The following is a 72,089-nucleotide window of genomic DNA, read 5'->3' on the forward strand; positions in this document are numbered from 1 at the left end:
CGTTGCTAAACGTACGTAAAGGGGCACGTCGGACATCGCGTCAAACATGATACAGTGCCTTATACCCAAAGTGTTAGCGCGTGGCAGCGGTCGGCGCACTCAAGCGAATTGGAGCCGCATTGAAATTCACGTGACCCACCGCCCAATCTCCGAAGTTGTTTTTTTCCTTCTCACTACTGGACAAAACTGCCAGAAACAAGTTACGTACACGCGTACACTCCGTGTGTACAGCGTTACTGATGCGGCTGTAGGAACATCATTCGCGACGTACAAACCAGCGCCACTAGTCTCCAAACTCCTGCACACTTACGTCACAGATTTTCCTCGTGCTCGTGAGCCTCGGCTGCGTAAAATGTACCCCGACACGTCTACTCCACGAGACACGCGACACAAAACTTCGTGGAGGTGGGCTTTAGAAGAGAAGAGTAAAAAAATAAACGTTGGTTTTAAAAGAAGGAACATGGGACGACGTTGTGTCCTGCGATGTTGAAAAGGACTCTTCGGGGCTGCTGACTCGGCGTGCGCATGGCTGTCGAGGCGGACTTCCAAGGTGAAAGTGGTGGCCGACAGGTGGAAGCGCATCACACTGTGGGATGAAAGTTGGACGAGCAGAAGTAAGGTGCCTCAAACGGGCTGACCGACGTTCCGATCGGTCCAGTGGATGTCTCGTAAAACAGCTGCATTTTATACGCACTTGAACACTGAAATTTGAGCTGGATCTGAGCTAAAGCATCCTCTTAAGAAAGCAACCAACTTGGTGCTCGCGTTTGCTGCCGAACTTGTCCACAAGGCTAAGCACAAGCGAGCCAGTGAACTTCGGCAGGCTCCCCGCATAACAGCAACGCGGAAAACAACGGAGTTAAGTTGCATGAGGCTTCGGCGGTAAGTCGCCGTCCGCGGTTCGCGCATTTCGTCGTGAGCTGTGCCTGACGGCTGATAATTGTTAGCGTGACGTTTTTTTTTTTTTAATTGCTATTATTTTCCTATCTTTCCTGGTACGTTGTCATACCGGACTTAAGGGGTATGAACAAGTACCTTTAATACAAATTCTACTGATATATTTAATATGTTAGTGACCATTATCAAAGAACATTACAATCGTGTGAGTACACATCACACAAGTGCTCACGTATTATTATGTATATACATGGCCATCTGTAGATGTAGTATTCTTAGGAGATATGCGGCAAGTTATCTTTTCATCCACTTTAATTACCATTTACCTTAATATTTCTACAATTCAATTAAACGCAACAATTAACTTCCCGCACGCTTTCTCGGGCTTCATTGTCTTTTTCTTCCTGTGATTATACCTAATAAATCGAGCCGCTCGGATTCGCTTATTCATCTCGCTTCAGATAACGCGCCGTGGTTGCTTAGTGGCCACGGCGTCGCGCTCCTGAGCACGAATTCGCGGGATAGAATGCCGGCTGCCGCTATTCGATGGGGGCGAAAAGCACAAACACCCGTGTACCGTGCATCGGGGCACGTTAAAGATGTCCAGGCGGTCAGAATTGATCGGGACCCCCCACCCCACTACGGCGTGCCCCATAATGAGATCTGGTTTTGGCGCGTAAAACTCCAGAAGTTAGCTTTTAATCTCGCTTGAATGGACGTCTGAAGTACATCCATTTGCCTTCGAAAGTCATATTTCAGATGTCCATTGAAGTACGATATGTAAGACACGTGTACAGGACGCGCCTATGACAAACAGAAGCGGACATTCAGAAATTTGCTAAAGACGGAGCCATGGCCCGCTATGCGAAATGCAATACTATTTCCGCAGGTGTAATGAAGCGCTGTTCTCATACATGTTGAGCTATAATGCAGCTGAAACGTGCTGCGTGCTCAATTCGACAACTTCAGTAAATTTCGTATCCCCATGTGCAAAATGGGCATGCAAATATCTGTTAGCATACTTTTGCTATACCCTATAGTACTACTAACTTTCAGGAATCCTACTTCATAACAGCTGTTGCTAAATGCCTGGTGTTGAAAATTCACCTAAGCATCTATATGCTCAATTACATATTGACTTTCGATTGATACTTTTTAAAATGTTCTTTAATGAATCAAGTGGCTTACCCAGTTGGGCTACATATATATAGTAAAAGCGTTGGATACAGTATGCATTTCAATACACAACCAGAAACAAGCGCAACAAGATCGCTTGTGTGGTGGTAGAGAACAATAGAATGAGCATGCACATCGACACAGTGAGTTAATGGGCGTTTATTATGTCGCTTTGGTACAGGCTAGAAGGCAGCCTATAACAGAGGAAAATGTACCAGTCTTAAAGCAGCATGCTTGTACTGCTGGAAGGTCAGATGCTACGGCACGGAAAGCCATGTTGTCTTGTCTTGTAGATGCTTCGCCTCTGGAGCACTTGTTCCAGCTGCTATATAATCCGACCACGTAATCGTCCGAACGCATTACATTCCTCGTGGTGAGAAGCGCCGTTTTCCTGCATCAATAAAAAGAAATGTAGACAGACGTGTGACAAACAGAAGCTGGCTGGCGGAAACATCTAACTTTCCTCTTACGTTTTTTTTTTTCGCTTTCTTTATGCAGGGATACTGATCTGTTAGGAAGCAAGGAATAGATATCAGCATGAAGTTGACGTAGAGCATGTCCAATGTAGAGATAACGCGGCTGTCCCTTGCAGATAATTTACGGTGCTTTAAACAATACGAAGTTGGTATTGAAGTGCCACCTGAGGAGCCCCTAACTGACTGGCAAAACGCAGAGAGTGGTCACTGAACACCGCAGTTGCTCGACTGAAACTGCCGGCGAACGAAGGATTGTGGACGTCATCGCTTCGCCGCCGTCCTTGCGCCTTTTCGTTTTGCAGCCAGCGTAGCTCTGTTTTTTGTTTTTCTCCTATTCTCCGCACCATCGCGGCCTGTCTCAGTGTCGTGTTCGCGAGTGTGCATAGATGTTTCGATTATATAAGGCAACCTGATTATGCTGGCGCCTGCAGGACGCGAGCTGGCACTCTTTGTTTCTTTCGTTCCGTCTTTCTTTCTTACTTATTTACTTTTTTCTTTATGTGTGAGGTTGTGCCGTCCGTGCACCCACGGATCGGTAGTTACTGTTTCTGGAGGACCGCATGATTTAATTCGCCAGCTTTAGAAGGCCGCAGCAAAATCTCCGCTTTAGTTGGTTTAAATGGTTTGGTTTCGAGTCTTAACAGGTACCGCATTGTCAAATTGTTCATTTTCGGCGATAATTTAGCGTTTTTTCATGACGTAACGTCCCACGCGGTATACCCTCACTGAATCGAGATACATCCTGTCTGCGCAATTGTCCAAATGAATGCTCAGTGAAAGCGATACTCACGAAGGTGGTCTACCGAGAATATTGCCGCTGCAAGGGCGTTGCGAAAGCACCAATCGAGCTTTTTGATCCACAATGAAATACTTATTTGATACTAACACTTTCCCATCACCTAATAGAAATAATTCGGAAAGCAAGAGGGCTTGACGTTATACAAGATGACGTAACCAAGAGCGGGAAGACTGATAATGGCTCAGGTGACAATGTGAACGACAACTTGACAAGCGCTATCGCAAAGCAAACATGAGTAAAATTACCATAACGGGCCTACAAAAGCACACTGAAAGTCGCAAAATTCAAGGACAGGTAGCTGGAATAGTGGAATATTTTCTTCGCGGAAACAAACCACTTTTAGTAGTGTGCAACCATATGGCACACATCAAATACTGCGTGAGAAGGCAAATGTTTCTACCACGAACAGCCATTGCTGACGTATTGGTTGTTATTGTGGTGCAAATGTTCCGTGAATTCTGTGCCCCCGCGCAAAAGCATTGCAGACGCTGCCGCGCATGCCTTTGCACTTCAGCACCACAGGCCAGAAAGGAGCTTCTCGCTGCTCCCCCCCCCCCCCGTCAGAACGTTAAACATCGTGCATAACTTTTACAGTTGTCCAGCTTTCACTTCGAATCATTCTTTTTTAACGGAAGCCGCAAGTTTAAAACACACACAAAAAAAGGCTAGCAAACTATTTTTAGAGCGTAAAATGCGAACTAATGTAATATATTAGTTTATAGCTTACGTGAAATAGTTACACTGTTTTAGAGATTTCTGCCAAGTACCTATTCACAAATTAGTTGAACATTGCAGAGCGATATACGTATAATATATCGCTTGTTTGTCCACTCTGAATATCCTAGTGGGTGCACTTTGTTCTGCAACTATATTGGCTTATTCCTTTCTTTTTCTTTTCAAATTTAGCAGTTTTTGAGAAAGAAGAAAGGAGGGGTAAGTAAGGCCCTTCTGTAAATGGGTAGAGTTTAATATCTCAGAGGGACCCAAATCGATTAGGCTAAACAAGGATCTGTGATTGCAACTCGAATGCCCGATCAAAAATTGTTCAAATGACCTTATCTTGCAGCTTGACATACCACCAAGACAACAAATGTTTTTCTTTTTCTCTCCTGTTCTTTTACCGTTCACTGCAAAAAAACGGAATTTATTGATACCCCGGCATTCAGTATAAATTCCTCCATTTTAACCACGTGTGCACTCAGTTTGACGTAGAATTCTGGGAAACAGCGAATAACGGCCATATAACACTTTCGAGTACTTGATGAAGGAAAATTTTACAAACTTATGCACACACACTGAGTCCCGCGGACACATCGACTACGTGCCCGAACCCCTTGGTCAAATAAAGTTGTTTCTCTTCTCTCTCTCGACGACAGTGTTCTCCCCACTGCAGTCTGTGGGTTAATTAGCTGCGTCATTCCACGCCAAATGTCCCTACCGTGACGCTCGAGAAAAATGATTTCTCTCAAAAAATTACGGAAAGAATTACAAGTATATAAGCGTTACTTGCACAGTATATTCCCAAAATATTTTGAACGGAAAAAAAATTTGGCCAGGTGAGCGCCATTTGAATTCCAGAAATCATGGAAAACCAGGTGCAAAAAACAAATTCGCCAAAAATCGACCGCTTTTCGCGTTATTTCAAAGTTTGGGGTTTTGCATTGTCTGAACGTTGTTCTTTCATTAGAAAACAGTTTCATAAAATAACTTCATATTTTTTACTCCATGGCACCGAGGTGAAAACGCGCAAATCCTAGCGTTTTTGCGAGATTTTCCCCAGAAGACGGTCATGATAGAAAACCTCGAATTACTTTTATAGAACTTGCTATAAAAACGTGCTATCTTGTAAAATATTATTTTCGCCTGTGTACTGCTGACAGGCTGCAAAATAAAAGCCTGAATTCCGCAAAAACGCTGTTTCGGCCTATGTTTAGACGTTTGGCCTATGTTTAGATTGTTTCCAGTGCAGTGGAGTAGCCGCCAGTAATTATTTCGTTATTTGAGATTTAATTCAGTAATTGCAATTAAGTGTCTAACTCGAGAAATACTGTCCTAATTTTCGAAGTGTCAATGAGGCATTTGTAGGCATCTCGCAATGACTTCTATATGCGGTGTTTTCAGCGACGTACTAATTGCGCACAATTTTTTTTCTAACTGCCAAAAAACCTCAGGAAGCATGAAAAATACCACGTCAGTGCACTCCCACCATCATCATAAAGCAGCGCGCTCAAATAAACTGATTGAAACCAACTACATTGCCTGTCGCAAAGCCGAAGTGAGAGAGCATCACATTGATAATATTACGGAAGGAGCACCAACGGCAGGTTTCGCGGCTTCGCAGCTATTCCTCCCTCTCATGTCCACGTCACACTTATTATCCGTCTCTCGAGGTCGACTGATCACAATGATAACAAAAGCCCCTTGATAACGCGGCCGGAGCGCCACTCTGACCACGCACGAAATGCGAAAAGAATGGAATAGGCATAGAATGTTTCAAAATCCGGGCATTGCTCGCACCGTATCGAAAGAGTGTGGGCTAAGCTACATTTCGTGCCAGAAACTTGCTTCGGACCAAATTAAAGTGGCCGTTTTATTTTTCATGAAAGTGCATACGTGCTGCAAAAACAGGTTCGTGTCAAAAAAATAAAAGCGAAATAAACAGACCGGCAAGCGATCAACATGTAGACAAAACCGATGCGTTCAAGAAAGTATATATAGGTACCATTCCTAAATGAGCCGAATTGGCAATCAGGGTGTCCGCACACAAAAAAAAGAGAAGAAAAAAAAAACCGTCCGATTTCAGTGTGCCCTTAAAATCAATTAATTTGTCAGCTCCGTTGAACACCAACCTAATGGACGCGTTCGAATATGTCTCCTTTTGCAGCTACGCAGTACTGTGTCCGTTTTATCACATCTTCAGTGGCTTTCTTGATGACCGACGTCGGAATTCTACGGAAGACATCCGTTATCCTTGCCTTGAACTAATCTGACGTCCGTCTCGACCATGTAAGCACGATCTTTCACATAACCCCAAAGAAAGAAATCGAGTGGAGAGAAGCCAGGTGACCTAGCCGGCCAATTTACAGGCCTGTGCCTTCCGATCTTTTGCTCATGAAAAGTCGCATCCAGCCAGTTTCGTGCTCGGCTGCTGCTGCTGGCGGGAGCCCCATCTTGCTGATACCACGAAAGTGGGAGAGGTGACAGCAAGACTTCGCTGAGAAACTCATCCACCACTCCTTCAAGGATTTCGTTCACGTAACGCTGTCCAGTAGGTGTGCGATCGAAGAAAATTGGACCGATTATAGCATCGGCGTAAATTCCGAACCACACATAGAGCGACCACTGGTACTGGTGCCGATTGCGCTTCACCCGGGGTAGATTGAAGTCCCTCCAATAGCGTGCATTATGCAAATTTACCTAAGCGTTTCTGTGAAAATTGGCTTCATCTGTGCGCCTGATGTTGCTCAAAAAGTCCAGTCACTCATCGGCTTTTGCGAGGACCCAATTAGACAAATCTAGACGATTCTACAGGTCCCTATCTTCTAAACATCGGTGCAGGTTAAGGTGGTACGGTTGAAAGGCCATCGTTTAGAATCCTCCAAACTGATGACTTGGAAATTGATATACCTGGGTGGCCATGTGCCCGCACGCTAGCATGAAGGTTTGAAGCCATAAATGCTAGAACATCCGTGCGTAGGCTATAGGACTGAAAGATGGATTCATATAATTTCTGATGATGGTCGATGCGTTTGGTCTACCGCCACACTTCCATGACTGATATATATATATATATATATCTGCGGCCTTCCTGTTGTCATTTGCAGATCCCAAGGCAAGGATCATGTTTACCTTCTGCTCATTAGAGAATGACATGGCGACTGCGATGAAACAAGACACACCTTTAAACCTTTGCACTGAAGTTGTCGGTTCGTTTTTGTAGGGATATATCTTGTGAAAAAAAAAATCATCCGTGCACTTTATGTACGCTAAGACAACAGCAATTACAGCTTGTTTCCGACTGACACCAAACGCGACGTGTTACTTCGGCCGGGGCGCGGCAAATAAGGTACCAGCTCGATCACGATGTTTTCCTTTATTTCGTTCTAGATAACTCGGAGGGAGCCTGTTCGAGGGCGCTGCTTTATGATCCGGGTGGCATCGCAGTCACGTGGTATTCTCTATATTTCGATCGCGGAGTTTATTTATCAGTCGGGAAAAAAAATTAAGTGCGCAATTAGTACGTCGCTGAACATACCGCATTTAGAACATACCGTCAAATGCCTCATTGACACTTTGATAATTAGTATAGTACGTATCGAAGTACACAATTAATTGCAATTACCTAATTAAATCTCAGTAACGAAACAATTACTGGCAGCTACTGCACTGTACTGTAAACAATATACAATAGGTTTTATTCGAGTAACGCATTGCTCTTTGTTTTCATTCTTGGTGCATGATAGCTAATTCGGACACCCTGCATATATTTATGACCTCTGCATGCTACTGACGATGTTTCTATCCATAATAAATGTTGTAAATTATTAGAAATCTTTTTTTTCTTCAGTCGTTAGCATTGCATACTGGAAAGGGAAGCAATACTGAGACACACAACATTCACGTGCATTTCACACACCAGTGATAAAAGACTGCTGAAGAGTTCACTGAAGTCTTTGGGTCTTTTTCGTGGTAAAAGAAGCACGCAAAGTAATTTAAAACGGGGTGAAAATACAGCAAGATATTCTTTCTTAGGCATAGGCTATCCATACCTTTAGAAATAATTTTTAATTGGCTGCCTCCATCTCTTCCAAAAATATAATAAACTTTGGCCTGTGTGTATATTTAAATATATTGTAGGTGTGCATGCTGTTTACAGTGGAATTTTAAAACGATGTTGAAGTGAAAAAAATGCAGATGTGGCAGCCGCCGCTAGTGCTTCTAGTGCGCGTATCCTCCTATTGTCAGGATTTGCAGAAATAAAGCAAAACAATGAATTAATAGCCGTGCACGCCCACGCCAACAATAAGTAACCTATTAGCCCCAGTAAACTTTCAAGTGAAAACGTGGAGGAAAGTCAAAAGAAACCTCAAATGAAGTGGGTGACAAAGCTCTGGTAATGGCACTTTAGGTGTGCGGGGGTGGGGGAGGGCTTCGGCATCGCCCGAGGGAGGGGGTGCACCCACCCCTGGAAAACTCCTGAGGGGGTTCGAGCCCCGGAACACCCCCTCCCCCCCTCCCCTGTAGTCGGCGCCTATAGGAGCAAGCAACACCGGGCTAATAGAAGCGGGGGCGGCGGACGCGGTCGTTCATGCGAGGTACCCTAGGCTGTGCTGCAGTGGGCGCTGTAGAAGCCGGGGGTCGTGGCCTAGGAGCCAGGCGTCACACAGAGGGTCGCTCTCTAATCTACGCCGCCGGTGCGTCTCGTAACGGGTAGTGTTAAGAACGGCCCGCTGAGGTGCAAGTTTTGCCAGCCAGTTGCGACAGTGGCGTCAACTTTTCTTCGAAAGTCACCGTTACGCTCTGGCCAAACGGCGTCACTAAATCTACTGTGTACGGAGGACAATGCCGCGCCCTCGCCACTCCGTCGCGGGAGCCGATATGAGTTCGACGAACCAGGCTTTATGACTGAACACGCCACCGCCGACCCGGTCTGCGGTGAACAAGGGAGTCCCCGAGGGAACGTGGTACGAGGCCCCTTCCCACGCGCCTTTCAAGACGCAAGACAATGGAGCACCGGCGGCCGCGCTGCGGGGGTCAGCTCGGGGAATAAAATGCGCCTTTCCTGACGTAAGCCCCGAGCTCTGCGAAGACCGTCTGACGTCGTTGGGGGCCGTGAAACTGTGCGGAAGTGTGTGTGTCCCTCCAGCAGACAGTCGGCTCGTTTACGATGAGTGGTCGGACGTTTCTCTCACCTGGAGATCGGGGAAAGACCGAGTGTTTATAAACCGCTGTTGTGCTCCTGCTCAGTGTACTTTCGCTCGCAGTCATGCTAGACTGATGAACTGCAACGTCCTTATGTAGATACTGTAAATAAACCCATATTCCTCGTTCTCGATGAGAAGCAGTCCTTCCCTTCAACAACGTCCTCAGCGTGGATAAGATGGACGACGGCATGGGCCAGCTACCATCTAATTCATGCCCGACTCCAATCTTGACAACTGATTACGAGCGATGGGATTGACCCCCCCCCCCCCCAATCTTCACAGTAGTTGGCCTACGCTTCTGAGGCGTCACACGGAGGCTAAGCAGGCCCACGCCATCGTCGAGTTTACTTGTCGGTGGTTGCTTCTTTCGTGAAGATTACGCGGTCGAGAGGATGAGGAACGGAACAGAGGGTTTAGTTAAATTGGAACTTCAATCTCATTTACATAGAACAAGGGGTATCGTACTGGCCGGAGCACGGGCCGCAGTACCTTGTTCTCGAAGCCCGAGCTACAGGTCAGCAGAGATATTTCTGAGAAGCACACATCAGAACACGCTGGCACACTCCTGCAGTCCGCTTAAACCCCTTTGGTCCTCACTATGTCCCTAGGTCAGGGAAATCTGCAGTCACACCTTCCCTCAACCGGAGCGTCCAAGGTCGCCACTTCTCTCGGCCTTGAGACCGAGGGTACGCATAAGCACTCCGGCACCTTGGTTCCCTGAACACTAAGAAAGGAGGAGAGTTTAGTAGACAGCTAGGGATTGTCACTCTTGACTCAAACCGGCGCGTCTTGATTCCAGGGATGACCCAACAATTAGCTGGAGCGTCTGTCAAACGATCAAGAATAAGGTTACCGGAGTTTGTGAGGAAACGGCGTAGAACGCCCTTTTCCAGGAGCTTCTTGCTCCCAGCGTCCGTGATGGCGACAGCGAATCATCAAACAACACTCGATCGATCCGCCAAACGTGTCTCGCATTGCTGTCGCCGCAGGTCTGGCCGAGGGGACGCCTTGTTAGCTTCACTAAACATTTCGTCGCACTGTTGCAGGGGAGGCTGGAAGGTCACTGCCCCAGCTGGCCTATCGTAACAGCGCATCATGGATTGCAAAGAGCACAGTCCGCCGTAGGTGTCTGGGAACGACAAGATCAGCTCCGTCACGGTGGAAGTTCCTGCAGTAGATATAATGCTGTCCTGGAGAATGTATCGGCGATCAGAAGCGTCAGTAGTTGGAGAGTGCAGACGCTTGAAAAGTACTCGCAGTCAACAAGTCTCGGTACTGCTCGTCCGCTATGTTAGTGAAGGCAGACGCAGAGAACACGCAGTTGGTGGTGCTGTACGTAGTCGCTGTCGTCAAGCTCGTCATCTGGGTAGCGAAACAGGCAGTCGGGGTTCCTGTGGAGACGGCCAGACTTGTAGATGGCAAAATACGAATGTAATTCAGGGTGTTTACCAACCGGGAAAACCGGGAATTCTGGGGGATTTTGAATAGTCTGGAAGTACTCAGGGAAAGCTCAGGGAATTTGTGCTCAGGGAAAATTAGCAGTAATTTTATTGAAAGGGAACGAGAGTCGCGGTAATGCTGGCTCGCGTAACACAGAGGGATCGTAACGAATCGTTTTTTGACACCGTGTCCTCGGCTGGAGGAGTTGCCAGTGAGCTGTTAATGACCGACTTTCCGGACGCCCGATAACTCGGACGACTCCGCGGCGCCACCACATACCCCGTAGAGTCAATGTATAAAAACGTCAGAAATTTCGAACGCAAGAGCCCTTCGCTGTCCGATTTTCCGAAATTTTTGCCGTGCCCGCAGTTCTGAAACGGCTTTAATCAAAACCACCACTGCCGCCACTTTGATTACCTCGCCACCGTGGTAAACGCTAGGCCTAGGTGTTCAACAAGCTTCTTGCCGTTCGGCGCCGCGTTTTTCATTGAAATAATTCGCCGCTGTAAGCAATGGCACCAACTCCGTCCTTGTGGTCCTCGGGATTGGCTTCGAAGCTCTGAAAGCATGGCGCGTTGCATAATGCCAGTTCCCAAAAGTCAGCTTTGCCTTAATACAGAAATGTTAAGCGGTGAAGCATACGCAAAAGTATTGCGGTGAAGCATAACCAGCGTAGGAAGGGGCAATTGTCACGGGACACAGTCATCATCATCATCAGCCTGTTTTATACCCACTGCAGGACGAAGGCCTCTCCTTGCGATCTCCGATTACCCTTGTCCTGCACCAACCGATTCCAACTAGCGCCCGCGAATTTCCTAATTTCATTGCTACATCTAGTCTTCTGCGTCCTCGACTGTGTATTGGTATACCCATTCTGCAAGCCTAATGATGCAACACTTATATAACTGGCGCATTACATGACCTGCCCAGCACCACTTTTTTCTAGTCTGTATCCATTTGCTCTCTGATCCAAACCGCTCTCTTTCAGTCTCTTAACGTTATGCTTATAGCAATCTTCATTCCATCGCTCTTTGCATGGTCCTTAACTTGTTCTCAAACTTCTTTGTCAGTCTCCAAGTCTCTGCTCTATATGTCAGCACTGGTAAAATGCACGGATTATACACCTTCCTTTCAATGGTAATGGTAAGCTTCCAGTCAGGAGCTGACAATGTCTGCCGTATGCGCTCCAACCCATTTTTATTCAATCTTCTATGAATTTCCTTCTCATGATCAGGGTTACCTGTGATTAATTTACCTAGGTAAACAAATTCCGATCGCGATCTTCAACCCCAATCATACACTCTCTTTGTTAAGGTTCTCAATCATTTGTTCTAACTGATCTGCATAGTTGCTGAATAGAAGAATGTCATCAGCAAACCGAAGGTTGCTGAGATATTTGCGGTTGATCCTTACTTTTAAGCCTTCCCAGTTTAATAGCTTCAATACTGCTTCCAAGCAAGCACTAGAATAGAGATTGTGTCTCCCTGTCTGACTCCTTTCTTCTAAGCACGCAGTGAACAGCTTTGGAGAAATTGTGTCTCCCGTTTGACCCCTTTCTCTATAGGTATCTCTCTGCTTTTCTCGTGTAGAATTAAGGTAGCTGTAGAATCTCTATACATATTTTCCACTATATTTATGTAAGCGGTCTGTACTTGATTACGTAATGCCAGGCTCTATGACTGCTGGTATCTCTACTGAATCAAATGCCTTTTCGTTATCTATGAAAGCCATATAGAGAGGCTTATTGTACTCTGCGGATTTCTCGATAACCTGATTAATGACATCGATGTGATCCATTGTAGAGTATCCCTTTGAAGGCAGCCTGTTCCTTTGGTTGACTAAAGTCCAGTGTTGCTCTTATTCTATTCGAGATTATATTTGGTAAACATTTTATAGAATACTGGGAGTAAGCTAATGGGCCTATAATTTTTCAGCTCTTTAACCTCTCCCTTTTTGTGGATCAGTATAATATTTGCATTCTTCCAGTTTTCTGGGATCCTTGAAGTCATGAGACATTTTGTATAAAGGACCACAAGCTTTTCAAGCATGATGTCTCCTCCATCTTTGGTTAAATTGCGTATTACTCTATGCTCTTCTGCCACTCTTCCTCATTTCATGTTTTGCAAGGCCCTTCTGACCTCATCACAGGAGTTATACTGTTTAATACTGTTTCTAATCGAGGTATCCTGACTCCTCTGGCTATTGTACAAGTCAGTATAGAATTTTTCTGCTTCTTTTACTATATCTTCGAGATTGCTGATGATATTACCCTGCTTATCTTTCAGTGCATACATCTTGGTTTGTCCTATACCAAGTATCTTTCTCACTGATTTCAGGCTGCGCTCATTTTTTATGGCTTCTTCGGTCTTTCTCATGTTATAGTTTCGAATATCACTTATTTTTGCCTTGTTGATCGGTTTTGACAGTTCCGAATTCTGTCTTATCTCTCGAGTTGCATGGACACTTTCATTTTTTGTCGTTTCTTTATTAGGTCCTTTGTTACTTGGGAGAGCTTGCCTACTGGTAGCCTTGGTGCCTCGCCTCCCACTTCAATTGCAGCCTAGTTACGGTTTCATTCATTAACTCTATATCTTTACCATCTCTCTGTTCTAAGGCTGCATAGTTCTTTGCAAGTACCAGCCTGAATGTGTCTGCTTTTACCCTTACTGCCTCTAGGTTGACCCATTTCTTCTTGACCAATTTTGCTCTTTCTCTCTTCCTATTGAGGTGAATTCTAGCCCTCACTAACCTATGATTACTGCACTTTATCCTACGTATCACTTCTACATCCTGCACTATGCTGGTATTAGCAGAAAGTAGGAAGTCAATTTAATTTCTTGTTTCACATTAGGGCTTTCCCAGATCTACTTTCTGTTGCTACGCTTCCTGAAAATGGTCTTCACTATTCGTAGCTGATTGCTTGCTGCGAATTCTACCAGCATCGCTCCTCTAGTGTTCCTAGAATCAACACCATAATTGCCAACTGCTTGTTCACCTGCCTGCTTTTTCCCCACTTTTGCATTGAAGTCACCCATTACTACTGTATACTAAGTTTGCACTTTTCTCATCGCTAATTCAACATCTTCATAAAACTGATCTACTTCCTCATCATCGTGACAGGGTGTTGGAGCGTAGGCTTGTACTACCTTTAATCTATACCTCTTATTAAGTTTGATTACGACTACTGCTACCGTCTCATTAATGCTGTAGAATTCATCAGTATTGCCGACTATGTCGTTATGGATTAGGAATCCTACCCCGTATTGCCTCTTTCTGGGAGACTTCTATAGCAGAGGACATGGTTGTTAGTCAGCACTGTATAAGAATCACCAGTTCTAATCTCACTAAGGCCACTTATATCCCAAACAATGCCTGATAGTTATCAAAGAGTCCTTCTAAGCTAGCCTCAATCGACAGAGTTCAGGTGTTAAAGGTTTCCAGGGTCAATTTCCATTGGCGGCCTGTCTGGGTCCAGAGATTCTTAGCACCCTCTGCTGCGTTACAGGTTTGACTGCCGCCTTGGTCAGGTCCTCCGCCGCTGCTGGGCACTGAGGGTCATGGATTAATTGTAGGAATCATCAGGGAGGGAGTGGCCAAATACTGCACCAGGAAGGCCAATTCCTGTTCTGGTTAGGTAGTGTCTTTGTTGAAGCTTAATGGGCATTTCTAATTTGGTTGTACCTAGATAAGTATAGCCCCACTCACTCTCGTCATCTTTTGCCAGTGTCAGACATCACTACAAGCCTGCAGAATATACACACGTCCATCCGCCATCTCCTGCCACAGTATGAGCGCCGACGTGCCTAATAAGTGTGCTGGTAGGCATTTTGGATGTGCTTGTGGCAATTCGAGCCTTCAATGGAAGTAAGACACATGCATTCATTTTTTCAGAATGCCCGATTTTTTTTAATGTTTTCGCGGCCCCTAGGAAGTCCGAAAAATCGGACATTGACTGTACAACTGACGAAGAGGATGCTTCAAGTGGTCCGTGGGGCGAACGCACGGTGGAAGAGGGACGAGAACAGAAAGAACCTACGCATTAAGAATGAACGGGAGAGGAAGCCTGCTGCTGCTTCTTTCATGGAGCCTGAGCTCAAAGAACAAAGCGTTGGCTGACGCTGAGATGGAGGTAACCCTCATCCAAACCAAAATTAAACACTTTAAAGCAGTGAAACGCAACACTGAGGTGGTGTGTGCAGGTTGAGAGTAATGCAGGACAGTTGTGGTTGACACACCAGCTGTTGAGAATCTCACTTGTGACGAAGTTTGGGCCTCATACCAATGAGCTTGCTATATATTGATAAAAATAGCTCATACTCGAAAACATATTTGTATCTGTATGCATCTCCTTTTTATTCATATTTTAGAATGTTCTACTCGATTTGCAATGAGTCTTACCATTTTTTTCAAAGATATTTTATCGGCTGTTAGTCTTACTAACCCCTCCCTTTTGATTTTTTCTTGAACAAAATAAATGACACTCCTTACTTTTCAAACTGGATTAAGTCATTCTTTAGCATGCTTACTAGAAAGTGACTGCATCGGGCGACATGGTGTGAGCCTGTCTTGAAGTAAAACAAAGTTCTGTGTCACTCAGGGAATTTCGCAAAGGCACTCGGGGAAAGCCTGCAAAACTCAAGGAATTTGGAAATGTCAGCTTGTTATAGACATCCTGATATTCTTGTATATGTATACAATGCCTCGCAGCCAAGTTGTCCTGCAGGATCTTTCAGTGAGGACAACAAGGAAAACACGTGATGGCCTTTGATGACTCGTAAGGGCCTGTCATTTAAGTATGGGCAGAACTTTGCAACTACCAAAATTAGGTATAGATGCTCATGTTCAGTGATGGACTAGTTACACTTGGAAGTCGAGAGAAGCCTTCTGGTGCAAGCAATAACACGGTCGTTGCCACAAAGGCGTCACACTACTACTGCGCCCATTCCATGGCCGTGGGCATAGGTACGGACTATGGTATGTGCACAAGGATCAAAGTGGGCAAGCACGGGTGACGTGAGAAGGGCGATCAAGTGAGAGAACAAGACAGAGGCTGCGTTATCGCCCCATGTAAAAGGGGCATCTTTCTTCAAAAGCTCGGTTAGCTGTTGTGCTATAGCCACGAAATGTTTCACGAAGCGGCGGAACTACGAACAAAGGCAGATGAAGCTGCACACATCCTTGGCACACTTCGGATAAGGAAAGTTCGTAACTGCATTCATTTGTGCCTTGGTCCGCTTGCACTTAGTTCACATCAACGAGATGTGCAAGCATGATTATGTGGCAACAGCCAAAGTGGCATTTTGGTGCGTTGAGTTGCACACCGCTCGCCGAAAAATGTTCAGGACTGCTGACAGGTGCTCGAGGTGTGTTGATAGTTGTCGTGAATACTGTAACGTCGTCCAAGTAGCACAGGTAAGTAGATCATTTAAAACCTTGAAGAAGGGATTCCACCATGTGCTCAAATGTAGCCGGAGCGTAACATAACCAAACGTCATCATTTTGAATTGATAAGCACCGTCGGGTGTTTGCCAATTATGGCAGCGCGTAGGTCAATAGATGGAAAATAAGGTCATCAATGCGAGGTGCGGGATACACATCATTTTTTTGTAACTCTGTTGAAGGGACACTAAAAGCAAATATGAAGTCAAGGTGAAGTGATAGATTAGTGCTCGAGAATTTCTAAGGCATCAATATTAACACGAACAGAGCCTTAATAATTGAGAAATTGAGGTTAATGTAGGACATGGTTAGAGACTCCTCCAGGACATTAAAGCACTTGCCCGATGACAAAAGCACTCCTGAATCAAATTTTGTCACTAGTACTCAACGATTCGTAGCAAAAAACATCCTTGTATTGTACTATAAGACAAAATAAATTGCTAGCTGTCAAGTTCTACTTCATTTGTTAGAAGAAAGAACTCATTTAAATTACCCTGGACGACGACAAGGGCGGTCGAAAGGTTTCATTTTCGGTCGATTCCACGCCGGCCACGCTATCGCGTTTCACTAGATTCGCTATCGCCTAGTACAGGGATAGTTTTGCTGGCTTGCGAAACTCGCACAACTTGCAAGTAGCAGAGAAGTCAATTTCCATGTGATGTTGCGGGATGCCCGAATGGTCTATGCCACTTGATTAAAAAGCAACTTCAGCGGCAAATCCACCCCTCGAGATCTGGATGGATGGAGGGATGTTATATGCGTACCCTTTGGAATGGGGCGGTGGGTTGCACCACCAAGCTCTTGCTATTATACGGCCTAATCTATACCTAGGTTAAAAAAGGAAAAAAAGAAAAAGGGAAAAAAATGCACAATGAATTCCAATTACCAAATTTTCTAACCCCCTATAGTGAACTTTGTTTTTGTACGTCTCTGTCTTTTGTCGTTTTCCTACTTCCACTAATCTTCCAATCGCCTCTTACTAATCTCTATTGCGGACATGGTTACTATCCCCCTGCTCTCGCTGAACCCAAAAGCTTCAAGGAGTCCAGTGGTGCCTAAATGACTGCTGGGCAGATATCTTCACATATTCTAATAAAACATGCTCCATCATTTCCCTAGCTTTACCGCAGCAAGCACGTGCTTCTTCTTCATTCTTTTATCTCACTTTAGAGGTGCGTGTTTCTAAGGCATCCTGACCTCGCTTCATAAAGTAATTAGCTTCCCTTTGAGTTATAATAAGGTATCTTTCCTTATTTCGTTTTTTCCTCGATAGTTACTCGTGGCAGGTTTCTTCTCCATTGCTGCCATCCATGAGATTATTTCAGCCTCTCTGACTTTCCACTTGACGTTCTTTGTTGCTCACCCTACAAGCCGCATACTTGCTGGTAAGCTTCCTGGTTCTTTTTCTCCATTGTGAATCAATGTTTTTCCTGTACAAATACCTCAACACTCTCCCAGCCCATTTACTTTCTTCCATATTCCTCAGTCATTCTTTATGATCAATTTTACTGTGAGCTTCCCTCACTTCAAAACTTGTCCAGCCCCTATCGATATCACGTCCCTACACAGCTTCATTTGTAGTCTTCCCGTGAGCGCCAAATACGAGGCATCTCACTGACTTTTGATTGCGATCGAGTCCCGATTCTAACCCTGATTTCAAGCAAACAACCGCATTTCCAAAAGTAAGTCCTGGAACCATTACACTTTTCCACATACCCCGATATTTTCTGGCCCCGTATTGCCACTGTGTTCACTATTTTCATTGAATACCATAACACCCAATTTTCTAACGCTAAATTTCAAACCTAGATTCTCGCCTTCCTCTCAACAGATATTAGCCAGACGTTGCAAATCACTCTGCTTGTTAGCTAGCAACACAATGTCATCCGCATAAAATAAACCTGGAAGCTGCTGCTCTTCTACTGTACCTGCCTGTTTGTATGGGAACCCGATAGTACACTCTTAGACAAAGGTACACCCTTTGGGGTGTATATTTGCCACACAACAATAATCGTCATCTGCCGTGCTTGTGTTTCCTTTCTTGAAAATGCCATGCCATTCTGAAGTTCTCCCAAAATGCCATTATTCTCTGCCCATGCTTGCAGCTTTAATTTGATTGCCTGCATTGCTAACCTGTATATTACCGATGTAATGGTCAACAGTCTATACGAGTTAATTCTATCTTTCTCCCCCTTAACTTTATAAATTAAATTCATTCTGCTTTGACGCCAACTGCCATGGTATTGTTCTATCATTTAAGCTTTTTGCTACTGCTTTCACCAGAGCTTCCTGGCTCTGTCTTGACTCGGTAGCGCCGTCTGTCGGGAGGGTTTCATTCGCCAACGACAACAAAACGTGGTGATGGCATATGCAATGCCACCACTCCCCCGGTTGGGTAAAAGTATCACCCCGGGGTCAGTGTTGCGACAAAGGGTAACAGGTGTTTTTCTTGGCAGAGTTCATAACGCAGTTTTCTGACGACAACTATCTCATTCAAGATAAAGCAATACATTTTTTAGCGAGAAAGCTCCACAGCAGCAGCAGACATCAGTGGTTGCGCGTTTATATAATCACCAATACGAGTATATTTTTTTATAAAAAGGCCATAAGTGCAGCAAACAGGGCGTTTTTGCAAACGAGTTCCTAGGCGAGGCGGACTTAGCGCTAATAACGTGAGCTTCAGAATACTAATTAACAAACTTTATTACCAATTTATTATTGCCTTAGGGGCAGCTGATTAAAGGGAAAGTTTGAAGGCACTCGTATATTTATGCACTCTCACTTTTTAAAATCTTTTAAAGTCGCACCTAATTCGAGATGTTTCTCATCGAATTTCAATGGTAAATCCGGGCTATATCGAAACCGTGTGCAACGGCAGCGCGGAAAAGGCGGCCCCGCTATCATATCAGACCGAAACTACCCGCGTGAAGAGAAGCACGAGGAAGTTGACAACCGAACGTCTCGACCTGGTCGCGGCAGCTACTGATACAGGTCACATTTTGCCAGGCAAGCGTGTGCATCTGTGTGTCGGGTCGGTATTTTACTGTGGCATGCTGCCATTCACATTTCGCCCTCAACCTTCTTTACAAGGCGTTGCCGTCTCACGCACAGCGAGACACACTCATTCTTGATATATATGGGAGTAAATAATGAATATATCCAATTAAGTGCGTATTTCAAGATTTTTAAAAGTTGTATGTGCATTAAAATGTGACCGCCTCCAAGTAAGACAGTCTGAAGCTCACGTCATTAGCGCCAAAGTATGTCCACCTCGCCTAGCAACTCGTCTGCAAAAACGCCACGTTCGCTACGCTCATCACTTCTTAATAAGAAAGCTCCATTGTTAAAAAAAAAGAAAGAAACACAAACAAAGAATGCATGTGCATAGGAGCGGGCCTTGCATTGGTTCCGACAAATATAAGCAAAGAAAATCTACAGCGAAATGTGTTGCCGTTCCAGTTAATAAGTTTCCGTGCTGTGGAAAAAAAAAAAACAGCACGATAAGTTCTACCTTAAACGCAGATGCATTTGACAGCACATTTGGAGTCAGTATTCTTCCAGATTTATCCTACGGACACGGCTTCTTTTAAGAGGTTACGCATGCATTCAGTGTTTGCTGACTTCAATTCCGCAGGTATTTACATTGCGGCACTCAATGTCGCTATTTAAAAAGTTAATGAGCAGGATCTTGTAAATACTAATCATGTCGGTGTTTATCAGGCAAAATGCAGACGTCCGTCGCTAATACGAAGCTTGGACAATATAGATTATCATTTTGTCTGGAATCCTGCCCTACTTCTGATAAAGTTGCCGCAAAAACACGCACTATATATCTTCGTGCAACCCTTTGTGTAATGAGCATTGCCTATATATGGTGTGATCATCCTTAAGTTTACCGGAATTTTCTAAACTCGCGTGTAGTATATAGCACCATTGTTGTCCTTGAGCTGGATTATTCGCAGAGGCAGACATTACTAGCTTGAAAAATCGAAACACATAGTCAACTAAATAAGAAGAATGCACTAATTGACGTCTTAGTTACTTTATGGCACATATTGCAATTTGTGAATTGTAGCCGGTGAGCTTGCTAGACCTATCCACTTGAAATGAATCTCCTGGATGACACCAGTTTAGAGACAATTATTTCCCAAAGTGTGGGACCGAACACATGGGCGTTCCATTTACTTTAGAGCTTCAATGCATCAAAGAGCGTTTCGTTGAAACAAGTGGAAAAACAGTACATTTTTACGGCAAGGTTGATGGCACATATCTCCAAGCTGATATCATTTTGCAAATTCATTCCAAAAGAATACGCCTTCTAAACTCACCAGCTACAATTTGTAAATTGCAATATGTGCCATAAAGTAGTTAAGTTAATGAAAGCATTTTTTTTTCTCATTTGTTAAACATGCCTTTCGATATCTTGTGCAAGTATACCGTCGGCTTCTGTATAATCCAGCTCAAGGTCTAGAATTGTGTTACCTGCAAGAGACGATTTGTAAACATTCCTAAAAACTGCAAACTTATCACCCGGTACACACACACACACACACACACACACACACACACACACACACACACACACACACACACACACACACACACACACACACACACACACACACACACACACACACACACACACACACACACACACACACACACACACACACATATATTTATATATATATATAACTTTTCAAAATAAGCACGGCAGTGATTACGCAAAATATTCATCCCACATAAAGTCGGATGGGCGCGGCTCTGCATGCTATATTGTGAGGTTTCTTGAAAGATGACACGACGAAAAGCCCTCGTCGTGTGCGTTTCGAATACCGCCAGCTGACAGAAACGCGCCAACCTATACAGGGTGTCCTAACTAACTGTAGCAAGAGGTTAAATATATGCGAATGCCACGTAGTTGGACAGAACCATGGTAATGGTTGTCGTCGCTTGGAGATCTCAAATTATTTTTTCCTTCTGCCTAATTAGATAATTATTCGTAATTAATTAATCAACTTCTCGAATATTATAGTTAGATGCAAAGTGTCAATGAGGAAAATGTAGAGCGACAAACAAAAAAAAGAAAGAAACACCCGATACAGCATTCTGTTGCTCAATACGTGCTACATAAGTGTTTTTCCGAACGTGAAAGAACCCTGCATTTGCACGCAAAATTTCCGCGCGACTGGCTGCTCAGGCACCTTATGCGTATTCGCGGGCTTCTTTCACGCTCAGGAAGACTTTTATGTAGCACATATTGAGCAGCAGAATGCCGTATCGGGTGTTTTTCATGTCGCTCTACACTTTCCTCATTGACACTTTTAATGTAACTGTAATAGTTGAGGAGTTAACTAATTATTATTAATTATCTATTTAGGTAGAATGAAAAAATAATTTGAGTATCTCCAAGCGACGACAAACAACATGCCTCTGTCCAGCTACGTGGCATTTGCATATATTTAAACTGTGCCTAAAGTCAGCTGGGACACCCTGTATACGTCAAGCTGTTGCATATTGATCTTTAACATAAAGCGGTTTTTACGACAAGAAACGTGAAGATACACTTCTTTTCTCCACGTATGCATGTAAATGCTGCCTTCAGAATGTAGCAGGGGCATTTAAACTAAAAATAAATAAATAGATAATAATCTTCAACAAGTTGCATCATGCCAGTCGGCAATTAAGAACAGTCTTGCATAGCGATACCGTACCTGTGCGACCTGCCTTTGCGTCACAGGAGGACAAGGGTGAGAAGCCTAAGCGGCAATCGAGACGGTGGAGGGTGACAGAGATGCAGGTGCCTTCTTCAGTTGTCGTGACAGGAGGCTCTCCGCTGCCCGCTTAGGCCCTTGGGATATACAATGGCAAATGGATCCTTTGATGCCAACTGTCCCAACCTTGGCGCTGCACCATCTGCGTTTAAAAGGAGAAAAGAGAAAAACTGCTGAGGCCTTTCAGTATAACGCAGAAGGTCTTTTCACAAAATATTTCTTGCCAAAAGGAGATTGTTCACCGTTGGCTTGCAAGTAAAAAACGAATTACATGTCATTATTTACTTTCTTCAGTCATCAATTACATGTAACCACAGGGTTCGTACGCCACCTTAAAATCCTGGAAAGTTCTTAAATTTAGAAAAAGAAATATTCAGGGGCTCTTGAATCACCTTGGAAATAAATGTGTTCCTTGAATGCCTCGAAAACTGGAACAACGGGCGACTTTTGAACCTTCAAAGCAACAAAATCTGCATCGGGCATATGCCATGGACGCTGTCTACCATGAAACGATCTTCAATATTTTCATTTCAGTGTTAAAAAATTCTGGGGTATAATACCCCAGAATTTTTTAACACTGAAAAGAAAATATCGAAGATTGTTTCACGTATACGTGCCAAAACCACGACCTGATTATGAGGCATGCCGCAGTGGGGAACTCCGGATTAATCTGGACCACTTGGGGTTCTCTAACGTGCATCCAATGTACGGTACACGAGGTTTGGGCTTTTCGTCCCTACCGAAATTCGGTCGCCACGGCCGGGATTTGATCCCGCGACCTCAACCTTAACAGCGCAACGCCAAAGCCACTATGCATCACCAGGGTGGGTACTTCTTTTCAGTGTCGCTAAGCGTTGCAGTGTGACGTGCCCACATCCAATGACTGCATTCGCTAAATTGCCATTGTGTTCATGGAGCTAGACGTCGAGCCGTACCACTAATTTTGTTGTTTTGCTGGTTGGTTCATGTCATGGCTCCATTTTCGAGCCCTGGGCTCTAGAATTTTCTGGCGAAAAGTACGTTGCAGCAATTTGGCTTTAATCTTTGGCTGAAGCTGGACACCACTAGCCATCTTGCTGGAAGGCGATTGGCATCATTATAATACAACATTCAACTTCGAAAGACCCTTTAAAGAGCTTGAGGCATGTGTCCAACTCGGCAGCTGCTCAGCTGTAAGAAATTGCAGCTAAGCAGAAGGATATTTCACTATTTTTCATTTTAAGAGCACGAATAAGGGTCTGAATAAGGGGCCTTATAATGTAAAACTACTCCAATTGCAATTTCCTCACATCAAATTTATGTAACGGCCCGGGCGACGCAAGTATTTGGCGGTGACCCGCAGCTTTGTTTGAACCGGCCACTTAAATGCTCTTCTCTTTTATAGCAGCTCACTGTTGTGTGCTCTTAAAGCGAATAAAAAGAGGACCTAACACTAAGGAAAGGACCTTAGTGTTGAAGCAATGAACGACAATCTTATGGGTATCGTTGAGGAATGTGCAATAGAAGTCGGTGGTAACTCCGTTAGACAGGATACCAGTAAGCTATCGAAGGAGACGACAGATCTGATTAAGAAATGCCAATGTATGAAAGCCTCTAACCCTACAGCTAGAATAGAACTGGCAGAACTTTCGAAGTTAATCAACAAGCGTAAGACAGCTGACATCAGGAAGTGTAATATGTATAGAATTGAGCATGCTCTCAGGAATGGAAGAAGGCTAAAAGCAGTGAAGAAGAAACTAGGAAATCAGATGTATGCGTTAAGAAACAAATCCGGCAATATCATTACTGATATGGATGAGATAGTACAAGTGGCTGAGGAGTTCTATAGAGATTTACACAGTACCAGTGGCACCCACGATGATAATGGGAGAGGGAACAGTCTAGAGGAATTTGCAATCCCACAAGTAACGCCAGAGGAAATAAAGAAAACCTGGGTAGCTATGTAAAGGGGGAAGGCAGCTGGGGAGGATCAGGTAACAGCAGATTTGCTGAAGGATGGTGGTCAGATTGTCCTAGAAAAACTGGCCGCCTTGTATATACGCAATGCCTCATGACCTCAAGCGTACCGGAATCTTGGAAGAACGCTAACGTAATCATAATCCATAAGAAAGGGGATGCCAAGGACTTGAAAAATTATAGACCGATCAGCTTACTGTCCGTTGCCTACAAAATATTTACTAAGGTAATCGAAAATAGAATCAGGAACACCTTAGACTTCTGCCAATCACCTTAGACTTCTGCCGATCAAAGGACCAGGCAGGATTCCGTAAAGGCTACTCAACAATAGACCATATTCACACTATCCATCAGGTGATAGAGAATTGTGCAGAATATAACCAACCCTCATATATAGCTTTCATTGATTATGAGAAGGTGTTTGTTTCATTGGAAAGCTCAGCAGTCATGTAGGCATTACGGAATCAGAGTGTAGACAAGCCGTATGTAAAAATACTGAAAGATATCTACAGCGGCTCCACAGCCACCGTAGTCATTCATAAAGAAAGCAACAAAATCCCAATAAAGAAAGGCGTCAGGCAGGGAGATACGATCTCTCCAATGCTATTCACAGCGTGTTTACAGGAGGTATTCAGGGACCTGGATTGGGAAGAATTGGGGATAAAAGTTAATGGAGAATACCTTAGTAACTTGCGATTCGCTGATGATATTGCCTTGCTTAGTAACTCGGGGGACCAATTGCAATGCATGCTCACTGACCTGGAGAGGCAAAGCAGAAGGGTGGGTCTGAAAATTAATCTGCAGAAAACTAAAGTAATGTTTAACAGTCTCGGAAGAGAACAGCACTTTACGATAGGTAGCGAGGCACTGGAAGTGGTAAGGGAATACATCTACTTAGGGCAGGTAGTGACCATGGATCCGGATCATGAGACGGAAATAATCAGAAGAATAAGAATGGGCTGGGGTGCGTTTGGCAGGCATTCTCAGATCATGAACAGCAGGTTGCCATTATCCCTCAAGAGAAAAGTGTATAATAGCTGTGTCTTACCAGTACTCACCTACGGGGCAGAAACCTGGAGGCTTACGAGAAGGGTTCTACTTAAATTGAGGACGACGCAACGAGCTATGAAAAGAAGAATGATGGCTGTAACGTTAATGGCCGGATAAGAAAAGAGCAGATTGGGTGAAGGAACAAACGCGAGTTAATGACATCTTAGTTGAAATCAAGAAAAAGAATTGCGCCTGGTCAGGACATCTAATGGGGAGGGAAGATAACCGATGATCATTAAGGGTTACGGACTGGATTCCAAGAGCAGGGAAGCATAGCAGGGGGCGGCAGAAAGTTAGGTGGGCGGATGAGATTAAGAAGTTTGCAGGGAGAACATGGCCACAATTAGCAGATGACCGGGGTAGTTGGAGAGGTATGGGAGAGGCCTTTGCCCTGCAGTGGGCGTAACCAGGCTGATGATGATGATGGCAGAAGGAACATTGACGCATATTACATCGGAACTAGTGCAAGCTAATTTTCCCTTAGTCTATAATGTTGGATGGTATTTTCGTAGGATGTTGTTTATGTTTGGGAGGGCACTAGAATATTTAGTTATAAAAGCTAGTGGTCTCTCAGATTCTGGTGTAGGCTGTTTCTTGGCGAATTCCGACTGCTTCTCCAATCTTGACGCAATGTCGTAAGCCCAGTCGAAAGGAACTTGTGAATAGTTTCTTTCTGCGAGCGTTGTTTTAAGGTCATTAGGGTGGTGGATATAATCATTGTCTTTGCTACAGATTCTTCTTATTCATTTCGCTTGTGTGACAAAAATCCCTCGCTTGCAGTGCCGCAGGTGATGACTGGTATAGTCTAAATATTGCTGGCTATCTGTAGGCTTCTGGTAAAGTGTCGTTTTCTATGTAGACCGTCATGTCGAGGAAGTTGATTTGACCAGGAGAGTGGTGAGCAGTAAATTTAATGCTCGGGTCAATGAGGTTGAAGTTGCTAGGCAAGTCGGTTAATGCGCTCGTGCCGTGTTCCAATACTATTATAAATAGGTGTGGGGTTTTAAAGGGTATGATTTTATCAGGTTTGCTTCAGCTGTCTTATGAAAATGTTTGCATACATGGGAGCTAATCGTGTTCTTATGCTTGTGCCGAAAGTGTGAAGGCATATGAATAAAATCGAATTCGAAATAGTTGAGTGTGAGAACTAACTTCCAGGCTTGGAGTGACGCCTGACACCGGCAAAAGATGCCGAGAGTGAGTGGGGCTATACTTATCCAGGTACAACCAAATTAGAAAGGCCCATTAAGCTTCAACAAAGACACTGCCTAACCAGAACAGGAATTGGCCTTCCTGGTGCAGTATTCGGCCACTACCTCCCTCATGATTCCTACAATTAATCCATGACCCTCAGTGCCCAGCAGCGGCGGAGGACCTGACCAAGGCGGCAGTCAAACCTGTAACGCAGCAGAGGGTGCTAAGAATCTCTGGACCCAGACAGGCCGCCAATGGATATTGACCCTGGAAACCTTTAACACCTGAACTCTGTCGATTGAGGTTAGCTTAGAAGGACTCTTTGAAGAACTATCAGGCATTGTTTGGGATATCAGTGGCCTTAGTGAGATTAGAACTGGTGATTCTTATACAGTGCTGACTAACGGCCATGTCCTCTGCTATAGAAGTCTCCCAGAAAGAGGCAATACGGGGTAGGATTCCTAATCCATAACGACATAGTGGGCAATACTGATGAATTCTACAGCATTAATGAGAGGGTAGCAGTAGTCGTAATCAAACTTAATAAGAGGTATAGATTAAAGGTAGTACAAGCCTACGCTCCAACATCCTGTCACGATGATGAGGAAGTAGATCAGTTTTATGAAGATGTTGAATTAGCGATGAGAAAAGTGCAAACTTAGTATACAGTAGTAATGGGTGACTTCAATGCAAAAATGGGGAAAAAGCAGGCGGGTGAAGAAGCAGTTGGTAATGATGGTGTTGATTCTAGGAACGCTAGAGTAGCGATGCTGGTAGAATTCGCAGCAAGCAATCAGCTACGAATAGTGAAGACCATTTTCAGGAAGCGTAGCAACAGAAAGTAGACCTGGAAAAGCCCTAATGGTGAAACAACGGGCTAAATTGATTTCATGCTTTCTGCCGATACCAGCATAGTGCAGTGATCGTAGGTTAGTGAGGGCTAGGATTGACCGTGCACAATTTGAAAATAGAAAGAGTGAAATTGGTCACGAAGAAACAGGCCAACCTAGAGGCAGCAAGGGTAAAAGCAGACAAATTCAGGTTGGTACTTGCAGACAAATATGCAGCCTTAGAACAGAGAGATGAAGATGACATGGAGGTAATGAATGAAACCATAACTAGGCTGGCTTCAGAGGCAGGAATTGATGTGTGAGGCAAGGCATCAAAGCAACCAGTAGGCAAACTCTCTCAAGCAACGAAGGACCTAGGTAATAAAGAAACAACAAAGAATGAAAGTGTCCAGCTCAAGAGATAAGAAAGAATTCGCACAACTGTCAAAACTGATCAACAAGGTGAATATAAGTGATATTCGAAACTATAAGGTGAGAATTAGACTGAAGAAGCCATAAAAAATGGACGCAGCCTGAAATCAGTGAGAAGAAAACTTGGCATAGGACAAGCCAATATGTATGCACTGAAAGATAAGCAGGGTAATATCATCAACAATTTCGAAGATATAGTAAAAGCAGCAGAAGAATTCTATACCGACTTGTACAATAGCCAGAGGAGTGGGGATACCTCGATTGGAGATCGCAGGGAGTGGCCTTCGTCCTGCAGTGGACATAAAATAGGCTGTTGCTGCTGCTGTTGCTGATAATGATGATGAGAATTAACTTAAGGAGTGACAGATATAAACTTCAGGAGCGTGCATTTGAGGTTCGACTGCGAAGGGGCTTCGACATGGCTTCAATTCCTGTACTCATCGGTATGTTAGTGTAAAGGGCGAAAACATATGAAGTGACTAAAATAGCGCGGTTCGAACGCATTTAGTTGGCGTTAATGCCGTTTATAATTGGAAGGAAGTGTGGCGTGTCTTGAAGAAAAGATGGGAGGGTTGTCGGGTTGTTTGATAAGTGTGACGATTTAAGAATTTAGATACTGACTCAGTGGGTGTTGTTATTATACACTGTAGGCCGACCTGTGATTTCTGCTGTAAATATTTCTTCTATGGGAACCTTATGTATTTTAGGAAGAAGATAAGCAGCCTGCTTCTTTGTTCTTGACCATCACGAAGCAATATTCAGATTGCGTGATTAGTTCCCTTACAGGAGCTTCACTGTTGTGCCTTGCACAAGGTTGCTGTAGTCTGAAGTTGGGTTAGAGTTGAGTTTTCTACTATGGGTGTGGTTGCTCAGTTGTTTGCAGGCCTAATTTTTACCTGCTTTTAGCTTGTTCTCGTTTTGCTCACCGTCTTGTCTGGCTCAATGATGTGTGCCTCAGCTCTGCGGTGCACAGCCAGGACGTCAGAATGTAGTATGTGACGCAGGGAACTCTTGACGTCTGCACGCGGCTGAATAATGCCTTGTTCGTGGCAACTTGGTGACGGTAAAGGTTGCCGAACAACTCTTGCAGCTTTTGTTTAAGCGTATCCCAATTGGTGCACTCATCTTCATGTGTCCGAAACTTCCATACTCAAGGTATGCCACCGAGGTAAAATAAGTTTGTGAGCATGACTGTAGGGTCCCAACGCTTATTGGTGCTGATGCGTTCATATGGGCTGATTCAGTCCTCGAGGTCTTCCCCATCTTTTCCCAAGAATATATCAGGATCATGGGGAGTGAAGAGTGATGATGCAGGTCGTTGGGACGGCAGCAACTGTTGGAGCTGGTTGGCTAGAGCTGTCATCTCCTAGAGCAATGATGGAAGGCTCGACGTACTGTCCACTGCGAAGCCCCGTGACGAGTAGAAGGAAAGTCCACTTCCACCAAATATGTTGTGCGAGAAGACGCAGACAAGAAGCTATATACATGTATATTTACAAGTGGATACGCTACTCTGGGTCAAAAGGCAACCGTTCTTTTGACCCAGAGTAGCCTCTTTAATTGTCATCAGAAGTACTAGTCCTTAGCAATATTGAAGTTCGAGCAGCACAGGTATAACGCAAGAATTCCTTTGCCTCCCAGTGATAATATGGGCAGAGGTCGCTGAAATCCCCAAAAGAGCTTGAAAATAGGGTTGGAATATAATTGTTACATTATCCCAACCCAGAAATGTGTACCATTTTGCACTCGATAACATAAAGCAGCCAGTACCAGTATGCACTTACCTTATTATACAGGAAAACTGATGTAGCCAGAGTTGTGACAGTGGTTAAACATGCCAGTTTGCTGTGCTGTGCTCCTCCAAAGTCAGTCGATCAAGGTATTCTGCGTTGCAGAAGGAAGGTGGGAAGAACCGGGCGCTTAGTTGACATCAAGTCAGTGGTAGATTGATGAAGAACCCTTGGGCCAAGTCATAGGTTCTGAAAAAAAAAAAAAACCAAAGAAGAAATAAGTACGAGGTGGAAATGGGAGCCTTTAGTGAATAAATGTACAGGAAAGTATGATAGCATCGCTCGCACTTAATGAACGCACTTGGAACTGAAAGTTTACGCTGAGGTAGTTGTACGTGTCACTATTTCCTATCATTACAAGCTAGTGAGCATACTTATGCATATTTATGCTGACCGAGCCCATTCACTTCTTGTGCCTACTACAGTTATCAAATGAACACAGCATCCAACCAAGACACAGTGCAAACAGAATGACCGAGATCACTTAACTCTAGCCGAACCTGTGTAGCATCAGCCTGCTGCCAACGTTCCCACATTGGGGACGTGGCTTTTCTTTTTTTTTAGAATATATGGCAAAACATGATATTGTGCTTTTCTGTGAAAAATTATTACTATATGTTTTTAATGTAATTGTTGCTGTTGTTTTGATAAAGTCAAACAAGACACTCTCAGATGACCACTGCTGCTACCATGGGGTCAGAGATTGAATGCATTTTGTTTATTGCTGGTGTCACATAGGTCCACATTCCACTTTGTCGATTCCATGGTGCTCACTGTGGCCTGAATATATGCGTTTGAAAATGCGTGTGTCTGTGCCTGTAGGCTAGTGGCCTGGCACAATGCCACACCAACTTTCTGAGCAGTTTAGCTCAGAAGACCAAGAATGCTAATTATATTGCATCATTGTGTCCTCTACTGAGCGTATATATAAGATATAACCATATAAGACATACATACTGTACGTTACATACAAGGTAACAACCTAGCTCTCATATGGCACGCTCACATCCACTACATTTATGAAAGTGCATGCCACCTGCATGCATGGCTACCTGTGCTGCAACTTCTGGATTGACTTCCCTTAAGCTAACCCTTTACAAAACACTATTGTTATATTGAAGCTCGAATATGCCTCTGCCATTTGGGTGCCCGGCCAGCTTACCATTGTTAACACACTTCAGCATATTCAAAATCGAGCCACTCATTTCATTCTTTCCAGTTATTTGCATTTGCCAGTGTCACATCGATGAAGACCAGTTTAAACCCGCCAGATTGTTCAACGCATCGTAAGCGCTCCCACCTCTGTCTCTTTCATAAAATTTATCATTGTAACCTCTTTTGAAAGGGGAGATTTTTTTTTTCTCCCCCTACCTTACTGGGTCAGACCAGCATTGAAGGAAGTAGTGCCTGCTTGTCGTACAAACTTGTTTAGCGAATATTTCACCCCTAGGGCAAGCGTCTACTGCAACCATGTTCCTGCTTCCATCCATGGTTCTCACCTCGGGTTGTAACAAGTTCAAACCTGCTGTTTGCCATGCTTTTCGTTAAATTGATTGCAAGTGCATTTGTTTTTTTACCCCCCCCCCCCCTCCCTCTGTAACGCGTTCGGGCCTTGAGAGTACTTACAATAAATGAATAAATATATAAATAACTTTGGCAAAAATGATTATGTTATGAAATGAAGAAGACATTGAAAACATAACATGGTGTACTGAACATTGCCGAGGACCAGCCTTTGTCATTTAAGGCCACTTCCCGATGCAGAACTGTCCAACAAACCGTGTTATCACACACACGCACGCGCAAATGCACGTACCCCCCCCCCCCCCCCCTTATTTCTGTGCGCGCGTGCGCGGGGAGGAAGGCGGTGGTAATTCTATTCTGCGCTAACTCTTCGAGGCTCGATCGGCGCTCGACCAACCGCGATTTCCTATAACTTGAAGCCTAACAGTATAACACAAAGGCTCTTTTTACAATTCTTTTTACGAATAAAAATTTTCACCAGCGCGTCCACCAGCTGAACTCAGTCGTAAGGCATAGAACTATGCGCCACCCGCCGTGGTGGTGAAGTGGCTACGGCGATGCGCCGCTAAGCCCAAGGGCGCGGGATCGATCGAATCCCGGACGGGGCGGCCGCATTTTAATAGGGGGCGAAATGTGAAAATGCCCGCGCACAGCGCATTCGGTGCACGTTAAGAGGAAGCTTTAGCTCAGGCCAAAACTCCTGGCTCAGATGACCACTGGAACGATTTTTCGTTTAAATGCAACAAACCTCCTCAAATTTCGTGCAGTGGTTGCTGAGAAAGACAAATTTCTCCATGTACTACTTGTATTCACATATAGGAGCACCCGAGCTAAAGCTTCCTCTAAGTGGTCCAGATTAATCCGGAGTCCCGCACTACAGCGCGCCTCATAATCATGTCGTGGTTTTGGCACGTAAAACCCTAGACCAGAATTTAATGAAAATTTAATAATTAAAATGTATCGAAAGTTAACCAGAATTACATTAAACTGTTTAATTATGCGTCAGGGCGTTTTACAAGGGCAATGCTTACTTTCTCATTGATCAGCGGCGCATTACGCCTAAAATAGCATCCAGTGACTGGTAGCCACTCTTCCAATTTTGATAAGCCGGTAAAAATGGACAAAATTTAAAAATTCCGAGATTTTTTTTTAAGAAGAAAAAAGGAACCTTCCATCAAAAGTTTAAATTGCATGCTGTGCGAGAAAATTATTTTCTTACTTATATACACACATAAATATACACGATGAATTAGCAATAATAATAATAATAATAATAATAATAATAATAATAATAATAATAATAATAATAATAATAACAATAATAATAATAATAACAACAGGAAGAAGTAGATGAAGGAGGAGGAGGACTGGGGTTTTTGACGCAGTTCAGCTGCTAATGTGTGCCAAAAAGTGCACCTGGTAACACGATAAATCGTGATAATTTAAGTAAGAAAGATGGTTCATGCATGTAAAAACAAAGTCTTAAAGTGCTGTTCCACAGGTCTGGGAATTTGCACAGTCTTTCGCCTCGGTCGCAAATCGTCTTGGCGGATATTTGGGACTCCAGCGTCCCTGTGCCGACGGCGCCTATCCCCCGGTTCTAACCCGGTTCTAACTTGTTTCTTTCAGCGTTTGCGTACACCTACAATCGAGTAGCCTCAGTCTCACAGAACTGCTGGATTGTATTTAACCGCACCAGGAAATCCGCATCAACGCCACTGCGTTGACTGCAAGACTGTTTGCGCTAAAACAAACGTATAATTGCGAAGGATGCAGTACTACCTGAAATGCTCATGGCTTTCGTTATGGCTACTTCACTGAAACTGTGAGTGAACAGGATGTGGTCTTCGCCGAGTGACATTGGGCTTTCATGGCGTCGCGTCCCGTTAGATTTTCGGCACGCAAGAAAAACGAAAAAAAAAAAGGAGAAAGAAAGCACGTTTCCTTGCTTTCCCAAATGTGCTTACAAAGAAATGAGACAAAATTCAATCCCGCGGCAGCATTTATTTGTTTTGCGCATGAGCCGCAAAGTTGACACGACGTACGGCGACTGTATGGTACGAAAAGAAAGGGCCGGGCGCCATTGTGTTTTCGTGAAGGATCGTTTCAAAAGAACCATCGTCCTTTATTGGAAACACCCGCCGTGGTTGCTCAGTGGCTATGGTGTTGGGCTGCTGAGCACGAGGCCGCGGGATCGAATCCCGGCCACGGCGGCCGCATTTCGATGGGGGCGAAATGCGAAAAACACCCGTGTACTTAGATTTAGGTGCACGTTAAAGAACCCCAGGGGGTCAAAATTTCCGGAGTCCTCCACTACGGCGTGCCTCATAATCAGAAAGTGGTTTTGGCACGTAAAACCCCAAATATTATTATTATTATTTATTGGAAACCAAATGAATATGTTTTACCAATTCATCAGTTCAGAAATATTTTTGAATGCTAGCACATTTTACGAAGTTATTAAAAAAAAACAGAGTGCGCACATGTATCATAGGCACTGATCCAGTTCTGTGTACACTCTTACAACGGTTGCACCCTTTGGGGTGTACATTTGTCCCGCAGCGATAATCGTCATCTGCCTTGCTTGCGTTTCCTTTCTCGAAAACTCGGCGCTTGCTACTTTCCTGCCGAGAATGCTCTGTCACACTGATAACGCGCAAGCCGTTCGTGAGTGGGAGGTACCGGGCTCGTAGCGTTAAAGAAAGGAAACGCGGGCAAGACAGATGATGATTACCGTCGTGGGACAAAAATAACACCATTTGGGGCTTATCTTGTCCCACAACGATAATCGTCCTGTCTTGCCCGCGTTGCCTTTCTTATAACGCTGCGGGCCCGGTACTTCCCAGTCAGGAACGGCTTGCGCGTTATCAGTGTGACAGAGCATTCTCGGCAGGAAAGTAGCAAGCGCCGAGTTTTCGAGAAAGGAAACGCAAGCAAGGCAGATGACGATTATCGTTGCGGGACAAATATAAACCCCAAAGGGTGCAACCGTTTTAGGAGGGTGCATGGCCATATCGAAGTGTAGGAACACGTAACTACACTTTTTACGTTGATTTTCTTCAACGTTCCGATATAAACGTACGTCGTAAAAAAATTTGTTACTAAGAAGTGAATTTTTGTCATTAGGTTAATTATTGAAATAATTAATATAATTAACCTAATGACAATAACTTATCTGTAGTGACGTAATTCGAATAAACATTGCAGGCTTTTTTTATGTGTTCGAGGTAAAAGAAAAGCATAAACACTGTATGTCCGCTATCAGGACTGGCTAAAATTTTCTCTTACAGCTATTCTAGCGTAAGCGCTTTTCTGAATACGGGCCTTGATCATTCTCGCGAGAAAAATAGTCTTGCCTTTGTAATAACAAAACGTTTATTTTTCTTATTTCCTCGCTTTTTTTATTTTCTTTATGACCTTTTAACGACCTTTGTGACATATTTTCGTGCCTCACGACAAAGTTGAGGTGGCCCTCGCGCCGGTGAACCGACTTGCATACACGTGGCAGGGGAAGAAACAAATTAATATCGATCACTGTTACCTCGTTCGAAAGTGTAATTACTGTGGCCTATTCCTTCCCCACGAAATTAATTGGGTTATTAAAACGTAGTCGACGACTTCTACGTTAACTTCCTTCCTACTCTTATTAACATTGCACATATGCGGTAAATAGAACGAGCTGGGCTGACTCTTTGGGTTCGCCCTCCGCAGCCCTTCTCACGTTGTTTATATCCACTAACAATTGCTCTTCGAAATTTTCGTCGGTCGTCTTCCCTCGTTTTCTTGTGAGGACATGATCACCGACGCTGAAAACTCGCTCGATGTACGCGCTAGATCGAAGGGCGGTGTTGCAATGCACGAACACGTTGCACACAATTGTGGTTACCCAATGTCGCGACGCTCGAGTCTTTGGTACTCTGTTAAGCTCAGAGTTTCATTGTTGCATGGGCTCGGAAAAGGCGATCCCGGCAGGGCCAAAGAAACGGTGGGGGAAAAAAATCGTCGTTAGGTGATTCTCTGGAATCAATCCGATGTGGCTACAGATGCCGAGCCATAGCAGTTCCTGTTCAATTCGTCGTCCAATATCTGATGATGAGGTGAATACGCACCCGCGCGGCTACTGCGTTGCGCAACCATGGGTGTAGTGCCCGCCAAATTCAAAGCTGCTTCGCTTGTTACACGTTGTCTCGTCAATAAATTACTTGGTTCGGGGTTCGTGCAGAAGATTTGATCGAAAATTCAAGGACAATTCGATGATTTCAAAGATGCCGAAGGCCTCAATTCAAGGAGGGGGAAACAAACCTTGGGCGCTATATAACCTAAATGTATTACAAAATGTCTGTATTCCATTTCTGCAGTCAGCCCTCTACCGAACTGCCGGGAAAACGGATTTATTTTCGTATAATAAATGTTTGTAGGGTAGTATAACGCTGCAGATCCCTTTCGGCATGTTACGACTTCATTCTGCCAACTCCGCTGAGGATCCGCGTTTAGCGGCATTTTTAACATTCTGTTGCACTCCGCCGCGATTTTCGACCAGTCATGGCAAGCTAAGCAGGGAGAAGCAAGTCAATCGCAGACGCCGGCACTACCCCCCTCATCCGGTTATCTGCTTTCACTGCGCTAGCTCGGTCCCACCGAAAGCATCTCCAATTCTGCGTCCTTCTCGCCTTTTGTCAGCCAATTACATAAGAAAAACATGTCAAGATATGCAATGCTATTCGCTTTCATCATCATCATCATCAGCCTGGCCACGCCCACTGCAGGGCAAAGGCCTCTCCCATACTTCTCCAACTACCCCGGTCATGTACTAATTGTGGCCATGTTGTCCCTCCAAACCTCTTAATCTCATCCGCCCACCTAACTTTCTGCCGCCCCCTGCTACGCTTCCCTTCTTTTGGAATCCAGTCCGTAACCCTTAATGACATCGGTTATCTTCCCTCCTCATTACATGTCCTGCACATGCCCATTTCTTTTTCTTGATTTCAACTAAGATATCATTAATTCGCGTTTGTTCCCTCACCCAATCAGCTCTTTTCTTATCCCTTAACGTTATACCCATCATTATTCTTTCCATAGCTCGTTGCGTCGTCCTCAATTTAAGTAGACCCCTTTTCCTAAGCCTCCAGGTTTCTGCCCCGTACGTGAGTACTGGTAAGACACAACTATTATACACTTTTCTCTTAAGGGATAATGGCAACCTGCTGTTCATGATCTGAGAATGCCTGCCAAACGCGCCCCAGCCCATTCTAATTCTTCTGATTATTTCAGTATCATGATCCGGATCCGCCGTCACTACCTGCCCTGAGTAGAGGTATTCCCTTACCACTTCCAGTGCCTCGCTACCTATCGTAAACTGCTGTTTTCTTCCGAGACTGTTAAACATTACTTTAGTTTTCTGCAGATCAATTTTTAGACCGACCCTTCTGGCTTTGCCTGTCCAGGTCAGTGAGCATGCATTGCAATTGGTCCTCCGAGTTTTACTAAGCAAGGCAATATCATCAGCGAATCGCAAGTTACTAAGATATTCTCCACTAACTCTTATCCCCAATTCTTCCCAATCCAGGTCTCCGAATACCTCCTGTAAACACGCTGTGAATGGCATTGAAGAGATCGCATCTCCCTGCCTGACGCCCTTCTTTATTGGGATTTTGTTGCTTTCTTTATGGAGGACTACAGTGACTGTGGAGCCGCTATAGATATCTTTCAGTATCGTTACATGCGGCTCGTCTACACCCTGATTCCGTAATGCCTCCATGACTGCTGAGGTTTCGACAGAATCAAACGCTTTCTCGTAATCAATGAAAGCTATATGTAAAGGTTGGTTATATATTCCGCACATTTCTGTATCACCTGATTGATAGTGTGAACAGGCACGTACTCAGGGGTGGGGGGGGGGCGAAATTAAGCGGCATACCCTCCCCCTTCCCGCCCACGCCACCATTCCTCACACACATTCCTAAAGCGCCGCCAAATCAATGTTGAGACTTCACAGCTAGTGGCGGTCAACATTTTGCTGCCGTTTTCACTCCTTTTGGGTGGCGGTAGTTATCGGCATCTCCTGGGGTGTGAAGACCTGTTTTCTCATAGATTCGGTGCCCGCGCGATTAAACCGAGGTGCATTCAGTTGTCACCACCTATTGAACGGTAACGCGCATTGCTGTTGCTTCGTTAGTTCAACCTTCTTTGTTTAGACTGATCCAGGGACCAGGAAAGGGATTCGGTTCGTAGTCAGCTGGTCTGTATGCACGAGAAACAAGTTTATTTATTTATTTATTTATTTATTTATTTATTTATTTATTTATTTATTTATTTATTTATTTAAGACAAGTTCAGGGCCCGTAGGCATTACAGAAAGGAGTGGGTGAACATAACAAAACATTTGTGCAATATACAAAGACAGATTCAACGTGGCGTTTCATGAATGCGGGTTTTGAAGGTGTCGGTATCCAGGATGGCTGCAAAACGGTGGCGGGAAGGTAGTTCCAATCTTTGTTTGTGCTAGGGGTGAATGCATTACTAGAAAGTTTAGTACGTGAAGACGGCACACCAACTTTGAAACTGTGGTCAGAGCGAGATGATATGTATGACGGTTGGGTGATAAGCTGTTCTTTTAAAAAAGGGTTGTGGTGGTAGATTTTAAGGAAGAGCGTAAGGCGGAAGCATCTACGACGGAAAGAAAGTTCTGACAAGTGTTGTTTTCATTGAGTTAACGCTAGCATATCGGGAGCAGTTTGATAAGACGAAAAGGGCTGCATGATTTTGAATGGCTTCTATGCTGTTTATCAGTGCAATGTTAGCCGGGTCCGAAATGGCGCATGAGTATTATAGTTTGGAGCGAACTAATGTTTTGTAGAGAGTTTCGGTGACAATGGAGCAGATAAGAAGTTTCAGCGCAAATAGCCCAACATGCGATTGGCATTGCTACATATAATGTCGACATGCATGTGCCAGGATAGGTTGCTGGAAAGTTGCAGCCGGACAAAATGCCAGATGCGTTTAACTTGTCCTTTTGTTTTATTATTTGCTCGAGTGACTGCTCGCCGCGACGGTGGCAGATCCTTGGAACCATATACCCGCGATATGGGTTAGATAAGGTGGGAAATAAAATAATGTGAAACAGCGTTCGTCATCACACCCTGCAATAACCCTTAAAAGGAAGCTTTAGCTCGGATGCTCCTATCTAAATACATGTAAAAGGAGAATTCGTTTTTCTGGGCAACCACTGCACCAAATTTGGCGAGGTTTGTTGCATTGAAAAGAAATATTTAAAATCTAGTGACTGTTTGTTTCGAATTCTTGATTTAGGTCTTCAATTGTTTTAAGAACTGACAAAAATCGAAAATATTTAGAAAACGAAACTATCAAGTTTACAACGCTAAACTAAGCAAAGAGAGATATGTGAATTGAATTAATAGTACATCTAAAGCGGACAAAATTGATATGTTACACATGAATCTGAAAAAATTTAGTAATATGTAAATACAGCGTTTGCGGAACCCTTGTACGCAACGTAAGAAATTCACGTAAGATATCACATTTGTGCGCTTTCAATGATCTAGTGGATTCCGTTTACAGAACCGTGATATCTGTTCTTGATGCAGAGCTATTAATTTATAAAGTTAGTGCTATATATTTTTTTCAAACTTTCGAAAATCTTTTTAACAAGATTGAGGCCGTAAATCGAAATTCCGCTTCCAGCAGTCACCCGAATTTAACTTCGTCTCTCAAATGCAACAAATTTCATTAAAATTGGTCCAGGGGTTATCTCAAAACAGCGTATTTGCGTTTTACATGTATTTGAATAGCCCGCGTCGGAGTTTGGCTCGAGCTAAGCTTCTTCTTCAGAGGAACCGTTAGAGTTCCTCTTTCGAATTTATGGCCTGAATTTTTTGAAAAGGATTTTCAAAACTTCGAGAGTTCGAAAAATAATAGAGGCACGAAGTTTATAAATTAATAGCTCTGCATGGAAAACATACCGTGGTTCTGTACACGGCACCCATTAGATCATCCAAAGCGGACAAATACGATACGTCAATTTATATCTTGCGTGAATTTGTTCCGTTGTGTACGAGAGTTCAGAAAAAGCTACATTTCCATATTACTGAATTTCTTTAGATTCATGTGTAACATATAAATGTTGTCCACTCTAGATGTAACATCAGATGCAATTAACAGAATTGTGATGTTATTTTTTCTTGGTGAATTAGAGAGTTGTAAACTTGATAGTTTCGTTTTCTCAAAATTTCTTATTTTTTGCCAATTCTTTAAATAACAAATTGACGATCTAAATAAAAAATTGGAAACCAACAGTCACTAGATTTTAAGTTTCTCTTTTAAATGCAACAAAATTCGTCAAATTTGATGCCGTGGTTGCCTAGAATAACGAATTCTCCTTTTACGTGTGTTTTTAGAGGAGCACCCGAGCTAAAGCTTCCTCTTAAACCCATAAGCAATATGACTGTAACCCGTTACCTCGTCTGATCTTTCTCTAAATGTACAGCACTTTTCGTGCAAAATTGGCAACTGGAAACAAGAGTCACAAGGAGTTGAGAAATTAATTAAGCGATCTACTAAGGGAGAGAGCCAAGGCAACAGCCAAACAAGAAGAAAAAGCGAATATTAACATATTTAACCACTGTTTATGAAAATCTTGATGGGTCAACATCTTTTTATTTAAAAGGGAAGTAGAGGAAACGCCGCCGGCAATGGAGAACAATTCCGTGAGTTCTGAATGACGCTTCTACAGTTATCAGTCGAGCCACCTGACGTAGCCACTTCTCTGCAGGCTGTGCTTATGAAGGTGTTTTTCTAACCTTCCGCGGTGGGCGCAGTACGTCTATAACCGCAGCCTCCTGCGCTCTAGACGGTTATCCGCGGTACTGGCGGCCACGCATTGTTACGCAACATTCCAAATAACAATACGAGTCGGTTGTGGCACTCAACTTGGTAGAGCAGTAAACAAGGGATCCAAAAGAACTGTGATTGTTCCGCAAATGTATATCCCTCTACAATTCTTCTAGAGCTGATTAAAAAAAACGCTGCTATAGTCGGATACAACTCAAGTCTACAGTGAAGCCCCGCCCACGCACTCATAACCGCCAGCCAGTGTTCCTCCGCGAGGCTGCAAATAATTCGTACTTCAAACTTTTGCTGTTACCCAAATCAGGCGGTAAGTACAAAAACAAAATTATTAGCGCGTAAATACATACGGTTTCCCTCGCCTATTATAGTGCAATGGCGAGGGCCTAATTGTTTATCGAACTGAAATGCTTGCTTCGCTGCAACTATACAGTACATTGTCAAGTTGCACTTCAGTTGGCAGTGAAGTTTGATGAGTAAAACGGGCTCACCAGTGAAATGAACTGTTCTGCAGACTTTTGAAGCTTTAATTAGTTAATTATAGGGTTTTACATGCCAGAACCACGATCTCATTATGAGGCACTACGTAGTGCGGGACTCTGGAAACTGGAACCACCTGGGGTTCTTTTACGTGCAGCTAAATCTATGTACATGGGTGTTTTCGCAGTTCGCCCCAATCAAAAATGCGGCCGCTGTGGCCGGGATTCGATACCGCGACCTCGTGCTTAGCAGCCCAACACCATAACAACTAAGCAACCATGGCAGGTAGACTTTTGAAGAGTGAAATGCTCAGACTCCCTACACTTTGTCCGTGTCTGTTGCACACCTCATCGCTTCCGCCGACGAAAAGACTATTCAAGAACAGCAGACGCTCCGGAGGTATCATGTACGACGCCATTTTGAAAAGAACGCAGGACGACGATTTTGTTTGCTTCTGTGATTGGCTGGCGGAGTAACACAACCCTGCGTGGGCCGGGTGTCTTGGTTTTAAATGCTGTTTTGTTTTTAAGTTGTATGCCTCCATAGAAATCTTCATTTTACATTTTCGCTTTTTTAATTGTTCTTGGCAGTGTTATTCCTGCGCTTCTTTTCTGCGCGAGTCCATTTGATGTGGTTCCTTGTTTGCCCAGTAAAGGAGAGGTGTATCTTCCAGGTACGCCTGTGAGATACACTTTATGCTATTTCTCTTTGGCGGGTTTACGCGTCTTTATGGCGAATGGCGTGCGTTATTAACCTTTGTACTAGTAAGGGTACAGAAAGGTTACCTTGGGTTGCCCCCCCCCCCCCACCTCGAAAAATATCCTGGGTACGTGCCTGAGTGTGAATATGGTCTATTGTTGAGTAGCCTTTACGAAATGCTGCCTGGTCCTTTAGTTGACAGTAGTCTAAGGTATTCCTGATTCTATTTGCAAATACCTTAGTTTATACATTGTAGGCAACGGAAAGTATGCTGATATAGGTCTATAATTTTTTCAAGTCCTCGGCGTCCCCTTTCTTATGGATTAAGATTATGTTGGCGCTCTTCCAAGATTCCGGTACGCTCGAGGTCATGAGGCATTGCGTATACAGGGTGGCCAGTTTTTCTAGAACAATCTGTCCACCATCCTTCAACAAATCTGCTGTTACCTGATCCTCCCCAGCTGCCTTCCTCCTTTTGCCTAGCTACAAGGCTTTCTTTATTTCCTCAGGCGTTACTTGTGCGATGTCAAATTCCTCTAGACTATTCCCTCTTCCATTATCGTCGTGGGTGCCTCATGGTACTGTATAAATCTCTCTAGAACTCCTCAGCCACTTGGACTATTTTATCAATATTAGTAATGATATTGCCGGCTTTGTCTCTTAACGCATACATCTGATTCTTCCCTATTCCTAGTTTCTTCTTCACTGCTTTAAGGCTTCCTCCATTCCTGAGAGCATGCTCAATTTTATACGTATTATACTTCCTTATGTCAGCTATCTTACGCTTGTTGATTAAGTTGGAAAGTTCTGCCGTTTCTATTCTCGCTGTAGGGTTAGAGGCTTTCATACATTGGCATTTCTTAATCAGATCTGTCGTCTCATTCGATAGCTTACTGGTATCCTGTCTAACGGAGTTACCACCTACTTTTATTGCACACTCCTTAATGATGCCCATAAGATTGTCGTTCATTGCTTCAACACTAAGGTCCTTTCCTTTGTGTTAGGTCCTCTTTCTATTCGCTTTAAGAGCACACAAAAGTGAGCTGCTCTAAATGAGAAGAGCGTTTGAATGGGCGGTTCAAACAACGCCGCGGGTCACCGCCCAATACTTGCGTCGCCCGGGCCGTTACATGAATTTGACGTGAGGAAATTGCAATTGGAGTAGTTTTACGTTATAAGGCCCCTTATTCGGACCCTTATGCGTGCTCTTAAAATGAAAAATAGTGAAATATCCTTCTGCTTAGCTGCAATTTCTTACAGCTGAGGAGCTGCCGAGTTGGACACACGCCTCAAGCTCTTAAAAGGGCCTTTCGAAGTTGAATGTTGTATTATAATGATGCCAATCGCCTTCCAGCAAGATAGCTGGTGGTGTCCAGCTTGAGCCAAAGATTAAAGCCAAAGTGCTGAAACGTACTTTTCGCCAGAAAATTCTAGAGCCCAGGGCTCGAAAATGGATTCATGACATGAACCAACCAGCAAAACAACAAAATTAGTGGTACGGCTCGACGTCTAGCTCCATGAACGCAATGGCAATTTAGCGAACGCAGTCGTTGGATGTGTGCACGTCACACTGCATCGCTTAGCGACACTGAAAAGAAGTACCCACCCTGGTGACATAGTGGCTTTGGCGTTGCGCTGCTAAGGACGAGGTGGCGGGATCGAATCCCGGCCGCGGCGACCGAATTTCGGTAGGGACGAAAAGCCCAAACCTCGTGTACCGTACATTGGATGCACGTTAGAGAACCCCAAGTGGTCCAGATTAATCCGGAGTTCCCCACTACGGCATGCCTCATAATCAGGTCATGGTTTTGGCACGTATACGTGAAACGATCTTCGATATTTTCTTTTCAGTGTTAAAAAATTCTGGGGTATTACACCCCAGAATTTTTTAACACTGAAAAGAAAATATCGAAGGTCGTTTCATGGTAGGCAGCGTCCATGGCACAGCCCCGATGGAGATTTTGTTGCTTTGAAGGTTCAAAAGTCGCCCGCCGTTCCAGTTTTCGAGGGATTCAAGGAACACATTTATTTCCAAAGTGATTCAAGAGCCCCTGAACATTTCTTTTTCTCAATTCAAGAACAGGATATTAGGGTGGCGCACGAACCATGTGGTTACATGTAATTCACGACTGAAAAAAGTAATTGCATTTAGCTGAGTACTTATTAAAAATGCAAACTATCAATTACAAAACTAAGAAAAATCTTATTTATTACGAGTAATTAATGACATGAAATTCGTTACTTGCAAGCCAGCGGTGAACAATCTTCTTTTGGCTAGAAATATTTTGTGAAAAGACCTTCTGTGTTATACTGAAAGGCCTCAGCAGTTTTTCTCTTTTCTCCTTTTAAACGCAGATGGTGCAGCGCCAAGGTTGGGACAGTTGGCATCAAAGGATCCATTAGTCATTGTATATCCCAAGGGCCTAAGCGGGCAGCGGAGAGCCTCCTGTCACGACAACTGAAGAAGGCACCTGCATCTCCGTCACCCGCCACCGTCTTGATTGCCGCTTAGGCTTCTCACCTTTGTCCTCCTCAGACGCAAAGGCAGGTCGCACAGGTACGGTATCGCTATGCAAGACTGTTCTTAATTACCGACTGGCATGATGCAACTTGTTGAAAATTATTATCTATTTACTTATTTTTAGTTTAAGTGCCCCTGCTACATTCTGAAGGCAGCATTTCAATGCATACGTGGAGAAAAAAAAAGTGTATCTTCACGTTTCTTGTCGTAAAAACCGCTTTATGTTAAAGATCAATATGCAACAGCTTGTGGTATACATGGTGTCCCAGCTGACTTTAGCCAGAGTTTAAATATATGGGAATACCACGTAGCTGGACAGAGCCATGTTGTTTGTCGTCGCTTGGAGATACTCAAATAATTTTTTTATTCTACCTAATTATATAATTAATAATAATTAATTAATCAACTTCTCAAACGTTATAGTTAGATCAGAAGTGTCAATGAGAACAGTGTAGAGTGACATGAAAAACACCCGATGCAGCATTCTGCTGCTCAATACCTGCTACATAAAAGTATTCCTTAGCGTGAAAGAAGCCCGCGAATACGCACAAAGTGCCTGAGCGGCCACTCGCGCGGCAATTTTGCGTGCATCTGCAGGCTTCTTTCACGTTCGGAAAAACACTTGCCTGTCATATATATATATATATATATATATATATATATATATATATATATATATATATATATATATATATATATATATATATATATACACACACACACACACACCGGGTGATACCGGGTGAGTTTTTAGGAATGTTTATAAATCGTCTCTTGCAGGTAATACAATTCTAGACCTTGAGCTGGATTATACAGAGGCGGACGTTATACTTGCACGAGATATCGAAATGCATGTACAACAAATGAAAAAAAAATGCACTCATTAACTTCTTAACTACTTTACGGCACATATTGCTATTTACAAATTGTAGCTGATGAGTTTACAAAGCGTATTCTTTTGGAAGGAATTTACAAAATGATATCAGCTTGGAGATATGTGCCATCAACCTTGCCGTAAATATGTACTGTTTTTCCGCTTACTTGTTTTAACGAAACGCTCTTTTATGCATTGAAGCTCTAAAGTAACTGGGACGCCCATGTATTCGGTCCCACACTTTGGGAAATAATTGTCTGTAAACTGCTGTCATCCAGGAGATTCATTTCAAGTGGATAGGTCTAGCAAGCTCACCGGCTACAATTCGCAAATTGCAATATGTGCCGTAAAGTAACTAAGACGTCAATTAGTGCACTCTTCTTATTTAGTTGACTATGTGTTTCGATTTTTCAAGCTAGTAATGTCCGCCTCTGCGAATAGTCCAGCTCAAGGACAACAATGGTGCTATATACTACACGCGAGTTTCGAAAATTCCGGTAAACTTAAGGATGATCCCCCCGTATATAGGCAATGCTCATTACACAAAGGGTTGCACGAAGATATATAGTGCGTGTTTCTGCGGGGACTTTATCAGAAGAAATAGGGGAGGATTCCAGACAAAATGATAACCTATATTGTCCAAGCTTCGTATTAGCGGCGGACGTCTGCATTTTGCCCGATAAACACCGACATGATTAGTATTTACACAATTCTGCTCATTAACTTTTTAAATAGCGACATTGAATGCCGCAATGTAAGTACCTGCAGAATTGAAGTCAGCAAAAACTGAATGCATGCGTAACCTCTTAAAAGAAGCCGTGTCCGTAGGATAAATCTGGTAGAAGGCCGACTCCAAATGTGCCGTCAAATGCATCTTTCAGGTAAAACATATCGTGCTGTTTTTTTTTGTTTTTTTTCCACAGCACGGAAAATCATTAACTGGAGCGGCAACGCATTTCGCTGTAGATTTTGTTTGCTTATATTTCTCGGAACTAATGCAAGGCGCACTCCTATACACATGCATTTTTTGTTTGTTTTTCTTTCTTTTTTTTAACGATACAGATTTCTTATTAAGAAGTGATGGGCGCAGCGAACGTGGCGTTTTTGCAGACGAGTTCCTAGGCGAGGTGGACATACTTTGGCGCTAATGACGTGAGCTTCAGACTGTCTTACTTGGAGGCGGTCACATTTTAATGCACACATAACTTTTAAAAATCTTGAAATGCGCGCTTGATTCGATACATTCATAATCGACTCCCGTATATATCGAGAATGAGCGCGTCCCGCTGCGCGTCAGATTTCTGCGGCCACCCCCATACTGTAGGCCCCGAAGTGATCAGACCATCGAACACGGACGTATCTCGCCACCGAAACGACGACGGCTTTGGGGCTCGCGAGGCCACAGGGTGGCGTGGGTCTCACCGGGAGCCGGATGCCATGGCGCCCGAGTCGTCGAAGCCACTGCCTGTGCGCCTGCTGATCTTCTGCGCCTTCATCGCGACGACCATTACCAGGTTCGCGAGGCCGGGATGCTGTGCTCTGCCAGCTGCGCCGAGCGCCAGCAGAATCATCGAACGCGCGAGCCACGAGCATGCAACATCAACAGTGAGAATAAACGTTTAGGCGACGGCCCATGACACCGGCCGAAACTACGACGCAGCGAGTGCAAATGTTGAAGACCAAGACGGCGAGCAGCTATTGATATCAAGGAATAACGTTCGTGCGAAAGTTCGGCTGCTCATTACGAAAAATTCGTCAAGCGCTGGCGTCATCGCCGCCACAGGTGTATAAGCTATTCCGCCCACTCTCAAGGCCAAATCACCCGTGCGCTTGTTAGCACGCGAAAGCTCACGCCGGCGCACCTACGCATGCGCAGATGGTGCAGGAGAGATAGCACGCGTCGAAGCGCGGCGCGAGCACGGCCATCTGCTCCGCCTGTTGGGCACACGCAAAACGCGCCGGGAAGCATACGTGTAGTCTGTCCTTTAGAGTCAAGGAAAAGAGATCTTGAGAAAAGAGATATGGGAAGGTGATCTATTTTGACCAAATGGAGAGCGAATTGGATGAATGTGGTAGCTTCCAGTACGAGATATGCGACGCAAAAGCGAGACATGAGTTGCGAATTAGCGAGTTTGAACGGAAGCCGTTCCTAAATACCTGCGGAAGTCCAGTATTTCATAGAAATGCATCAAACAGCTACTGGGAGTGCAAGAAGGATGGCCGACCAACAGATTTGGCGAGAGTGCATAAACGGTGCCCCCTAAGGAGACTAAAACCAAGGAGGTATTTAAACCTCCTTGACTAAAACAAGCCAACCAGTTGAAGTGACTCCACCCTTCCCATACAAAGGTAAACGCCAGTGTTTACTTCTAAGACAATGCAATCACTGAAGACCGACGAGCAAAAGTCTGCGATAAGAACGGTTCTCCAACGTGAGACACTGACCAGTAAGAACCTTGACTATGCGGAAGGTGCGCACAGCGATCCTCTCTCTGGGGAAGATGGTCTGCTTGCTCCCGCTGTGGAAAACGTTTGAGCGTGTGTCGTGCTGGTAACAAGCGGACACGAAAACAAAGAAAAGAAATAAGGCCCTGCGGTGGAAAGCAAACAAGGCTTGGAAGAGACGTAGTTCGGCAAGAGCGATTGCAAGAATGGGTATCAAACGTCATGCACGACATGTTCCCACTAGACATAGGGCTCACTTAAAGTTACATTTCTGCAATGTCCGATCAATGAGAAACAAGCGCCGTGATCCTGGCATTAAAACAACGCCCTGGAGCAACGCAAGTCAAAAGCGTAAATTGAAACGAGAAAACTGAGCGGAGCATAAGTCAACACCATGAAATCAGCACGAACGTGTAAGGAGCCCCCAAACCAAAGAGAAAGCCGAAAACTCGTAGATGCTTTCAGTTCTGTGACACTAGAGGAAGGATGTATGAGGCACAAACAGATGGCATCACTCGGATGGATCGTGGTCGTGCCAAAAAAAAAAAAGGACTGTTCGAAACCGAAACAAAAAATGGAAACACCGCTGGAGGGTAAAGCGCTCTGATTAACATCCGGACAGCTTCGACGTAGACAGTTTTGACTGCAAAGGACATTCGCCGACAAGTAAAAGCCCCAAATTTAAATTAATTCGCAGGGCGGCAGATGTGCCATCAACCCCTTCGTGCACACTTTTCTTTTATTTTTTTTTATTTTTTTTTTACGTTCGGAAGTGCTGAACTCCGCGAAATCGCACATGCGGTCTGGACGGTGAAGCAATAACAACGCTGATCGTCAGACACGTCATGGTAGCCTGCCTGCATTTTTGGTTTCTTTCTTTTTTCGTTTTGTTTTGGTCAGATTAATGAATTTAAACACGAAAAAGGTTCACGAAGATGGTTTCTAGTATGTGCATCATTTTGTTTTCACTGAAGTGGACTGAATAAGCAAAATAATTGCATCTTTCACTAGGCGCTCCCAAATGTAAAAATCGCAGTCAACGCGATCGGTGCATGCATGTGACAACGGAACGCGAAGTCCGCGTGTGCGGATAACGCAGTTCCGAAAAACGCAGCGCAATATCGCTCCATGTGCAACAAACGAATGTCCCTGTCTACGTTGACAACGCAACATTCTTGTCTCGTAGCGTTGCAAAGCTTTCAGAGTTATACAAACTATACCTGCTTGCCTGCTACGTCGTTCAAGGTCAGTTCTAGCGGCGAAGGCGTAGTACGTACCTGTCCTCTGTGCACAAACACGGGGAAGCCGCTGTTGCGTCAGGTTGGCTGCAGCACTTCCACACACCAGCATGCACTGCAGTGCCTACAGCCAAGGCGATCTGCGCTGGCCATTCCTTTGTGCTGGCGGCACATGTGTCTTCCACACTGGAACCGAAGAGGACAATGTTCTCGGTGTATGGTTCCATTCTGCACTAAATATGCTGAACATACAGTTGAACGATCTAGTGATAACGCGCCCTCATTGCACCAAGGCTCTGAGCTCTCGAGATGCGAAATCAAGCTATCGCAAGTGCGGGAGCAGAAATGAGATTATGCAATAACGCCGTGTTAAAACACACAAGTAAAGAACTCACCGTAAAAACTCCCGATGGTCTACGAAAGACACTTCACCAACAGAACACCTATGCTTCAGCGTCGCTGCAGGTTGTGGGCCTCGGTCTCAGGATGGCAAGTCGCTACAAGCTGGATTGCTTTGGCTTGCATATGTCACCCACGCAAAAAAAAAAAAAAAATCTTGCTTACATGCGTCTGTTTCAATGGCCTGTCTTTAAAACTTTCTAGCCACCGCATATTAGAAGGTATGCGCGCAATAAACATTTATCAATTGACCTCGTGTTTTGTTCTCATCTCTGCGTTTAGTTCAAGTCAAAGCCTAACTAGCCTGCGGGGCGCCAGTTTCAAAACAATTTTGTGTGGGAGGCGCGGAGAAGGCACACGATATGTATTTGTTTCAGAACGTGTATGTGTTCTGTGAACGTATGTACGTCGGACGTGCAGCGGGCACGGACGGTTATGTGCGTCACTCGGGTCACAACCGGTCGAGCGCTGTCATCTGCCGTGGGGCGCAATCAATTGAAATGCGCGCATTGCGATGTCTTGAAAATGCTGCCCGTTCGCTTACGCAGCCTGCTTAGCGCTATACTCGCCGACATATCACCCTTGCGAGTCATTGGCTCTCACCCCGCCGTGTCGCCGTATATCGTGCGTTGGTTCGGCCACTCGCTTGCGACGGACGATGAGAGACTATGTTTGCAAAATGATGTGGCCCCTCAGGTGGTACACACAAAGAGAGAGAAGAAGCAAGATAATCGTATAGCGCTGTGGATGTCTAATCGTATTTACGAACGCGGTATAGATACGAGTGGGATACTACTGATCGGTTTCACCGGGTCGCCGCGCAAATTATGCTAAGCCCATATATGCAGCTAATTTGAATAACACTGCGCACCTCTTACAGATTATGTAAAGCCGGGCGCAACATATATCTTAAAGTATATAAACTTCTCACGTCCTTCGTGAACCCTAGGATCTGGTTTGATACTGTAGGATGACTTTCTTGCAATCTGTGTAAATCGACGAATCGCCAGAAAAAATACGCAGAATTCTACGAATTCCGTTGCAAACGTTGAAACTTGAAAGCGTCTTGAAACGCTGTATGTACTCATTCGACTGGAGGTCATTTTGAGACGTTTCACTATATCCAATGCACTCGTTCGTTATACCAGAGTTCGTGTGCGCACTTCAAGAAGCTACCGGAAAGATACCCAAGCCTTTGCGAACACTTGACTATATGCGGCGCAATTCCTTCGCTGTATATATACCCGACTCTTTTCGTATGCTGATCACTGCATACGAGCTTGGGACGCATGTTCCTGTGTGCTGCTCGGGCTGCGGACTGCTCAATTGTACACTATATCCCGTGCAACTCATTCGCTGTGCACGATGTGTATTGAAACGATTCACTATATCCGGTGTACTCCTTCGTAATACCCGAGGTCTTGTGCACTGCAGTCTCCACCCTATTCGACTCATGTTCCTGTATGCTGCGCCGCTCTACTCTTTCCTCTGTATGCGAAACGCCTGTTCCGCCTCGATGCAGACCACGTCGGCGGCCGCTGCCTCACGAAAGCTTCACCGTTAAACTTTTGCGGTACGGCTAGGGCCGTCCGTTCAAGAGAGAGAGCCCTCGGTAGGTCAGAGCGACGTCGACGTATTTCGCCGCGTTTGCAGATATTTCCCCAAGCACTCCACGTCCCCCCACCCCAGTACTACGAGAAATAAGTGCGCGTTAGGCAAGACCCCACAACGTTAGCGTTGTGCATGATGAACATGAAAACGCACATTCGTTGCGCCCGTTTTCTCAGCTGTACAAAGAAGCTTGTTTTTTCGTTTCAATCGCTGGTGTGGCGGAATGCAGACGACAGTCCGCGCCTCAGTGGAGACCACGGCGCCACGGTGGGTGGGGAGGCGAAGCTGCTGCGAGGAGGTTTCGTTCTTCCTGATGATCTTGCGTTGATTTTGCAAATAAGCGCGCACCTTACAACTAGGGTCACTGCAAACTGTTTCAAGCTCGTTATCAGCTGTTTTACACGTTTTGTATTCTCTTTCCTTTTTTTTCCCGTATACACAGTGCTAGTTTGCGCAATTTTGACGCTAGGTGACGAATAATAAGTAAACATCTTCTTTGTGACTTGAATGGCGTTACCAAAATTTTTAAATAAATTATAATGACCCCATTTTTATTTTTTATATTGTGTCTCGCCTTGCGCGAGTAAAAAAAAAAGATTGTTTTTGTTGTACTGCACAAAATTGAGTGTTTTACGTTGCCAACATTTTGTGTTACATAACAATGTTCCCTGATTTTTGTGGCTAATGCTACGCAGTACGTTTTAATAGTTAACACGTCAATATTACAATTTTTAAAAAGAATTGCAGCAACAATAAACTAAATACTAGCCGCGTCATTCGTACGTAATGATTTATGTAACCCGTAATATAGGCTTTGGTGATTTGTGGCCAGACTTTGAGCAATAATGAAGTGTTGCCAGACTTTTGCAATCTACGAACCATTTACACATTCATTGCAACATTTCATTAAAGATTCTGATTATTTTTAAACACAGCTTTGGTTATTTGTTGTTGTTATATCAAAATTCCTGACAAAGTGTCAATGTTGTCTAACTTTTGCATTGTCTTAATGAACATTGTTGCCTGGTTTTTGTGTGCTTGTTCAATCGTTTGGTGTTATTTAGTCATTGTATACGTCGTGATTTGTACAAAAAAAATCATGCTAGCTTAAAGTGCAGTAGTTTTAACATGTTACAGCTCTCGAACTATTTATTACGTTATACGTCGTTGTGCTAGCTGAGTTTGTTGTCAAACTGTCTCCGAAACTGAAACTGTAACTTAAGGTGCAACCCGCTATGTTATTGATTCAATATGTGGAACACACTGTAGCCTTGTTGACGGCAGGGATTGTGTAGTCACACCCATCGTGCAGAGACAAGTTAGCGAGTAACTCTTCTTGCACACATGTTCTTTTTTTGTAACCTCATTTTACGCTATTTGTTTGGCAAGGAGGAGCAGCGAACTCGTCCTAATTAGCGGCATTTTGAATGCCGTTAGGGTTTTATCACGCTCCTGTAAGAAACGACGGTGGATCATGGTCCTTGGATGTGGTCAGCGTGCACTGTAGACGACGGCAGAGCACTGTTTTTGTCGCTCTCCGCGCCTGTCGGCTTGTTGGCGAAAACGGACGCCTGTGGACGCTACTCTATATACAGGAAGTTCTTTCTCTTTCTTTTTTTCTTTAGTTGCACGAAATTTTGCCTTCTGAGAGGGTTGAGCGTTGTCATTTCCTCACATGGCACATCGCATTCTGGCAGAAGTATTAAACTTGAATGGGATTACGGGGCTGTATACGTGCCAAAGCCACACTTGGATTACGAGACACGCCGTAGTGGCGGACTCCGGATTAATTTCGACGCCGTGATGTCCTTTAACGTGTCCCAAAATATGAGAGCACGTGCGTTTTCTGTTTTCCCCCCGTCGAAATGCGGCTGCCGCGATTGGGATCAAATCTACGACCTCTAGCAATGCCATAGCCGCAAAGCAAACGCGGCGGGCACAGAAGTGTTGATTTGACGGTCGATCGCTTCCGTAGTGTCTCCTGGGCCCTCCGGTGCGCTTTAATTAATGCGGCTCTGCTTCTGCGCGCCCTGCGTAATTTGCCCGCTGGACATATTTGTACGGCGTTTATGCTTCAGAAATAGCAGCAACGTACTGTACCGTACCTTGAAATTAAGCTTATCCTGTGTCCCCGCAACCGTTGTCGTATAGTAGTGGGGTTTCCTTGGCTTCTCACGTTAGCTCCCCCCTCTCTTGTATGGGAACTGCCTCTTCTCCCTCTCCTCCTCTCAACAGTTCTATATGCGTCCCCTCTGGCCTCGCACGTTAGTACAAAGGGAAGCGCTGCAGTTTCTGCATTGCTTCTGAGGGGAGTCGCCTATTATTACAGCTGTCAAGTGGCTAATGTGGCGATGAAACTTGCCAAGGTTGACGACTGGGCGTGTTGGTATTGGCGGCGAGGAGTTACGGAGTCGCCATCTATCGGAAGCGCCTCGCTGGCGTAGTATGAGGGATCACGCGGTGCGCTCCTCATAGGTTTTGCTGTCAGCGCTCACTGAAAACACCACCCGGGTGCTCTCCCAAAAATTTCTGTAAGTACTTTCGAAACGAGAGAAGTTTTTTACAGCCTAAATAATAATTTCGGGCAAACTTAAAGCACAGAGTCGTTTACAGACGCTATCTCTTTACCGAATACGTACAGTGGACGCCACTGTGCACGGTCGCCGCGATTTAGTCTCCCGACCTGGCTTCTTGCGTGAAAGGTAGGCAAACGCCGAGACCAATCTATGTGAAATATGTTCCCATAGTGTTTGTATATCTAAATGGAGCGCATTACAATGAAGCGTCAGTGCAGCGACCGACTGCGTGTCGGCATGCTTGTCCGCGCACTGTTTCGCTTTCGCCGCGAGCGCGTTTTCGCACCGTGCCATGAGCTTTAAGCTGCAGAATATGAGCACTTGACAGTATACAAGCAACCAATGTTGCGTGTGCGCTATCAGAGCTGTTCAAAAATAATTTCACTGTAGAGACTTCGACGCCTACGGGGACTGTGATGTGCCGTCGCGACGATTCAATCTTTTTTTTTTCTAAATTCTTGGACGTTTCAATAATATTTCCCGAGTTGCGTCGCACTATATGTTTATCGGTGTTCTCAGCGTGCGATTTCCCACTGCTTTTTTTTTTCGTAATCCAATGCATTAATTCATAGCACAAACATGACCATATGCCATGCTTTTTTTTAATGTGCTTCTTACCGCTCCCTTTCCACTCCAGTGAAGTTGCCAGTATCTATTGGCGGCGAGGAGTTACGGAGTCGCCATCTATCGGCAGCGCCTCGCTGGCGTAGTATGAGGGATCACGTGGCGCGCTCCTCATAGGTTTTGCTGTCAGCGCTCACTGAAAACACCACGCGCGAGCTCTCCCGGACATTTCTGTAAGTACTTTCGAAACGAGAGAAGTTTCTTACTGTCTAAATAATAATCTTGGGCAAACTGAAGGCACACAATCGTTTTCAGACGCTATCTCTTTACCGAATACGTACAGCGAACGCCACTGCGCGCGGTCGCCGGGATGGAGTCTCCCGAACCGGCTTCTTGCGTGAAAGGTAGGTAAACGCTGGGAGCAAACTGTGTGAAATATGTTCTTATAGTGTTTGTATAACTAAATGGAGTGTAATAGAACGAAGCCTCAATGCAGCGATCGCGCAGATTCGCAGCGACAGACTGCGCGTCTGCATGCTTGTCCGCGCACTGTGTCGCTTTCTCCGCGCGCTCGTTTTCGCACCGTGCCATGAGCTTTAGGCCGCAGAATATGAGCATTTGACAGTATACAAGCAACCATTGTTGCGTGGGCGCTATCAGAGCTGTTCAAAAATAATTTCATTGTAGAGACTTCGACGCATACGGGGACTGTGATGTGCCGTCGCGACGATTCAATCTTCTTTTTTTTCTAAATTCTTCGACCTTTCAGTACTATTCCTCGAGTTGCGTCGCACTGTATGTTTATCGGTGTTCTCAGCGTGCAGTTTCCTGCTGCTCCTTTTTTGTAATCCAGTGCATTAATTCATAACACAAACATGACCATATGCCATGCTTTATTTAAATGTGCTTCTTACCGCTGCATTTCCACTCCACTGAGCTTGCCAGTATCTATAGCATCGACAAGTTCATAGACCAAACCGTCATGACATTAGTCGGGCAGCGGACTCGGGCGAGCGTCTCAGTGCGCGTTTTCAGAACATCGCAGACCGGGCGCCGTAGCAGAAATCTTCCTCGCGTGTATGCTTGCTGCATACCCGAGTTGTAGCCAATGACTGTTTGCCGGTTTTATGTTTCGCGAGCCAAGCTTCACGTAGCTTCTTGTCCTGTGGCTACGTGTGAATAAGGCTGACACCGTCCTCCGTTACGTGCGTCCGGCCCTGCGGCACCGAGCAGTAGCCTGCTATGTTGCGTGCCTTCAAAGGCAGGCACTACCTATTGTAGTGCTTTCAAGCGTTGTAAAGGAGACACTCGAAGCGGGAAAATTTCGCCACTAAATGAGGACCGCAGCGTATGAGGGAATTTAAACTCGTTTTCAGCTCGCCCGAAGCAGCCGACGCGGCCGCTATGTCCACGTGATCCCTCCTAGCACGTCACGCCGACGGTGGCGCCAGCTTTTCCAGTGGTGGAGCTCGAGGCCAATAGCATATTGGAGGTAGGAATGCGCAACAGTTTCACGATACACACAGAAGAGACACACACCACAGAGCGCTTGAAATAGTTTTGACAATTATTGCCATCTACCAATGCCAAGCCGGCTTTGTCATGCGATCGTTTTTGCTGCACTCATCACAAAAAACCCCGGATACGAAAATTCCCGATTAGCGCTTGAGGAAATCTAATTCCTTTGCACTAAGGGAAACTGAAGGCGTGCTCACGCACATACTACCCAAACGCGCAATCTCAGCAGCTTCGATTATCTCCCGCGTTATTTGGCTGCCATCTTTGCTCACAATCTTACAATTCTTGAATAATGGCCGACATCCGCAATCTCTACAATGTATCCCAAGGTGTCCAGTGACTGTTCTTGAAACGTTATAATCATGTTCCTTTAATCTTTCGTTTAAACATCGTCCAGTCTGACCAATGTACTTTCTGCCGCACTGAAGTGGAATGGAATATACTACTCCCTCAGCGCAGTCGACGAACTTCTTTCTGTGTTGTGTTTCACAACCTCGTTTCTGTGTGGCACCTGGGTTAACCTTTGCACACATGCTCAGCAATTTCTCCGGTGCGGAAAACACCACTTTTACCTCGCATCTTTTACCAATTTTCTTAACTCGGTGCGCGATCGAATGAATGTACGGCATCACCACTATTTTTTGTCGTGTGCTTGGACCGCAAGGCTCCTTCCCAGATAACGGAGCCCTGGTTCCGATTTCCTTGAACAAACATTGTGCCACAGATACTAATAGTTGTGAAGGATAACCTGCCTCTGTGAGCCTGCGCGTTTGCTCCCGAAAGCTGTCAGCAATGCTATGATGGCACGACTTTTGCAACGCGTTTCTGTAGCATGACTTAACTATGCCTCGTTTTACGATTTTGGAATGCGCAGATTCGAAGGGCAAAAGAGGCTTATTTGCACGCGGTTCATATTGCCAACAACAATGACTGGAGCCCAGACTTAGTTTTAAGTCAAGAAACCTAATTGCTCCACCATCTGGCTCTTCACTTGTGATCACCAATGGCTCTAGCTCCTCTCTGAAAATACTTTCAAGGTTTGTCAACAGCGACTGATTCTTGTTATCAACGTTGTCCACTAAAACTAAGTAATCATCAACAAACCTAAACACACGAGCAACCCGTGAATTCATGAGGCGTGCAGCTAGGGATCTGTCAATGTTGGCTAGGAACAGGTCACGCTCTGTGGTGTGTGTCTCTTCTGTGTGTATCGTGAAACTGTTGCGCATTCCAACCTCTAATGTGGCGACTGCCGGGGAGCTCCAGTAGGTATTGTGCACATTCGACGCGGTGGGGTCGAATGTGCACAACAATGCTCGGCCAGCAGCATGCATTTGCACCGTCATGTGATAATAGCCGCATACCCAGATACTTACACCAGACATAACGCCCTCTCGCGGGCCAGTCTCTGCGCAGCTGACCTTATTTATCCATCATGGATAAATAAGGTCAGCTGCGTCAAAGCTGCGTCAAAGGTCAATAAGGTCAGCTGCGTCAAAGGTCAAATGTTCTCAAGCGAGCGAGTCGCACTCTTAAGAGCACCATCATAACAGTGCGCAAGCGCCCCGTCACGTGGTATTTTTTCATATTTCGCGGGCTTTCTTTGGAACGCCGAAAAAAGGACCACGTGAGCTATATCGTGTTGGAAACAGTTTATTGAGAGGTTTCTCAAGGTTCCCTACAACTTTTCGTATCACATTTGGGGTCTGCAGCCAATACTTAAACAGTTCATTAATTAAACCTAACTAATCCGTTAGTGAAGGGGAAAATAAAAACTAGCCTGAGTAACTCTAGACTAGTGCCAACATTATAAATTTGGTTCAACTCGCGTCAGGAGTGCCTTTCATTTATTAAAGTTTGGCTCAAGTTATGTTGGACAGCCTGCATGTGTGTGTGAGGGGGGGGGGGGGGGGGGCGGTGTTGTCGGTCGTAAAATTTCAGCTTTTGTCGGTGGTTAAATTTTTTCTAATTCTAATTCTAAACTTTCTAATTCTAAAAGACCTTGCGATAGTTTACTTGTGAAAGAGATAGCATGCTTCCCTATTTTTCTTTTTTAGGCTGTTTGATTGCTTAACGACTATGTGTCTCGACAAGATTTGTTTATTAATTGGACTGTTAAGTTATAATTTCGCCTGGTTTATATACTCGCCTTGTGATACGTGTTCAACTCGCTGTCATCAATATTCATTTCTGTTTCTAAAATGACTACTAGCGCATCTCTAAATATGACACTTTGGGACCGCAGTAACAATCGGTGAATTCCAAAAGAGGGCGTACGCAAGTTTTTCAGCTGCTGAGCGCTTGTCTCCGAGACCGTGCACGTCTCTGCTTTTCAGAATACGCCCGACAATGGAGACCACGTCCAGAATGTCGTCAGCCGTTAAGTCGGGAGTGCCCGATTTCTGTCTCCTTGTGGCGCGCCAGTATTATCCGTGATCGATGAGGATCGCACGCACTGGGAAGCATTGCGCGCAAGCGCAGTGAAGTATCGTTCATCGCACTCCGAGCAGCTCCCATTTGAGTTGCAGACGACGCATTGGAGACCACATCCCGCCGCGCTGAGCATTGCGTCAGCGGTATTTTCGGAGGATCCCCGAAGCTGATGATGCGCTGGCGCGAGCCACACATTTCCGTTTCCTCGCCATGCGTGGTCCGTCGTGTACACTTTACTGCATATAGGGCTCGTATCGACGAAGCTTCTCTTACGTAAAATCGTTTACTCATTGGCCGGCGCTCGGCAAGTCGCCAGGTGATAGCGTTTGACAAAATTACGACACGACCGCCGCGACGATAGCCAATCGGGTTAAGTTTTGTGAGTATGGGTCGAGATTTATCGTTGCTAAGGTAACTTTTGCTGCAGTGGGGAATTTGGGCGTTGGCTTATCGTGGAAGTCTGCGATAACAGAGTGGTGCCATATAGGTGGTGCTTTGGGCGATCGAGTTGGAACAGTTAATTTTCGACAGGGTGGTGGTGGCTGGTCTCCGAGCGCCTGTCAATGAGAACCAATCCTACTGAGCGATCATATATGACTGAATTCTGCGACACGTTGTGAATACTCATTGATTTAGCGCCATCTTGAAAGATATGGTATCTGTCACTATATTTGCATACGTTTATTAAAATTAAATTATGGGGTTTTACGTGCCAAAACCACTTTCTGATTATGAGGCACGCCATAGTGGAGGACTACGGAAATTTCGACCACCTGGGGTTCTTTAACGTGCACCTAAGCACAAGGGTGTTTTCACATCTCGCCCCCATCGAAATGCGGCCGCCGTGGCCGGAATTCGATCCCGCGACCTCGTGCTCAGCAGCCCAACACCATAGTCACTCAGCAACCACGGCGGGTTTGCATACATTATTTATGCAGGGATTTAAAAAAAAATAACATTGTCTATGGATAGTTACCGTCGCTGCTTTAGAGTGCCTCGATATGCACGGAAATGTACAAATAGAGGGGGAGGGGGGGCTTTGCTTGCAGGGTTTCGGGCCTAACCTTGTTTAACAGTTACCTGTGCCCCATTATTAATTTTTTTAGATCTTACAGCGTTATATGGAAGGCCAATATAACTACTATTCAAATTCATGCTGCTTATATGCATTAAGAGGGAGCTCTAGCTCGGGCCCAACTCCGACGTGGCCTATTCAAATACATGTAAATTAAACGCAGAAATGCTTTTCTGAGATCACCTCTGGAACGATTTTAACGAAATTTGTTACATGTGAGAGAGAAAGTTAAGTGCTAGTGGCTGTTGGAAGCGGAATTTTGATCTGGGGCGTGGATTTTGTTTAAAAAAATGTCACAAATTTGAAAGTGCGAAAAAAAAAAATAGAAGCATGAAGTTTACAAACTCGTAGCTTTCCACCAAGACAGATATCGCAGTTGTGTCAACTACATTCATTAGAGCAGCCAAAGCGGACAAATTCGATATGTCAATTTATACCTTACGTCAATTTGTTACGTTATGTACAAGGGTTCTGCAGAAGTTGTACTTCCATATTACTGAATTTTTTAGATTTGATTTGAAACGGCGATTTGATTATGCGGCACGCCGTAGTGGTGGACTCCGGGTTAGTTTTGACGACCAGAGAATATTTAACGTATACCCCCAATGCACGGGACACGGACGCTTTCTTTCTTTTTCTTCTTTCTCTTTTTTTCATTTTGCCCCCATCGATATGCGGCCGCGCCGGCCGCGATTTGATCGCAGCGCTACCCCGTGCTTATATAGTATCGAAACACCATAGCCGTTCGCGGCGCGTCGGAGATCGTTTGATTGGCTGGTTTAAACAACGCTTCGGGTCATCGCCCGATGCTTGTGTCGGCGGTTACGTAAATTTGACGCCAGGAAATGCAGTAAGAACAGGTTCGAATAGTTTTACGTTATAGGGCCCAGTATTTGCCTCGACATGCCATAATTCAAACTTCATCAAACGCTTCTTTACGTGGCGTGACCGTCTTGGCTGTTGCTTCGATTGAGCTTTGAAATATCCTGAAATCCAATTTTTCTTCTAAAACTGAATTTACCCAATTTCTTAATCATAAGTGTATCTGCAACATTTACTTGTTTTAAGTGTTTTAACCGAAACGGCCCAGCACAAGGCTGCTACGAGAATTTCTCTCTCACAATAAAACAGAAGGGAACCTTCTCGTTTTGAGGTTTTTCTGAACGAAATACTTCGAACGCGTTTATAGGATATTTGCTTATGCTACTTGACAATTGAAGAAAGGTAAAGTCCTTACACAAGCGCTCAAAAGTCCTTTTTAACCGCGGCTTTCCACTTACATTGACTTCCCTGAAGCTCTTGCGAATTGTTTGTTGCGCCTCATCTTTGAACTCAGAGTGGGCAAGGACGACAAGGCCACCTTCCTTGTCAACCTGCAGCAGGCACGAGCCGATTTCATGCAAGTGGGAAACGACTTGCCCCCATCGCCACACTTTGGGGGCGTTGGTAGCCTGGCTTCACAACGCCTTCAACACCCTGCAGAAGGCAGTAGATACCAGGCCGGCCTCTCTTGCTGTTCTATTCATTTCCAGGAGCTCGTGTGCTTTAATGCGAGGCGCGGTGCGAAATTTTGGTCGTTTCTGCAGTGCTTCAGTTTCATCTTCTAACCCCTCCAGGCAAGACAAAGCTATATATATTCCTGACAGTTTTCGTGTTAGTCATTCTTTCTGACGATCGCAGTAAGTTGCGAAGCATCCCTTGCCATGTCGTTTCTGTCACCCTAGCTGCCAGAAGCCTGAGACTGCAACATTTGCGCAGCATTCCGGGAAGGGTCACAGGTAAAGCAAATGACACGTAACCAGTCGTGCAGTGAAGGCGCTCTTGACGGCTGAGCTCGGAGCGCAGACTCTTGCATGTGCGCTTGTCATATACGTTCTTAACTTTGCACCTCGCCTACATTACCATAATATTTCCCTTATTTTCATCAGAATAGGAACAAAGTAGGTTGTTTAGTACACAGAACACATCAGGGCAATCGACTACGAACGTCGTGTGATGCATTAAAATAAAGAAAAAGTAAGGGTTAGGTGATTTATTTCCAGAACTCATTATCAAGTCAGAAACGCCGAAGTTTCGCCACCCACATCGCACTTAAAATCATCACGTTGGAAACGTTAATGATTACACAAATTTATAAAAGAAGCTCTTGGTTGATAATTTGTTGCATCAAGATAAAGAAGCTGATGAGGTTATACAGGGTATTTCACGTAATTTGAACTAAGCATTTAAAAAAAAGTGGTTAACCGTAGCTGGGTGAAAGCAAGAAGCTATGGTTTGCTCTGATGTGGCGCTCCTCAAAATATTTTTATGTTCCCCTTAGTTAGTTAAGTAGCTGAGATCAATTATTTAACATTTTCATATTCACTATAGGGCCAATTGAGTATCGTTATGTTGTAGAGGGGGCTCAGAAACCATAATTTCAATTTTTTGTGGCAGCGTACATGCTGCGTGGTGATTTTTTTTTTTTTCGGCGTTTAAAGAAAGCCAGCGAAACACGAAATAAAACAAAGTGACTGCGCTCATAAGTAATGTCCGCCTCTTCGAGTGGACCATCTCATGGACTAGAATTGTGCTATCTGCCACAGGCAATTTAAGAATATTTTTGTAAGTGTTCGCTGAAACACCCGGTACAAATACAAACAGGCGAATTCGCGAGCATACAGCATAACGTAAACGTACAAGCAGAAAGAGACACCCCTTGCGTTAGCGGTAAAGTGATATACTAGTATCGAGAGTGGCAATAGTGCAATCGCAAAAGCATTAACAGGGATATGGTTTGAAGATTGGTTCTTTGTATAATTTAATTTTCCTTATACGCGGAAACAAAGTTCGTTTTTCTGGAAAAGACAAAAATTAGAACTTATCTGTTTTTTTTTTAATTTTCTTTGCTAAGGTGGGCTAACAGCCAGCTCTTTGCACGTGTCACTTCAGCTTGGCACAGAATACCTTGGACTGTGCAATGCATAACGTTCGTGTGTGCTCGAAGACCCGACTTATATAGGCCCTTTAATGAGCGAGCTCGAGTCCGGCCCGGGCCCTTGGCTTTAAACCCGAACCCGGCCGGGACCCACAGCTTCAAGCCCAGGCCCGGGCCCGTACTGTGCACTAAACACACCACCTAGACTAACTAGTTGGTATTGGGGACTATCCGCGAGTTGTGGAGCCCGTCCTCTTGCGGACAGACAGCTAGGTGCGCAGAGAGCGCTGATCAGGGCTGGAGTGTCTGCGGGCGAGATGTCAGTTTTGTTTTACGGCTGGAACGGTAAGTCGAACGAGGTTCAGAAGTGTAGCACAAGGGCAAGAAAATGAAGGAACGTTGGTAGAAGAGTGGACGGTAGCTGGACCAACATAAGCTGAGGACAGCAAAGCCACAGCAGAGCCGTCAATGCACAAATCCATACTTGCCAACTCTCCCGATTTGTTTTTTTTATGTTTACGAATTTTGGCTCATTCTACGATTTTATGAATGTTGCATCAAGTTTAAAAAAAAGAAGAAAATACGTTCGCGAATGCTTTTTTCAGTTCTGTTGAAAGATAAGGCGGCGCACGCCCGATCACAAGAATGCACGCAAAAAAAAAACATTGTGATGGTACTTGCGCCACCCTCTTAACAGCAGCACAGAATGCCATTTACAGGAAGCGTGCTTGCTTATTCGAGCAAGTTTATTCACATGAGTTCCTGAAGCAGGCCAAAACGCCAGCAGCAAAAGCGCTTAAAGAACTCTGCTGTAATTGGAAAACAATGTTACGATGTCGACTAGTTCACCAAAACAGTCCTGAACGCTTGCGAACGGCAATTTCCTCGAACGACTCGAGCGCAGTGCTTCCTTCCAATGACGCTGATGATGAATACAAAGCGCTGATTAAGAAAGTAAAACTAATGCACAAACAATGTCACGCTCTCGTAGAGCAAGTTCTGGCGAACCGTCGTTACGCAAGACCTACTAAACAATAAAGACAAATGAATAAGATGTACGGTCAGTTTTTAAAATATCGGAAGGCCCAAAAGTTGCTCAGTTACAAAAAATATCAAAACTGATTAAACTGAGAAGTGCGGTATGCAAAGTTGAAATATTTTAATAATGTTTTCTCTCATTCGTCCAGTCGAAATGCTACTGTTCAGTGCACTGAATTACATAAACTTCTCAATTTTCGAAACAAAGGATAACATAAGATCAATACGAAAAGATTGACTTGTTCTAAGCGGTACTCAGTTTCCGAACGAGTTCAACGAATTATTCGTAAATGTTACTAGAACGCTTTCCTAGCTGCCCATCTGATTCACCTTCAGGCGTCGTCTAACAGGCACCATTTGTTCTAGAGCCCCTGTTTGTGTATCCTGCTACTGAAACATAAATAATGACAGTATTTAAATATTCGGCTAAGTAAATCTGAGGATAAAGATGGCTTTCTAGTAAAACCTTTTAAATATGTGATTGATATATCTTGGAGCCGGTGTTAGTCCACATTACAACCTCGCAGTGAGCATTGGTACCTTACCCCTTGAAATGTAAATTTCCAAGGCTGTTGCTGTATGTAAAGGAGGCTCTTAGACAAGTCCAATTATAAACCGATTTCAGTCCTTGCAGTTTTTGCCATTTGTTTGGCAAAACAACTGGTTCTTGGGAGTTATGTAAAGTTTTCCAATGCTTTCGATCTGCTCGACCATCATTTATTAATACACAAACTTAATCGACATGGCATCAGAAGAACTGGTTTAGCCCTTATAAAGTCTTATCTCAGTTATCCCTAACGAATGATGGTACGCAATTTTTCATAATCAACATTAAAACCACTTATATCCGTTGTGGCACAAGACAGTATACTCGGTTCCCTGCTGTTTCTGGTATACGTCATTGATATATTTTGCAACCCCGTATCGGTTAATCTAGTCACGTACACAGCTGATCTATGTTAGTTTCCGGCACCACTAAGCATGATTACCCATGCATGGCAACACTTGCGTCAGTGGTCACCAAAAAACTGCCAAAAAATGAACACTAATAAGACAAAAGCCGTAGTATACCGTGCAAAAAAAGCGTTCGTAGTAATTTCACTTTTGTTATGCGTAACAACATATTCGAAGTTGTGGCGTGAATTAAATGATTGGGTGTTGTTTTTTTCCGATGCACTTACTTGGGATGCACATATTGGTTCCTTATGTCGACCGGGACATGTACTGTTAGCACGAGTGAAAATTCTTATTTCCAATGCGTTATTTTTACCAAACATCACTTACTGCTTGTCTGTATAGGGAACAACGAATAAACAGAATAATCCAAAGCTGCTACTTGCACAAAAGTGGGCTCTCAGACTTATCGGTAGTGTACCATTGCACACACATCCTAAACAATACTGCACAAAGCTTAAAGCACTGAAAATAACTGAGCTACATGTTTTCAGAATGATCTGCATGTACAAGACTGCTGTACAAACTACTAATTTTGAACTGTGGAATAAGTGCACATGGAACTAATACGTTAGTCCCTGATGTACTTGTTTATAACGTACGTCACCATGCTTCCTGGTCTTTATAACCCATGGTCGCACCATGTACATATACACCGTTACACTTGATCTTATCACATTATCTTAACATCCTTGAGCGGAATAAAGTTTTACTTGAAAAAATATTGTAATGAAATTTGTAGCAACAAAACCGTGCAAACCGTCAAGAATGCAATCACTTGTCAAGCAAATTCAGGACAGGAAAAAAACCTTGTTAAGATGTGTTTCTTTTTTTTTCTGCGAAGACACATAAGGATGGCTGCCCCCTTCGTGTGATTATTTCAAAGAAGGAAACATGGCAGAAGTGTTTAGGTCTACTCTTACGAGATAAGTTCACTATGCTAAAAATTGAAGACCCGAATTCCACGCAGGTTGTCGAATATTGTCGGCTTTTTCGATCGATATAAAATAGCTTTTTTACTCTTTACCGCGAGATACACTACTATTGTGTGTTGAAGATGCCTTTGACAAGTTAAGTGCCGTATCCTTTCTAAACAGTTCTGGAGCATTCATTAGTGCTTTTTTTGGAATTGCTTGAGGTGTATCTAAGATCTCCATGTGGGACAAAGGTATTTACCTGCAAAAAAAAAAAAGCGGAATTTGCCTTGGGTCATGTATTGCCCCTGTCCTTAGCGACCTATCTTTAGCGATGCATGACAGCAATATGAACAAATGTCTTTAGTCTATATAACAAGAATAGTCTATATAACAAGTTCATCATGTCCCGTGACATGGCAGATCTAGCCACGTTTAAGAGATACCGTAATAAACTTAATAAGCAGCTGCGGCTTGCTAAAATTCGCTATAATAACGAGTATTTGGAATCCTGTTCGAGCGATAGTAGGAAAATATGGAAGAAGGTCAATTCGCTACTCGGTCGTTCACCTGATGCCCTACTCCCTGTTATTATTAAGAAAGACGGGGTTGATGTTAGCCCCGAAATGTTACCTGATGTTTTTAATGATTATTTCACAAACATTAGCACGTTGCCCACAAAAAGCAGTGCCTGCCGTTATATTAAAGCCGTGCCTCATGATACCGTTTTTCTCCGGCCAACTAATGAAGGTGAACTTATCTGTATTTTTCACAATTTAAAAGACAGTAGCACGTGTGATATAGATAACTTGCAGATGAAACCTGTTAAATATGTTATCGATGTAATTGCCCCAGTGCTAACGCATATTTATAACCTTTCACTCGGTAGTGGTGTCTTCCCACGTAAAATGCAAGCTGCAAAAGTGTTAGCTATATTCAAGAAAGGTGATAAATCAGCTATGTCTAACTACAGACCAATCTCTATACTCCCAATCTTTTCGAAAGCTTTAGAAAAAATAATTTTTATCCTTGTATCTAACTTCCTTGAAACTAAAAACCTTCTCACTGACTCGCAATATGCCTTTCGCAAACACAGATCGACTCAGCTTGCGCTTCTTCAGCAGAAAGAATACATCTTACAAAATTTTGAGGACCACCAGCTTACTTTAGGGGTATTTGTTGACTTTAGTAAGGCGTTCGACTCCATCAGTCATGAACTATTATTAAATAAACTTACCTACTATGGTATCCGCGGTGTCGCCTTAAAATTATTTCGGTCATACTTGCAACATAGATGCCAATATGTGTTCATTAACAACAAATCGTCCAAAATTTCTTTTGTTACGGCAGGTGTTCCCCAGGGCAGTATCCTTGGGCCTCTTCTGTTTAATCTTTACGCCAATGATCTCGTTAATATTGACCCCGATGCCAAATTCATAATCTATGCCGACGACACTACTGTCCTGTTTTCGTCCAATGATGCTTCGGAGCTAGTGTCAGTTGCTAACTCTTGTTTGGAAAAAATGTATTTATGGTCTCTAGAAAATGGTCTCAAGATCAACGCTGAAAAAACAAAGGCAGTTTTATTTCATCCGAAGAATAAGAATATCTGTCTTTATAGGGACGTGGTGTTAGGGTCCTCTAAAATTGAACTCGTCCCTTCTGTGAAAACACTCGGGGTCTTTTTTGATGAAAATATGAGCTGGAGCGATCATATTGATTTTCTTGCAGTCAAACTCTCCCAAATTACTGGACGCGTTTTCGCTATTCGCTACATGCCTCGGAAGATTAAAATGTTAATTTATAATGCTTTATTTGCGAGCCACCTTCATTATTGCTGCCTTATCTGGGGCACCACATCTGTTACAAATATTAACCGTTTGCTTGTAATACAAAAGAAAATTGTTCGCGTAATTAGTAATATGCCCTTTGACTCCCCATCTGAGCCCCTATTTAAAAACTTCGGGTACTTAAGGCCAGTGATATGTTTAACTACCGCCTTGCTCTTGGATACATAAAAGAAACCAAACAGAACTTAAGCCTTGTTTCATCTCTGGCTAGATTAAAACACAACATCCCATGTTATAACACCAGGTCCCCAGAATACTGGCATGTGCCGCATGTGCGTTCAACCTATGGTAACCAAATGACTTGTTACACTCTCCCCACTCTGCTGAATAATCTCAGATCTGCGTCCATCGATGTACGAAATTGTTCTGGCAGAGACCTGTATAATTTCTATTGCCCCTAGAATTAATTGGGTTTAACCATGTACCTAATGTTTTTCTTAAGACTTTTGTGTATCTACATATCTATTTTGTTTGTTTTTCCTGAGCTGTTTCATGTGTGAAGCAAATTGTTTAAGTGAGATCTATGTACTACATGCCATTATTCTTTCCTTTCTCCATTTTCGTTGTTCCTCTTTTCCTTTCATTTTCTTCTTTTTTTTCTCCCTCCTTGCTGTCTGCTGCCTTTTGGACCTTCTGGTTATTAGGACCAGTCAAGTTGCTTCTGTAGCAACTTTTTTCCTAATGCCTTGGCACTTTGTACCACTTGTTTTTATGAATAAAGGTTATTATTATTATTATTATTATTATTATTATTATTATTATTATTATTATTATTATTATTATTATTATTATTATTATTATTATAAATGTCTCGAAGGAATAAATGTAATCCAAGTTTTTAGATTTGCAGACGACTTTCTAATCATCATTGACAACGCCATAGCGGTTTTTCATCAAGCAGCTGGAAACATGCTTTACATATTCAAGCGAAACTTAACACCTTTAATTTTGACGCATGAACTGCCTGAGAAGAATTCCATTAGGTTTTCAGTGCTAAGACGAAATTTTTTTTAGTGATCACGTATTTTGGGGTTAGGAAACAAGAGCAAGAAATGCTTTATTACCCGCTGTATCTGCACACTCCAAGCTCGTGAAGCGTAGCATTGTTAACTACTGCTTTACTAATGTTCTAACGAAATATTGTCAACATATGATCCATGAAAGCCTCGCACTTCAAAATAGACGGCTATCTGATGCGGGCCGAGGGCCTGTTGCAAAAAAAAAAAGAACAGTCGGGCAATCTGAGAAGAAAGATGTGGCAGGTTTGGTTGCGCACAAGAAAACGGCCGTTATTCCGTATATCCACCCTGCAGGCTTCCCATAACTTGAAGAAGATTGGAAAACTCGTAGGCGTTGATGTTCTGTTTTCGGCTTCGCTAAAACATTCAGTCCTTTGCTAGAAAACAAACCCGTGCAATGGCTTCAAGATTCAGCACCAAAAACATTTTGTCTCTTGCGACGAGGGTGTCGTTCATGGCGTGCCGCTGTCTTTCGGACCAGAATACAATGGACAGACTGGCCGATGCATAAACACCAGACTAAAATAGCACAAGCATATAAGTGACGGTAATCAGGCCAAGCTTAGCTTACGTTGCCGTAAAGGTGATGATAAGTCTACGCGTCGTCGTACCGAGCCATGCGTGCCTGAGAAAAAAAAAAAGCGGGATTGTTTCTCGACACAAGGACCACTTACATTAACCAAGGAAGAGCTAAGGTTTTTAGGTTGTTGGTGATTAGGAGCTTGGGGATATCACCTTGTGCCACTCATGCTGATTGTTATTTTTTCTTTTCCTTTCTCCTTCCCCCCCCCCTTTCCTGCTGGCGCTTCGTATATGTCCATATGCCTAGCATAAACAGCTGGAAGTCAGCGCTTTTTTCACCCGCTCTATATCGTCGTCCCTTCCTTATTTCTCACGCTGTTACGTAAGTTGCCACTCTCAGCTCTCTGAGAACAGAGGGTCTACACTCTACGTGTTTCGTAAAACGCCTGAATCAAGACAACACTCGACGTCCTCAGGACGTCCTCAAATGACACAAACGTCCTCACAGTTTTACGATGTCCTAGGTACATCCTCGGGACAACATTCACGGGTTCATCCTGAAAACATCTTTTGCAGGGTTTATTAAGGATGTCTGATTATCCAAAGAACGTCCACTACTGGTCATCTTCAAGACATTTAGTTATATGTTAGAAAAAAACCTTGAAATTGAAATATTTGCGATTGTTTCGGTTGATGAATGAAAAATGAGGTGCTGTACTTCATGTGACATTGTTACTATTCCGTGAAGCTTGATTTTGACCTTTTTTTTTTCGTTGACTTAAACCTTGATCAACTGCTCTTGATACCTCACCACTGTTTTTGATTGAACCATTTTTTGAAACTTGTATCGTTGCGAGTACCCACGGGCGATAGCATTTGTGGTTGGCAATGAAAGAATGAACCAGCAAGGTATCCTGCGATATGTCAGCGACCAAGTCACCTCATTTTCTTTCCTTGCTGGCACCGTCGTGTCTGGCTCATTGACACTTTCGATCTGAAAAGTCAAGCCAAGCCAGTCCAAGCCAAGGGCAGCATTGGAGGAAAACAGGGCAGCCGGACAGCGGCTAAGTCTCTCACATATTTTTCAGGGTGACAGAAAGTGAAACGCAGCTTTGTACGGGGAGGAAACAGACGCATAGGCGCATGTTTTCACTAAGCGAACAGCATAGACAGAACCTTCATCAATTACATAGTGAAATCAGACGGCTTCGCGCGACTTTGCCATGGAGCTCTTTTGGTCGGATGGAACGGGTGCTGGAACTCACGGTATCGCTTCGCCTGTAGAATAAAATCACCAAAGCTTCTCTCCACAGGTTTGACATTTTATGCCGGGACGCGAAAGGGGACAGTTTCAACGTGATGGTTGCGGCATTTCTGGCCATCGCTTCATGGTTCAACGCCGCTGTATCATCACTCTCAACCTCTCCGCGCTTTTTTTAACAACAGTAGCATTGTTCCAAATGTCCAAGCAATCCGACACTTTAGCACTGGCCGGATTCAAATATCGCGCTATATCGGCCTCTAAGCTAGATGCAGTTATACTTAATATATTTCTAAATCGTCTCACGGCTGAGACAGTGAAAAATATTCGTTATGAAAAAAAATTTGCCATATTGATTTTGCCATAAAGAACAACATCAGATCACCAGTAGTCAATTGCTGTGGTGTTTCATGCAATAATCTTGTGCTTCAGTGGTTCCATGTATGTAGCATAAGCTCTTTCGTTTGCCATTTCTCTGTATTTGGATGTAAGTTGTTTTTGACGATGTGCTGTTTATTATTTCTTTCAGTGTCTCCTACGGGCTCTCGCGCTTCAGTTTTTCTTTTTCTTTTTGATAAAGGCATTTCAAGCGGAGAATTCCCCTGACTTTACCACGCTTCTTCCAACCTTTCAACCTTTCTTCTCAGTGCGACATGCACCGTTATTAAGTGAAATTAATAAAAGGCTATTGTGTGCATCACTATGGGTGTATATACCTTTTCATTTTGCGTGGTCCTTTGCAACAGGGCTCAAAAGTATGGTCTGTCAAGCAGTAAGTGTATGCTATAGTTTTAAGCCTGAATTTCTCACTTAGTGGACGGAAAACAGCTTACTTCAGTTAATAAAATCTCGGATTTTTACTGGGCGCAGCACATGTTTAGGTCTTTAAGATGTCCTCAACACGCACTGAAAAGATCCTCGAATGTTCTTTTGAGAACGTCCTGAGGATGTGCTAAGGCCATACAACAGGTCTTCATAGGGATCTTTTGAGGCTCATGTGGGGACGTCCTGAGGACGTCCAAACGTACTCAATTATATGTCCCAAGGATGTGCTGCGGATGTGATTGTGTTGTCTGGGCAAATAAAATGAAAATGAGTATTCAGTAATTATCTGGCAAATTAATTATTTATAAAGCGGAAACTAAATTTTCGCCACCCATAACGTGGCCCCAATTTTCACCAAATGTAAACTAAGTTTCCGGTACAGTTCTCTCGGCACACTGGGAAAGATTGTAGGTAACGCTTTCAAGCAATTGTATAATGCTTATTTATTTATTTATTTATTTATTTATTTATTTATTTACACTGGTATCTCAAAGGCCGTAATTAATTAACCAACATTAAACTTTGCGTGCACATCAGTTATAACGTTCTCCTTATTTTTCGCCGAATTTGAACTCTGCGATTGTCATAGTTCTCCCAGAACACCGTACTGAATCCTACACAGTTGGCAAAACACACTTATAACGCTCTGGAGTGCTTTACATGCGTAATTTACTGAAAAGCCGCAGATAACACACAAGCCTTAAACTTTGCGTATACACGTCACCCTCAACAATATGCCCACTATTCCCACTAAGTATAAACAAGGTGCCTCATGCTTTAATTCATCGAGGACACCGAGAAACCCGACAGCGCGCCTCGTATCATGGGAACAGGGAGAAAATGAGTCTTCAGTAATTAACTGCAAACTCAGAATCACCTCAGAAACATTAAACTTTGGCCACGCACAGCATGTCCCTTTTTGCCGGATTCAGATCCCCAGACACAGCGAAACAATATGTATATAACGGCTCTATAACGGCTTCAAGCGCTTTAGAAGTTCTTTTCAAAACCCGCGATTACCCGATGCTTCTGATACTTTGCTCGCAGATCACCCATAAAGCTCCCATAATCGTATTCCTTCGAAATGGAAACTATGTGAGACGTTCAATTCTTTCAGGACATCCGGAAAACTTCACATGCGTGGTTCGTCAACACCCTTCTGACGCTCTAGAACGCTTGTATGAGTCATCATGATCATCATCGTCATCAGCCTATTTTACGTCCACTGCAGGACGAAGGCCTCTCCCTGCGATCTCAAATTACCCCTGTCCTGCGACAACCGATTCCAATTGTAGCGCCCGCGAATTTCCCAATTTCATCGGTCCACCTTGTCTTTTGCCGTCCTCGCCCGCGTTTCTCTTCTCTTGGTACCCATTCTGTAACCCTAGTGGCCCAACTGTTCTCTAACCTGCGCATTACGTGACCTGCCCAGCCTCATTTTTTTATTTTAATGTCAATTAGAATATCGGGTATACATATTTGCTCCCTTTTCCAAACCGCTCTCTTTCTGTATCATAACGTTATGCCTAGCATTCCTCGTTCCACCGCTTTTTGCGCGGTCCTTAACTTGGTCTCAAGCTTCTTCAATCCGTCTTCGTCAATCTCCAAGTCTCTGCCCCATAGTATTTTCCTGCAAAGACTGTAATTAAGCTGCACAATTTAATTGATCGTACATCACCTACAACATAACCATATCACCATGCGAATTGAATCTCGGCGTCTACGTTTAGTAGTTCTACCATGGCCCCGAGCAAACAAAGCACGCGCTTCATATACAGAGCGTTTCAGCGAACACATCCAATTTTTTTTACAAGTTTCCTTTGGCAGAGAGCACAATTATAGACCATGAGCTGGTCTACTCGAAGGGGCGGACATTACTTGCAATAAAATGAAAAAAGAAAATGCATAATCGACTAGTAAACATAATTTAATTAATGGAATTTTTAACTAATCACCTTACGGCACATATTGAAATTTACAAATTCTAGCGGCTGAGACTGCAAGGCATATCCACTTGAAAATAATTGTATGGATGACACCATTTACAAGATATGCGCCGTCAAACTTGCGGCAAAAGTGCCCTGTCGTTCCACTTACTTTCTTAATAAAGCGTCATTTTATGCATTGAAACACAAAAGTAACTGGAACGAAAATGCATTCCTCCGCAAAGTTCGCGAATTATTATTTTGAAACTGGCGTCTTTCTGAGAATTCGTTCAAGTGGATCCGCCTTGCGAAGTCCCCAGTCGGAATTTGTAAATTGCAATATGTAATTGTGATAAGTAATTGTGATATGTAATGTGTAATTGTAATATGTAATTAAGTAAAAACTTAATTCGTGATTTTTGTTAATTAGCTGATTATGCATTTCAGTTTTTTGTGCAAGGAATGTCCGCCTCTTCGAGTAGACCAGCTCATGCACCTGAGTTGTGCTATCTGACACAGACAATTTAAAAATCACTTTTAACGTGTTGGCTGAAATTCCCGGTATCACGCCCCTAACGAAGAAGAAAACGAGCATTCAGCAATTATTTAAGCCCATAATTAGCTTGCACCCCCGCCCCCCACTTCACACTTTCGGTAAACATCATCAAAAAATGGCCCCTATGTTCTCCAGATATAAAATTCCGGAGCCTTTGGTAGCCGCAATTTTCGGTATTTTCCCCCGCAATATCGGGAGTAATCCGGGGAAAATTTGCAAGCGTTTCATATAACGCCTTGAAACAGACAGAAGACGAGTCTTTAGCCGTTTTCATTCATCCCCCAATCAACGCACACACTTCAGTTTTTGCCC

At 44.0% G+C, this 72,089-nt stretch overlaps 1 protein-coding gene and 1 long non-coding RNA gene across 2 annotated transcripts in view; one reads left to right on the forward strand and one right to left on the reverse strand.

Moving 5' to 3' along the window:
* LOC139054497 (uncharacterized) overlaps positions 1–637 on the forward strand; it is a 7,587-nt gene extending 6,950 nt beyond the window's left edge. The window contains exon 2 of the mRNA XM_070531557.1: positions 538–637. Coding sequence (XP_070387658.1) covers positions 538–637 — 100 coding nt within the window. The remainder of the gene's footprint in view (positions 1–537) is intronic.
* Positions 638–2,222: 1,585 nt separating this feature from the next.
* Positions 2,223–49,038, reverse strand: LOC135909976 (uncharacterized). Its single transcript, XR_010566891.2, has 5 exons — positions 48,216–49,038; positions 47,860–48,006; positions 29,172–29,366; positions 21,866–22,067; positions 2,223–2,464 (listed from the first exon to the last, which is right to left on the reverse strand). It is a non-coding gene; the product is annotated as an uncharacterized lncRNA (long non-coding RNA).
* Positions 49,039–72,089: the final 23,051 nt, after the last annotated feature.

Source organism: Dermacentor albipictus, chromosome 1 (assembly GCF_038994185.2).
Source record: "Dermacentor albipictus isolate Rhodes 1998 colony chromosome 1, USDA_Dalb.pri_finalv2, whole genome shotgun sequence".
Lineage (NCBI taxonomy): Eukaryota > Metazoa > Arthropoda > Arachnida > Ixodida > Ixodidae > Dermacentor > Dermacentor albipictus.